Genomic DNA, 72,089 nt, shown 5'->3' with positions numbered 1-72,089 from the left:
TATATGAGGAGTTTCTCTCTAAACTAGTTTGAAAAGAAACTTTGTTCTCTAGAATATGTTAAACTCTGATGCTACTAATCTGTACTTTAATGAGCAGAAATTCGCTACTTTGCCTTTTTTTGGCTTTGCAGCTATTCTTTATGATTTTTCCCTTTGCCCAAAAAAGGTCTGTGGTCTCAATCTAGATGTATACAAAGGACAACATGACTCATTTTATAACACATTTCTTATACAATCTCAATCGTGTCAACTCCAAGAATTTTTTTTCAGGATGCTCATTAAGAAACTTAATTTATACAAAATCTAATATAAAAAAAAAAAAAAAAAAAAAAAAAAGGGAGAACTTCATATATTGACAAAAAAAAAAAAACGCAAATACAATAAATCTCACAATTTCTCTCTACAAGTTTTCTTATATTGAAATTGTTGTATAATAGTTTTATTATCAATTCTGCAAGCTACAAGTTTGGTTAAAAACTTAGTTGTAACCTAAGGATATAACTGTCACTAAACAAATTAACATGACTACATATTTTGAAAATCTAACCATTGAATTGCTTTTTTTATTTATTTATTTTTTTAAGTTCTCAAAAAAACATGTCGAATTTCATATCAATTGTATGTTATTTACTATTTAATCCATAAACTTTAATTTTTATGTATAATTTTAGATTACAAAAACTTGAAATTTAAACCATTCGATTGTTGACATAGCTATTGATCGTCAATCTTCTTAAAATTTTGCAAGCATGGAATATAATTATAAGAAGAAAATTTAATCAAATTGTGGTTTGTCAAAATTCATATCCAATAAAAAAATATTGACTAAAGTTGTAACTTTAGTCTACAACCATTTTGTTGCCAAACTTTGTACAGAGTTTAATTATGTTAAGCCTAAAACAATTAGGGTGGTCACAAATTATTTTTAAGGAAAAAAATTATAAAATTTTTAAAATTTATATATAATAATTATTATTTTTTTAGGTCAAGGTGGTCCTTTGACTACCCTACCTTTAATGTGGAGCCACTCTGAATCTCAAGGACGTGAGAGTTTAGTGTGAAAATTGCTTAATTATTATCTTGCTTGTTCTAAATCTGCTTGTGCTATATATGCCAGGTTCTTCAAATAGGAATTCTATAATAATACAAACTTATGGAGAATTATTTAGAGTCCGTTTGATAAAGGAGTTTGAAATACGTATGTGTAAAAAAGTGTGTGAAAATATGTGTAATGCAGTTTAAAAACTAAAAATATATGTTTAAGATGCTCTACCAAACCGGGCTTAGTGTTTGGAGCTTCCAAATAAATTCAAGGTTTTTCTATATCCAAACTATGCAGAAATTATGTAGGGAAAGGGGTTCCTGTGACGGCAGTATGTCCTGTGTGTCACTGTCAGCAAGGTAAACATGTCTTATCAAGTTTGCTGCAACGGTTATATAAAAAAGACCTTTGCTAGTTTTGCAATTGTGGCTTGGAATATACGGGATCATATCAATACTTTAAATAGATGTATAGCATTGTATTTTGGTTTTGGCATAAATAGATGTATATCAATACTTTAAACATACCTAATATTTTGGTTTTGGCATAAAAGTTCTCTATATTTTCTTTTACATGTATAGCATTGTATAAAAACACAAGCACATATGGAGTGAATTTTAAAAGTTATTTAATTTCTTTCATATTTATAAAATTCAAGTTTATGTTTAAGTACAAATTTATGTTAAACAATGTTTGTTAAATTCACTAGAGGAAAAATTATCTTCCTCCCTTATGTTTGGAATAGTTTATAATCCCCCTCCTTATCTTTGAAACTAACAAACTTTATGTTCTATGTTTCCAAAATGAGCAAAACTCCCTCAGTTAAGTCCAACGAAATCTTTTTTATCCTAGAATATTAGTCTAAAATACTCACAACTAAAAAATTAAATTTCAAAACTACCCCAAATAAACTAACCCATGTAATTTAAACCCCACTAAACTTAACCCAACTTGTAAATTTAATTTGAACATGTGAATATAATGTTGGTGACTACAAGTGTAATTCTCTTCACATTTCAATTGTTGGTCTAGTTTTTTACTCCATTCCAAAAAAATTATAGTACGGGAAACCTTTGAAGTTCTTAGTCGGGAACGTCTCAATAATACTTATCAAACCTAGATAATGCAATATAACTGTGATTAGTTGAAGTATCTTAATAAGAAAATCTAATGTAATATTATAAAGAATTGAGGATTTATTGAGATTAAAACTCAACAATTAGTGCTAACTTAACAACTTTAGGATTTCTTTTCACTGTTAAGGACACATCTTGCAACTAATTCCTAACAATCTCCATCACTTTCGAGGGGCTTTTTTTTTATTTTTTTGGAGAAACAAGATGAAGTGAATAAATTGTATATGTTATGTTTAATTTATGGGTTGGGTTAATTTTTTTTTTTTTTTCCCATTTTATTTTACTTGGAATGGGAATATTTGCTCATTTTGGAAACATAGAATGGAAAATTAGTAGGTTTCAAAGATAAGGGAGGTAATTGTGAACTGTCCTAAATATAGGGGGGCGGGGGGAGGGGGAATGTTGTTTCTCCTAATGAATTTAACAAACATTGTTTTAACATAAATTTGTACTTAAACATAAACATGAAGTTTGAACATATGAAAGAAATTAGATAACTTTTAAAATTCATTCCATATGTGCTCTTGTTTTGGTATGATACTATACACATAAAAGTGAACATTGAGAACTTTTATGTCAAAGCCAAAATTTTAGCTACAAAATATATTTTTATGGTCAAACTTAAAGGACTCGATTGAATTTTGTGGTCCTCTAACTTGAGTATGAGTTTGCGAAAGAGAGAAAGTCATGGTACTAGATATTTTTGCAAAGAATATTTTCTTGACAATAAAAAAATATAAAAAAAAAAAAAAAAAAAAAAAAAAAAACAAATTGATTATTAAAAAATATGTTCTTGATTTTTTATAATTAAAAAACATACCATTTTAGCATCACTCTTCGTCTATTCCCTTCTAAGAAAAGAAGTCTTTCTGTGAACTAAATTTTTTTACAAAGAATGGCTTTGCCTCAAGGGTACCATTAGCCAATTGTCATGGATGAGGAAGTCGAAAATCTCTGGATGGGTAATTAATTTGCACTAATTGGGAAGAATTTGACATCACACCTATAATATCAAATTCTAAATGTTATCCATCATTGATTTTTGTTGGGTTCAATTCAGTTTCTTATTTTTATTTTCCACAATCATTTCACTCTCTCAACACCTTTCGTCCCTTAGATTTCTAATTTATTTCATTATATAATCTAATTTTATCCTTTCACAAAAGTTCTCTCTCTCTCTCTCGTTTAGAATTGAGTATTTCTTTTTTCTTTACTTTATCTACAATACAATGAACATGACAAGCATCACAACTGGTTGTTCAATGTCCAGTCTCATTGAGAATATAGCATCGTATAGCATCATGTTGTGTGATGAACTTACGCTGTCTCTATATATGTGATATGTTGTAACTGTTGTTCATACAATTGCTCAAAAGTAACAATGTGGTTGAAGTTAATTAATTATGTTGTTCCAGTTAGAAGGTAATGTGGAGGGTAAAAATGAAGCCAAGGACAACGAGAGACCAATCAATAAAGCTGCAAAGGGATACTGACCTCATGAGTTAACCATTCATAACATCATGTTGATAAGCTTAACCTAAAAAGAAGCCTTGGTCATTTAGCCTTGCCTCAAAGAAAAGCTAGGTATTTAGGTACGGCCATCTCAACATATATTGCATCACAATTACCTCACATCACATTAAATGTGATACGATTAGTTTTCTTATTGGGCAAGTCAAAGATGCCTAGTTATGCTCTATCGGCTGATGTGAGAGTAATAAAAGTCAGGTCAACCTCAAAACCTAAGGTTTTATGACATATCTAAGCTTGAAAAGGGGAGAACTACTTTCATAAAAAGTATAACTATAAAAACTCACAAAAAAACTAATACTCTATTGAACAAAACTAAGTCCAACTTTATCATTGGAGTGTCATCGGTGAACCCCATAGAAATAACTGTTTTCACAAAGATTTGTGTTAGTACTTATGCAAATTAGAATTGATGAAACACAATGATTTCCACAATCTTTCCTTCCCAAAGTATCCCCCTCCCACAACCAAGTTGGGCATGCACGACATGTCACTGATTTTTCTTAATGGATGGAAGATGTCCCACTATACACCTTTGATGTTTATTAGGTAGATTTGCCTTCGCTATAATAAGAATTTAAGTCTTTTTTATTATATATATAAAAAAATAAAAACTAAAAGATCTTAGAACAACCCAATTTGCAAGTGAGGCAACAAGAAAATAAATCAACACATATTTTGGTGCAGCTTGACATAGGAATTAATAATTTTTTAACTTGAATAAAGGAAATCCATCTATTATTGAGTCCTTTGTGATTCAAGATGCTTTTTATTTATCTTTTTCTTAATAAAGTTACCATATTTTCCATAGAAAAAAAAAAACATTACAAGCGTCACAATTGGTTGTTGAATGTTGAGTTTCATTAAGAATATATTTTTTTAACTTTGTTATAAGAATTGTAGGGGTGAAGTCCCCAGATTAAATAATGGGCCTTGGCCCCCTATAGAGTTCATCCCAGTCTGAGGAGAAAGCTTGGGTGCCAAAAAGGGCTCCTGACCCAATTCTTATGGGCCCAAACTTATTTAAAAGGAGGTCCGAGGAGGAATGTCTCCTCGAACATGCCAAGAATGGCTCAAACATGCATCCTGCTAGCAATAAAGAATCACTCCAACGAGTATTGGTAGCAGGGATGAGTCCCACAAGCCTGGGAGAGGGAAGAGAGTATAGGATGTCAAGGGAGAGATTACAGCTGCCGCATTAAATGCAGGGAAGCTACTTTTCTGGCCGCATTAATGTGGAGAGGACAGGCTAACAGTGTTACCTTGGCCACTAGATGTCCGATAGGACGAGCACTCAAGTGAAGGTCCAGATGATCAACAAGTGTAAGATTTTGATGACCTCAAGGAGGCTATATAAGAGAAGGGAGTCCCCATGAAGAGGGGATCGGAAAAAAAGGAGAAAAAAGAACAGAAGAAAGAGAGAAAGACCATAGCCTTTGATCAAGAGTAGAAGTGCACCCACATGTCTCCTCGGACCGGATATCTAGTGGACGTGAAGGAGATATCCTTACGTTCAATCGTTGCATGGCCCAAAGTTAACTAACACTCACTTTGTTAGGGCCTAGTTCTATAACCCGCTCTCTACAAATTCATTGTCTAGGGCTCCTTGGGCCAGAATCACCTACCTGTTGGGCCCGGGCCCCAAAGAGAGACCCTACAAGAATTTTTTAAATAATGGATTGAATTTTTTTTAACTAAACAAATCCAAAAAAAAAAAGGCAAAATTGGTATCAAGTATCAACTATCAAATTATTCTCGCAAAAAAAAATAAAAAAATAAAAAAAAAACTATCAATCATCCGAGTGAAAGAATTTAGATTTGTTTGTTTTTGGCGGTTTAATAATGTGTGACCTCTTTTCTAAGTTGTGAAAGGAGAACTTTGGCGTTAGGGAATTAACAAGTCACGCTATACATAATAAAAAATTTATATTCATTTAGCAATTTTTTTTCAAGTTATATATATATATATATATATATATATATATATATATATATATATATTTGAAATACTTCGTTATTTTTAATTGTGATAGATTCCAATCAAATATTTTATTATTTTATTTTGACCTATGAGGAATTGACATCCTTGTTGTTGTGAGTATGTTGTAGCAATTTATTACGAGTTTAGCAAAACTCTTTTAAAGAAATTGTGTTGAATTATATAAATATATATATATATATATATCTTTTTTCTGAATTTATAAATTTACTTTATGCTTTTACAATCTAGCATGGATTACAATTATTTTTGATGATGTTGACTTTGATTTACTATTTTACATAATGTCATAATATGTGATTGTGAGAAGTAAAAACCAAGGTAGTCGATACCGTACCGGTATCAGCCATACCGGCCAATTTCAGGCAATATCGGATGGTACAATTTTTTTTTTTTTGGGTAATTTTTGAATTTTTGTAATAACAGAATGGTAACTTTCTTGCATTAACTTATTAGTATTATTTGTTTTCTTAGTATGCAATGAACAATTAAGCTTTCTATTTTATATATATATATATATATATATATATATATATATATATATATATATATATATATATATATATATTCTTTTAATTGATGCTAAAGTCTAAAACCATGAATAATTTGTTTTGAATTAAGGTAATGTTTTATGGTAAACTTTTATATTTATTATAACACACACACACACACACATGTATATATATATTTATAAATATAAAAAATAACGGTAAACCCGAAACGGTATACTGGTATTGATCGGTACCGAAATATATCGTTCCACTGGTCAAACTGGTACAACCTCCGGTACGAGATTGACTCCCTTGGTAAGAACACTATAAAGTAAGCGTAACAAGGTTTGCAACTTTGAGCTTGGGTCATTTTTGGGAAGAGTCTGTGGTCTCATTCTAGATATATACAAGAGAGAACGTGCCCTTGTTTTAGCATATTTCTTGTACATGAATTGTGTTAATAATGATAATTTAGATATTATCAAATAATAATAATAATAATAATTGCTTTTAAAAATAATAATCATAATGTTGAATTTGATTTTGATTTTGATACTTTTTCACTTTGTAAATGTAAAAGTTTATTTATTCTTGAATATAAACCATTCAATATGTCACCTGTACTATATTGTTGGTCCTCTATTTTATTTTGAGATGTCTTAAAATATAGTATTATTTAAAAATTCAATAAACATAACTTTGTCATTCTCTAAAAAAAAAAAAAAAAAAAAAAAAAAAAAAAAAAAAACATAATATTGTTAACATTCTTAACTAAACTTTATTTGACAAATAGAATTAATTATAGGGAAAATAAATTTACACATGCGCCAATTCACATACGATTTATGTTTATTTTTAGTGTGTATAGGAGTTTGTGTAATAAACACTATTCTTAATTAAAAATTTATAATTGTTAAAAATTTTAGATCAACTCTATGGGACTACAGTTTGGATTGTGCCTAGTGGCCTGCACCTGCCGGAGGTTTCTAAACTTTTCCGCTTCGAGGAGATGTGGCTCTCAGAAAAGGGATGTACTGATACTATCCAGGCTATTTAGGCTAGTGATGCTCCAACTGATCCATCCACCAAAGTAATCCACAAGATAGAGAAGTGTGGAGTTGAGTTGAAGAAGTGGAGTTTGAAACACTTTGGTAATGTCAGGAAGGAAATAGAGTCCAAGAAAAAAGATTTGGTCCAAGCCGAAAAAGAAGCTTTGAGAACTGGGGATAATAAGAGGGTCAGAGAGTTGTTGGCTGCCCTTAATGAGTTATCTGAAAAAGAGGCTAGGATGTGGTTACAACGGTCAAAGGTGCTGTGGGCAAAGATGGGTGACAAAAACTCTAAGTATTTTCACTTAAAAGCTACTCAGAGGTTTAGAAAAAATTCAATCACTTGTCTTCGGAAAGCAGATGGTCTCTGGTGTAACGGGCAGGATGAAGTCTCTGCCACTATAGTGGACTATTACAAAGATTTATTGAAGACTACCAGTCCAACAAATTTTGAAGATACCACACAGTTTATTAATACCACTATCAGTGAGGAAATGAATGCCCAGCTAGTTGCTACCTTTAATGCTTGGAAAGTTCAGGAAGCTATCAAGCAAATGGCCCCACTCAAAGCTCCAGGCCCAGATGGTATGCCCCCTCTTTTTTACCAGACTTATTGGGATTTGGTTGGTGATGAGGTAACTTCTTCGGTCCTTCACTTCCTTAATTCTGCCTCTTTGCTTGCTAACCTTAATCATACTTTTGTTACACTCATTCCTAAGGTTAAAAATCCGGAGTATGTCTCAGAATTCCGGCCTATTAGCCTTTGTAATGTGTTGTACAAAATTTTTTCAAAGGTGTTAGCAAATAGGCTTAAGAGGATTTTACCAAATATTATTATTGAACATCAAAGTGCTTTTACTAAAAGTCGCCTAATATCAGATAATATTTTGGTAGCTTTTGAATCCCTACACAGCATGCAGAGACACTCAGGAAAAGATGATTATATGGCTATCAAGCTTGATATGAGTAAGGCCTATGATAGAGTGGAGTGGCCATATCTAGAGGCCGTTATGAGGAAGATGGGTTTTGATGATCGATGGGTGAGATTGATGATGATTTGTGTTACAATAGTATCTTACTCCATTCTAATTAATAGGGAACCAAAAGGGATGATCACTCCATCTCATGGCATTAGACAAGGAGATCCTTTATCTCCTTTTCTCTTCTTATTATGCACTGAAGGGCTCCATGGCCTGATCTCACAAGCAGCTAGCCGGGGTGATATTAAAGGTTATGCTCTTTGCAGAAATAGCCTAAGGCTAACACATCTTCTTTTTGCAGATGATAGTCCCTTATTTTGTAGGGCCACTGAACAAGAATGCTAGAAAATTCTTGATATCCTTGAAATCTATGGAGGCTGTTCCGGACAACATATCAACAAAAGCAAAACCACCATCTTCTTTAGTAAGAATACTTCAGAGGCGAGAAGGGAGCACATTAAGTAGGCTTTGGGGGTGCCAGAAATTAAGCAGTATGAGAAGTATTTTGGCCTACCATCTTTTGTGGGAAAGAGGAAAAAAGCAAGCTTTAATTTCATAAAGGAAAAAGTGTGGAGGAAGATGCAAGGGTGGGAGGAAAAATTATTATCACAAGCAGGAAGGGAGATTCTAATCAAGGCGATGGTTCAAGCGGTCCCCACCTACACGATGAGTTGCTTCAAACTTCCCTTGGGCTTGTGCAATGACATTGAAAGCCTCATTCGAAAATTTTGGTGGGGAAAACGAGGAGAGAGACGCAAGATTCATTGGGTGAAATGGGACTCTCTTTGTCAACCAAAGGCCAATGGAGGTATGGGTTTCAAAGACTTGGCTCTCTTTAATGATGCACTTTTGGCCAAGCAAGCTTGGCATCTTTTACAAAACAAGCAATCCCTCTTTCACAAAGTATTCAAGAGTAGGTTCTTTCCTACATGTTCATTCATGGATGCCCCGAAGTGTTCTAGTGGATCGTATGCATGGCGTAGTATACTTCAAGGTAGGGAGGTCCTTAAACAAGGTGCACGTTGGAGAGTAGGATGGGGTGATTCAATTAGAATCTGGGATACCCCGTGGCTGCCTTCACTTAACCATCCAAGCATTTTGTCACCCACTCTTGAAGGCATGCAGGAAGCCACCATGGACACACTTATTGATCAACATTCTAGAACATGGGATATAGACATTCTCAAAGGTTTCTTTGCTCCGTTGGAAGTTGATCTTATCCTCAAGATTCCACTTAGCTCCAACTATGTTGAGGATAAATTTGTCTGGCCTCATACAGCAAATGGAGTTTATTCGGTTAAATCCGGATATAACTTCCTAGCTAAAGAAAGATTTTCATCTCCGCTGGTTGCCTCTCGTCTGGATAATGGAAAGAGTATATGGAAAAAGCTATGGAGCTTGCCGGTGCCTAACAAAATAAAAAATTTCCTGTGGAGAGCAAGCCGAGAAGCCATCCTGGTTAAGAAGAATCTGGTTGCTCGTAAGGTACTTGCCGAGGACAGTTGCGATCATTGTTGAATGGCTACTGAAGATGTCCAGCACGCACTGTGGGATTGTCATGAGCTGGCGGCTTTGTGGGAGGCTGACTCTCTCTGGTTGTTTCGAAGAACAAAGAAATTCTCAAATTTCTTTGAGCTGGTGAGTCACGTGCAGGAGGAGAATATAAGTCCAGATCGCTTTGCTGCTCTGGTATGGACGATCTGGTCCCATCGTAATGTGCTTCGAACCAGCACCAAGCCATTTCCACTCTCCCAAGTAACCCTTTCAGCCTCACAGACCCTTCAAACATTTGCCCAGTCCATACCGGCCTCAAGAATGCAGTCAGGTCCTTTGCCAAGACAGAACGCCAGCTGGTCTCCTCCACCGTCAACAAGCTTGAAGATCAACTTTGATGGTGCTGTATTCCATGAGTCAGACGAAGCGGGGCTAGGAGTTGTTGTTCGTGACCACCAGGGAAGGGTGATGGCCTCCATGTCCGAAAAAACCAGGTTACCATCTTCCTCAGACGAAGTGGAAGCGATGGCAGTGGTGCGAGCCATCTCTTTCGCTCTTGAACTCCATCTACCCTCTGTTATTGTCGAGGGAGATTCGGAGCTTATTATTTCAGCCTTACGAAGTGAGGAGGAGTCCTTTACTTCCTTTGGCCATTTGATTTCCTCTATTAAGCAAAGTTTTGGAAGTTTTTCTTGTATTTCTTTTTCGCACACCCGCAGATCGAGTAATTCTCTAGCCCATAATTTAGCTCAATACGCTAGACACGTTGATGCTCTTACAATGTGGATGGAGGATATTCCACCACAACTTCATCATGTTCTTGTAATAGACTTTGGTTGATTTAATAAAGTTTCTTCGTATTGATTCTCAAAAAAAAAAAAAAAAAAAAAAAAAAAAACTCTATGGGACTATGCATGCCATATTAGAAGCTCTTGAAACTTTACCTGGGTTTGCCTGCTAATGTGGGTAGATCAAGGATGCCAGTTTTTAATAATTTGAAGAATAAAGTTTGGAATAAATTAACGAATGGAAGGAAAAGTGTCTCTCTAATGCCGGGAATGAGGTATTGATTCAATCTGTTGAACAATCGATTCCTACTTTTGTTATGAGTTGTTTCAAGCTTCCATTAGAATTATGTAAGGATTTAATAAGAAATATGAATTCATTTTGGTGGGGTCAGAAGGCAAATGAAAAAAGAATTCATTGGGTTGGATGGTCTAAAATTTGCTATCATATAAGTAGCAAGGTGGAATGTGAAATGTGATTTCATGAATATACACTCTAGTGCATTCTTAACTCTCATGAGCCAGGACTCTCTTCTAGTTTGAGTTTGAAAGCCTAAATATTTTGCCAAATGATAGTTTCATGAATGCAAAGTTGAGTCATCGTCCTTCATATAGGGCTCTATACTATACTCCTATGGATGTTGAAGTCAGGGCTGGACCCAGGTGTATGCCAAAGGGGGCCCGGGCCCCCCCTAGGCCCAAAAAAAAAAAATTTTGTTAGTATGTAAAATTTTCCAAAAAATAGAAAGAAAGGGGCTTGGGCCCCCTTTGGATTTTAGCTCAGGCCCCCCTCACCATCCCAAAAAATAAAAATAAAAAGACTTGGCCCCCTCCAAATTTGTAAAACCTAGCCGGCCAGCCTACTGCCCACATGTAAAACTCAACAGTCCAAAACTCACCGGCCAACCCACATGTTTAAAAAAAAAAAAAAAAAAAAAAAAAAAAAAAAAAAAAGGGAAAAAGGGTAAGTTAAAAAATGCAACAGGCTACCCTTACCAGCGCCAATAGTTCGAAGAGTATAGTCTCCAAACGGAAAATGAAAAACAAAAGAAAAAAAAAAACGTAAGTGCTAAGAGGCAACTGGCAAGACAGAGAGAGTGAGAGGCGAGAAATTGAGAGAGACTCTGCCGCTGCCCAGGCCGTGAGTGAAGCCGCCAAAACGCGAGGTGAGAGCTTGTTACTGCTGCCCATGCCGTGACGCGCCACCACGCGAGACCCATCTCGCAGACCCACGCGACACCGATCTCGCCGTGACGCCACTGTTGGCTTTGATTTGCTCCAGCTTCACATTTCACACTCAATTGACTCAAGTATATAATCTATCCTTCAAAGTTCAAAATCTCAGAATCTGTGCTTGTGGTGTTTGTGTTTTAGTGAATCTGTGCTTGAATGCTTGTGTTATTTTTTTTTTTTTTGGCTTTTGACTTTGTGACTGTCTTTGTGTCTTTGTGAATTGTGGCTGTGTTTATTTGTGACTATCTGTCTTATATTATATAGAAAAGAGAGTGTAGAGTCTCTAGAGACTTGAGAAAATATCAGAGTTTGACTGTTTGTTGTGTGGTACTTGTGCAATAAAATAGGGACAAGTCACAGCAATAGGAAAAGTGATTCAACTTTCAAGGAATTAAAATGGTAAAGTGTTTGTTGGTAGTGCATAATAAAATCATAGTGACGATAGTGTCCTTCGAAACAAAATGGAAAATGATTTTTTGGCGGACATTTTGATGTTATACATTTTTTTTTTTTTTTGATAAGTAAGAAGAGAATATTATTAATAAAAGATAAGCAAGAGATACATTGAAAATGATTTTGGATTCAATTATATAGCTTCAACATTTAGTTTGGATTCAATTATAGATGATTTTGAAGATTTGAAAGAGCGTTGAGTTCCCTTTTCATAGAAGATTGTATTAAGAAACAATAGTTTTTCGTGTCTTTTGTTTTTGTTGGTAGATGATCGTATCTTAATATATTAAGAAACAATGATTTTTGAGTATTTGTCTTGGTTGATAGTTTATTGATACTATATGGATGCATATTTGAAAATTTTTCCGCTAATCTCCGGCCCCCCCTGGCTTGAAATCCTGGGTCCGTCCCTGGTTGAAGTGATCAAGAAAATTCCACTTTCTGGTCTATATTTCTGAAGTTTATTTGAATTCCACTTTCTGGACTGGGGAGTTAGTGTGCATAGTGCTTTCTATCTTGCTTGTTCTCTATTTGCTTATGCTATGGCAGGTTCTTCGAATAGGAATTCTAATATTACGAACTTATGGAGAACTATTTGGTCTTTGGTGGTTCCAACTTCATAATAAATTCAAGGTTTTTCTATATCCCATGCTAAATGATTAGGATGAGTTTAAAGATGTCTTCTCAAATTTGCTGCAACGGTTGGATAAAAATGATCTTGCTAGTTTTGCAATTGTGGCTTGGAATATATGGTATCATATGAATTCTTTTGCTCATGGGCGTGGAAAATGGAATGCAACATTTGCTAAATATGTTATTTGAATATTTGAATCTTTGATAATTGTATGATTTTTACTTCACTTTTTTAAATAAAATATTTCAGTGGAAATTACATTTTAACTTATATGTCTTGAATTTCCTCAAAAAAAAAAAAAATTACATGTCTTGAAGCCATTTATTAACAATGTATTTTTTAATAAGTATTTCAATTTTACTTTTGGCTAAATTATGAATTACACCATCTAACTTTGACCAAGTTACTTCAATTCAATCCTTTAATTTTACTTTCATTCAATCGGGTTCTCTAAGTTTCAAGTTTATTTAATTAAGGTCTCCTCGTCTTTTCATGCTCAGTCTTCTAACCTTTATCACATAAATATATTTTGTAACTTGAGGGTGAGCGTCAGAAAGTTTGACAACATAAGTATATCTTGGTCTAGCATAAAAGTTCCCAATATTCATTCCATATGTGCTCATGTTTTTGTATGATGTTATACACATAAACGAGAACATTGAGAACTTTTATGCCAAAACCCAAATTTTAGCTACAAAATATGCTTATGTAGTAAAACTTAGAGGACTCGATTGAATGGTGTAGTCATCTAACTTGAGCATGAGAAAGAGATAAAGTTGTGTTCTAAAGTTTTATTTCAATTTTTTTAAGGGAACGGCTTAGCCTTAGGCGTACCATCAGCCAATTGTGATGGATGAGGAGGTCCAAAATCTCTTAATGGGTAATTTGCACTAATTGGTGAGAATTTTCCATTACACCCATAATATCAAATTCTAAATGTTATCCATCATTGGTCATTGGATTCAATTCGGTTTGTATTTTTGACAACCATTTCACTCTCTCAACACCTTTCATCCCTTAGATGTGTAATTTATTTCAATACCTAATTTAATTTTATCCTCTCTCTCTCTCTCTCTCAAAATTGGATATTTTTTCTCTTCATTTTACCTATTTTGACCATAAAGGTGTTGCGGTAGGGCCAGCTTTAAGTAAACACTACCCATCGCTACCATCAGGCCATTTAAAGGTTCAAGCCAGAGCTATGGATGGAGCAATCTCTTCTTTTTTCTTTTTTTCTTTTTTTTCTTTTTTTTTTTTTTTGGATATTGGATTTAGGGATGTCATTTTTTAGACAGATTCATGCATTGTCTCTGATGCTCTTACTAGCTCAATCACCCCCCCAATTGTTATTGTTAACATCATCACATGCATTCAACACAAGCAACAAGATTTCAAAACAACCCAATTACTGCATGTGAGGCGACAAGGAAATAAACTAGAACATATTTTGCCACAACTTTACAAATGAATTAATAATTTTGAAATTTGGATAGAGGAAAATTCATCTATTATTGAGTTGTCTATAATTCAGGATGTTTTGTATTTATTTTCTTCCTTATGAAGTTACCGTAATTTCCGTTAAAAATAAAACATTACAAGCATCACAACTAGTTGTTGAATGTTGATTTTCATTAAGAATATATTTTTTTTTAATTTTGTCCTAGAAATTATTTTTTTAATAATTAGTTGGATTTTTTTTTAAATTATAATAAAAAAAAGGCAAAATTGGTATCAAGTATAAACTATCAAATTATTCTCGCATAAAAAAATATCAATTATCCGAGTGAAAGAATTTAGATTAGTTTGTGTTTGACAGTCTAATAATGTTTTTTTTTTTTTTTTTTTTTTTTGAGAAGGTGGCTGTCTAATAATGTGTGACCTCTTTTCTAAGTTGTAAAATGACAACTTTGGTGTCAAGGAATTAACGAGTCATGCTATACATTTTAGAAAAATTTACATTCATTTAGAATTTTTTCTCATATATATATATAACCATGATGGATGTCAAAACCTAAGAACCGAACATGTGTTTGAAAAAGTTTGATTTTTGGGGCTGAAATCACAAGATCATTGAGCCTAGCTGTATTGAGAAACAATCGCAATGTTTCCAATGTTGCTCAATAGATTATGAAAAAAAGAGTACATCATCTATGTAAACAATAGAGTGACTAGAGAATGAATTGAAAATCTCATTCATAATGTTTTGGAATTCATTGGGTGCATTCTTTAGACCAAAAGGTATTACGTTCCATTCATAATATCCAATGGGTGTAGTGAAGGCTGTTTTGTACCTATCAGACTCTTTGATTTGAATCTACCAAAACCCACTTTTCATATTGAACTTACTGAAGATGACTGCCCTACTTAGCCTATTAACTAGGTCTCTTTTATTTGGATAGGATATCTAACCCATTCTAGGACTTTGTTAAGGGGCTTGTAGTTGATGACTAATCTAGGTACACCTCTCTCAATCTCAGCATTTTTCTGGACATAAAAGGCCAGACATGACCAAGGGGACTTAGAATTCCTAATGATTCCTTTGCTAAGGAGGTCATTTATAACAAAATTCCATGACTTCTTGGCTCATTTGGATGGGATGAGCTTTGGTCGGGATATCTTTTTCCTTAAAATCTTTGACATATGGGAGAGCTACTTCATGTCTCTTTCTATGCCAAAAAGCCGTGGGTAGATCAAAGCAAACTTCCTACTTGAGTTTTTCCTCAAACTCTCTAATTTCTGCTTGTATGATCTTACAAGTTAATTATTCCTCAATTTTCTTGTGTCTTAAATCATCCATAAGGTATTTGAGGTGCTAGGTTTTCCTATTGATTAGGTTAAGGGTTCTAGAGATGGAGACATCTTGGAGATTGCTAATCTCTCGAGCTTCTGGGCTCCTAAGAAAATTGAACCTAACTAGTTGACCAAAAGGATAGATAGTGATTCCTTCACTATCTGCAGTGAATGGGTATAACAGACACATGAAAGGGTTTCCTAAGATTACTCTGTTTGTCATATTCTTAACTAAGACAAAGGCTGTTTTGAAGCATGTGTTGTCTTGGCACACATGGGCTTTTGGGATTTTGTATTTGATCTGCATTTGGCTTCCATTTGCTGAGGATAATCGTTCCCTAGTCTGCTGAAAATACTTGGAGGGAATGATTCCTTCTTGGATGTAGTTGAGATCTATGCCTAAATCTATAAGGGCTATAACTTCAAATTCAAAATCTTTGCAAATGACAATATTGACTTTAGAATGCCATTTTTGGAAATCAATTCTGCTGATAGTATCTATATATTTCTAGGCTGGTTCTTCTAAGACCATGTTTGCCATAGGATTGGTTGACTCATCATAGACATTTTCTTCTTCACCATCTGAAGGGTTTTGGTATGAGGGGCTTGCCTCATTATGACCTTGATGAGCGGTATTATTTTGATGCTCAACTCTTTGATTAAGGAAATTGTGGTCAATTCTAAGAATGGTTAAAGCCTGGTCAAGCTTTTTAACTTCTTCCTTGAGGGTTCTGATCTCAGTTTTGGTTTCCTTGATTTCATGCTGATGGTCATTAACTATGATTTCTTTCTTAGCTTTGGTAAACCTATTGAACATTTTTTCTAGGTTAATTGGAGGTTCAGGGTGTTTGGATTTGGTTTCTTTTGTTTCTCTGACTAAGGTGCTCTGAAACTTACTAAGGTATTGGGCCTTAACAACTGAGTCTTCAACCTTGTCTATTAGGGTGAGGAGAAGCTCTTCTTGTTGGCTAAGAACTTTGATTGATTTCTTTTTGCAACAACTATCTTTACTTGCTATTCTGATGTCTGGGCTGCTAGAGATACTGGATGACTCTCTAGAGGATGAGGATTGGTTTATCTAAAAGATTTCATTATCACTAGAACTATTGGAGAACTCACTGTTTGTGTGGTTGAGTTCTAGGAGCTCGAAAATTTCATCTTTGCTGGTTTGGTCACCTTGGAGGGTGTTGATTAAAGTTTTAGCTTTGGATCTACACTCTTTCCTAAAATGACCTTTCTTGCCACACTTATAACATTCGTTATTTTTATTATTGAATGTTTTTCGTGCTGAATCTTTTCTTTTACCATTGCCTTTATGGTAATCTTGCAGTTTCTTGCTCTTATTATAGAAATCATTTTTGCTGAAGATATTGGCCTTCTTATGACTTCTATAATACTTGGAGGTTGTTCTTTTCCTAGGGTAATCTTTCCCTCTATATTTCCTTTTGGATGGGGTTATGGAAGGGAAGCCATACTGAGTATAGAAGTTTCCTACTTCATACTTAGCTTTTCTCTCGTCCTTATTGGCTTGGTCCTAGATTTTCATGTCTATTCACATTTTCAAGCCTTCTCTGCGGATGACACTAGATATGCCTCCATAAGTCAAGTCATCATAATCTTTGACACTTGAGGAGTTATTGAGAGTTTCCCTAATCTTATGGGCAAAAAGACTGGGTAAGCCATTGATAAACTTCTTCCAAAAGGGAGAGTTACAATCGCTTCTATGCACAACTCTAGTTGTAAAGACATCTTCATACCACATGTAGTCACTAAGGGTAGGACACCTGAGGTTACTTAACTAGTCGTGTATCCTAGTCGTGACGTTACTAGGGGTTCCTATAAAATATCTTGTAATGATATAGATTAAGGTGTTTACTCCATCTAGGACACCTCGACCTATGGTTTCATCAAAGATTGGACATCCTTCCTCATCTTTCTAGACTACACTTTTGATCTCTTCCTTCGATTCTTTTGTTAGCTAATGGTTCCAACATGACAAAAGTTTTCCTGTGAAACCTAAGACCAAAAGTTCAACTACTTCGGTATGAGGGTGACCTTCATTGAGGTAGTTATTGGCTACCATAGTCATGTGTTGGATTTTATTTATGATTTCTTGTTCTGATAATCCGTCTATATTCCATTCATAGAGTTTATTAGAAGATACTGAGAATTGGTTGCTAACATTCTTTTCCTCAAACTGGAGGTCAGGGGGTGTTGGTCTGGGATACCAGACTAGTTAGGGTTACCCTACGATGGTGGAGTTTGTTCACCTATAAACCTTGAAACTGGTTTTCTAATTGTCGTATCTCCTCTTCAGATTTTGAAGAGGTGTTGTTGCTATTGCTATTAGAAGCGATATGGATGTCTAGGGTGGCCAACTTGGGGTCTCTGCTAGTCGAAGAGGTAGTTGGTTCCTTTTTTACTAGTTTTTCTAACTTCTGGTTGACTATTTCTAATGCGGTTTTATCTTTGGACCTGAGACTGGTTTGTCAAGCTACTGGTAACTTGACTAAAGGTTTTTCTAAAGACGGGATGGGCTTAACAAGGTTTTCGGCCTTGGCTTCTACCCTATCTTCTATTCTGTCTAGCTGTTTTCCTATGACATCGAAACATTGGTTGGTGTAGTTGTTTTGCTCTATAGCCTTTTTGGTTTATCCTCACTGGTAGGTTTTCTAAAAGGAGTAGCAACTATTTCAAAGCCTTGGTGCTTGATGGTTATGTTTCCTAGGGATGGGTGACTAGATCGGACTAATTCCTTATTTTCTTTGGTCCAATTTGTTTTGGTGATGACATAAGACTTTTTGTGCCATTCAAAGTGGTTTTTAAAATATTCAAAGAAATGGACATTTGCTGATATCTCTTTCATGAACTCTTTGCCATTTAATGTACACTTCTATCTTTTGTTCCTTGGTATGATTTGCCTTATAGGCTTCTCTTTTGGCTTTGTTTGTTTCAGAATCAAAATCATGACCTAAAGACTTATGGTCTGGGGTGAAATCCTTTTTCATGACATTGAGCTAGTGGCCTACTGGGGGTTTAGTTTGCTCAAAGCCTGACAAAGTTAGAGAGGATTGATTGTGGTTTTCATCCTCCTCTACAACTGATTCTTGTTTGGTTGTGTAGCATGGTGTGCTAACTTGGGATCTAGTCTTGACTCCTTGGAGTTCTAGGTCTAGGTCTTTCCTAGGGGTTGGAGGCCTGGATGAGCTACACTGGGATGCAAGTCTGTCTCTGAGGAGAATAGGGGACTGCATTCTAGGTTGATGAAGATCTAAAGGAAATCTAAATTTGGACTGGTCAAAACTTAGCCTTACAGATCCATCAGTTAACTGTTGGACAAAGTCTAAATATGGGGTTCGGGTAGGGTGTTGGACCTGAAGAGAATAATTTTCATTTTGCAAGGTCTAATGTTGTGGGAATGTGACCTCTGTCCATTTAAGGATTCTAGGTACTTGAATCTGAGATCCAGGTGTTGAGGACTGGATAAGGGTGGTTTCGCCTTTTGGTTTCTTGTTAAGGGCTTGAACATTGAGGTTTATCCTGATACACTTGTAGTAAACCCTATATATTAAGGCTAACTATTGGGTTCCTGGTACCATAAGGGTTCTTGAGGTCTTGATATTTAAGGTGAGGGCTTTCCTGATATGTGGGTCATGGAGAGAGACTATGAAGTTGGGAAAGCAATCGAAATGGACTGGTCCATTACTAAGATTGGTTTGGATGGTTCCTATGAGACTATCCTCAAATCTGATGTGCCTTGTGTCTCTAAGGGCCATGAGAATTGAGTAGTTCAATCCTTCTCTAATTAGGGGTTTAACTCCTACCTGGACAAGACCTATGTGTAGGAAGTTGTGCCTTTCTTTCCGGTGTGCAACTAGAGTTGGTGAAAACAAGTAACGGGTTTCATATTCTTTGTTTATACCATAAAATTGTTCTATAGTCTTAACATGGTAGTCTATTTTAAAGGCTTTTTTAAGGGACCAAGAAGACTTATAGATCTAATTGGTGGGGACCTTAGGGATATTCCAATCTCCTAAGTTTAAATCTAAGTCTAAAACTTCAAAGACTCTGAATTGAGAATTCCAGTGTCTTCTGGAATCTCAGGGATGGAAGATCGAGAGCTGGTGGAAGAGGTACTTCTAAACAAATTATTCATAATTCTGGATCAAAATTTATGTTAAGTAATAAAATCCTAATCACCTTTATCTCCAAATTATTGTGCCTAACCTTTCGTTTATTTCAAGGGATGCTTTCCATGACTGATTGCCATTCCTAACTTTAGGCCTTAGACGCCATTTCCGGCTAAACGGCCACTCGCTTAGGATTCCAGGACTTACACGTCAAACTCATACCTCCCTAAAACAAATTGTTGGGCTAAACACAGAGACTGGAAGAAGTAGATGACTGGAAGATAACTGGTTAACATAAACTGATAATACAGAATTTTTAAATAGGGGAATAGAAAGAAGCTTACCACCACAAAAATTCTAGAAAAGAGGAAATATAAGCAAGGATGAGAATGGAGAAAATATAATAGATTTAGAAATAAATGAAAGGGAAGGAGAGAGTTATCATAAAATAGATGTAAAATAAAATATGGAGAATGGGAGACATTATGATATGATACTGAAAATAAGGCGGTATAACTGGCCAAATGTATGCAATCTAAAAATAACTTGAAACTGAAATTAATGTACTTGAAATTAATGCATAGAAATGTAACTTACAACTATTACCGACCAACTTGGCTCTGATGCCACAAAGGGGTAATTTACAAAATTATTCTGAAAGGAGTACTAGAGTCATATATATATATATATATATATATATATATATATATCTCTTTTTTTTGGGTCATGTTAACAAATGCCTTTAAGGCAATTGTTAAAAAACTATAATAGAATAATTTTGACACCATTTTTATAGAAAATATGAAAAATTAACAATATTTATTGTTTTATCATTCTCCCAATAAAATATTTCTAAATATAATAAATTTTTAGGTTTTATTGGACAAGGTAGCCATGGATTGAACTTGGGTTTAGGTAGGGTATATCCTAACCCGACTCAAAATTTTATCCATTGATATCCATCTCTAAAACCCAATAAATGGTAAATACCCATACTTGATTCCTTTTGGAGTTTTTACCCTTGGATATCCAAACTCAGTCCCGCCCCGACCCACTTATTTTATTTTTTTAAAAAAAAAATGGATCTAGTAAACTATGTAGGTCTTTGTTTTTTTTTTTTTTTTTTTATATTTGAGCATGTGTAGATTTGTTTATTTTTTTCACTCTGATTGTGTATGTTCAAAGAGCTTTTCAATCACAAATAATTTGAAAATTTTGAACCAAAAGCACAAGATCCATGCTCAAACAAAGCATATAAAAGGAATGAATAACAAATATGGGCTGGGCTTTCCACACGTATAAGTTTATATTTTTTATTTTTAAGGATAAGCCTAGATGGTCACAACAATTTTTTTTTTACCAGTAAATAATTGAAATTATCAGTACTGATGAAGCAGAAATTCACCTCATCAGTATGTCCCTCGTCACTATGATGGATGACCTGAAAATCCTGTGTCATAAAAAGCACTTAATAGATAAGGGCATCGGTTTGGAGTCTACCAAGGACCCTCCGATGTTTAAGTTAGCTTATTCTCTTTGGAAAATCTGTAATTGTATAGCAGTTGTGTGTTCATGTCTTTTTACCTGTCTTCCTTGGCTTTATATAGCCTCAAGCTGAGTTAATACTCATTATACCATTATGTTGCAGCTGGAGTAATTAATGCTTAATAATTGCAAATTAACTCCAACGTTTTCTGTTCGTAATCAGTCCTTAATTCCGTATTATTGGACGAGGGTAATGGTTTCATGCTATTCATTGCTTGATCTTTGCTTGAGCCAAGTTTCTTATAACTCAATTGATAACTTCTGGCATTTTCAATGGAGTTTAGCAACCAAATGTACTTATTAATTTAATTTAGTATTAATTGGATTTTTACACATGATTTTTATTTCTAATATAATACACTAAATTTAGCTCCATTTCAAAAAATTCCTAATAGCAGTTTCTCGTACTAGTTTTTCTAGCCTTTTGAGTGTGTGGTACCTCGAATGATATCTTCACGAGTTAGAATTTTTACTAAGTCAAAGGTTGTTCTTTTTTTTTTATATGATTGAATAATAAAGGGTGTCTTGGAGCACTATCAAAATAGTGTCGAGAGCTTTTATAAATTTTTAGGTTTATTTTTAAATGCATACATGCATATGCATGTAATTATATTTAAGTGTAATATTTATGCTCAAGTCTAACTTGATTTGGTATAACTTATTTTCATTGATTTACTATTCTTAGAAAATAAGTTGGATATAATTACAATCGTACAAAATGATACTTTGGATGTATCGTCTTGAGTTATTTTAACGAGAATCAATTAACAACATGAGTAAACATTATAGGGTGGAAAAAAAAAAAACAAGTAATTTGTTACAAGTTCAAGAAATGTCATTATATTTAGACTTTTTATTTCGTTCAATATGATTATTGAGCTGCCCAAGTCTAAAATGCAAAATAGGAATGACCCATATCATTTTGGGAATTTCCTTTTTAAAGAGATTACCTTCTTACAAAATGGTTAAATCCCTCTATAGTGTAAATTTAATTATTCCAATTTAACCTCTCTTTTTTCACTCCATATTATTTGGGATAAGAATTTTCCAACTTTACTTTTATCATAGTAATCTAACTATCACACGTGGCCAAAAATTCTTTGATAACATGCTTATGATAAGGTAAGATTTTTTTATTTTTTGTATTGATAGTAGTTTAAATTTATGTCGTCCACGTCCTTGATTATTTCTCGGTAAGGTAAGAGTTAATACTAGCATAGTTTTAAGTTCTGCATCTTGTGTGCCTCTCCTGCTTCTTTATCATGGGATTTTTGGTAGTCTCGCACCTCTTTATCATATGATTTTTGCAAGTATTGTGCTGTGGATTTAATTTACACAATAATCATAACTATGTAATTCTATAAACACAACTCACTTTAAAAGATTTCTCCCTATAATAATTTAGTAGTATGGGATGGGAGACTGCATATAACTAGTGAAATAGTCAAATATTTGAAGAAATTTGAATTTGATACCCTCATTTGTCAAAATAAATAAATAAATATAACTCTTAACACAAAATTATTTGAGCAATTCCAATGAACTGGTGGCGACGTAGGAGTTACTATTATGGAAATTATACTTGTGTCGATTTGACTTATTGTCTTCACCAAAAATAAGAAAAGGTTATTTTTGATAGATAAAAAAAAGTTTCACAAGTGCTTCATATATATATATATATATATATATATATATATATATATGTCATGCTCAAAAGCTGTCACAACAAATATAATTGTTGGTTTCCCAAAAAAATATATATATAATTGTTGTGACCGGTAATCCTCACAAATATCTCATTTATTTCTGTTTAGTCACATCACAGATCATATTCATGACAAGTAAAGATCTTTATAAATCATAATAACTTTGCTGGTAGAAATCTGGTATGTGGCATTGAAAATATATATCTAATTCGAAAGGCCCTCACTGTAAGAGTTACATTCCTTTGTAGAAATCTGTTACTACAGTAATTTGTCACTCCAAACTTTGATTGGCACCATCCAAAATTCTAATGGTATTGCTCTGAAAATCTGAGTTGGAATGCAGTTTTTGCAGGTTGGGTCGTATTATATCATTTCATTTTATTTGATTGAATAATATATGAACAGTTTAATTTTTTTTTTTTCAATACTTATATTAAATGTAACAACTGCAATGATATATTTGTGACATATTTGTGACATATCTGTGATCTTGGTGGTATGACCAGTGCTAATCATATCACTATTGTTCACAGATACTAGCCCTGATCATACCTCCAAGGGTTACAGATATGACATGATTATCATTGCAGTTGTTACACTCAACCTAAGTATTGAAAAAAAAAAAATTAACTGTGTATATATTACTCAATACAAGTAAAATCAAATGATATAATATGACCAAACCTGCAACTTATACACAAAAGGAAATTTTAATATTTGTGTCTAAAACTTTTATTATATGATTTTTATGTTTTTTTTTTCTTTTCTTGCTATAACCGATTACCTTGTTATTCAAAAGCCAAGATAACAATGGTACCCGATAACAATGGTCCCAGGCCATGGATGGTCTTTCTGAAAGATGGACATCCAGCCTGATGCATTTGCTCCTTTCATGCAGTTTGAGTGCAATGGAGTTGTGCTAAAAACATGTTTAGGTTTAGTGGTACATGGTAATAACCTCCTCTACTAATGCTGATGACTTGGAGGCAAAATTTTGTGTTGATTCAGCATTGAACATTTGTTCCAATTTCAAATTTATTGAAGTTGGGTTGTAATGCACTAATATTTAGTTTTCTAAACTTTATCTTTATTTTTTAGAATTTGGTTGTAATGATTAATATTTAGTTTTCTGAACTTTATCTTTATTTTTCAGAACTTAATTGTATGTTTGAGAGTTTCTAATATATTTAGCCTTATGATAATTGAAATTAAATAACTTAACTACTATATAAGTAACATTAAAAATAATAATAATAAAAATCTGGAAAAGAATTCAAAAGCCCACCTATAAGACAAGTCTGACAGCATAAAATCCTTAACTTTTCTTACACCATCAATCATGTTGTCTATTATTTAAACAAATCCAAAAGTCCACATGCATACTTATTAATTTCCCAGTTCTCACAAGTCCTCTTTTGATACAACTATTTCCGCACCAATATCCACAATATGATCGAGTGTTAATTTGTGGTTGGATATCGTCACTTAGCACATGAAACTATCATTGATAATTGTAAAAAAGTGAATTTGGGTGCACCAATCACAAGCTAACATCTAAGCATATTGTGAATTTGGGTGTAAAAATAGCTTTATCCATAAGGCTTTCCATATCAAGTTATACATATGGTTCCATGAAAGAGAAATGCATGTTGAACAGAGTACCAAACCTGTGAAGAAGAAGGTTGAACAGAGTACCAGACCTATGAAGAAGAAGGCACACGTTGGTGAAGAAGAATAAATGCACCGTTTCATTAATAGTATTGAGAAACAATATGCACCGTTTTACTTATTGATTTCCTCTGTTACTTAAGAAACGGTGCGCATCACACCATGCTCAAAATATTTGATCAGCACTGAGTGCTGGCGCGAAGACTTGTTGCTTTCAGCTCAACTAAATCCCTAATTTCTAGGATTTGATCTGCATAATTTGGGGCAGTTAAGTTAAGAGTGGTTAGCTTTGAATTGGAGTATATAAACAGCTTAATGAGTGTCTGTGTAATCTATCCAAAATTTTCTGCAATTGAATACAATCATTCTCTCTCTCTCTCTCTCTCTCTCTCTCTCTCTCTCTCTCTCTCTCTCTCTCTCTCTCTCTCTCTCTCTTACCTTACTTTCTTGCATTTTCTTTCTCTTTCTCAGACTTTCTTTCTCTGTGTTTGTTTGGATAAACTTTGTTCTTCTCGTGATCATTACTGAAACTCAACTCACTGGTCACTAAGTTTTCACCATGGTATCAGAGCAAGCAACTGCTGCTGCAAATCTATCTTCAACAATGGCAGCTTCAAATTTAACAATGGCATCGTCCTCATCTACTTCCTTAATGTCATCTAGTACAGCATCTAATATGTTAAATCAACCTCTTTTACTTCTCTCTAATATGTCCAATATGATGACAATGAAGTTAGATAATACAAACTATATAGTTTGGAAGCATCAAATTACAATGGTTCTTGAAACCTATTCTTTGTATGAGTTGCTTGAAGAGCCTCAACTAATTCCTGAGAAATTTCTCAAGGATCTATCTGGATCTTATACTGCAATTGTGAATCCAGATTTCTTGATTTGGAAATCAAAGGAAAAAGCTTTGCTTACCTTTATTAGTTCAACTCTGTCTCCTACTATACCTTCACTTATTGTTGGATGTGCAACTGCTTTAGAAGTCCAGAAGGTACTTGAAAATAGATTTTCATCAGTATCAAGGTCTCACATCATGAATCTTAAGAGTGAGCTTCATAACTTGAAGAAAGGAGGTGATACAATGGATATTTATCTTCAGAAAATCAAAGTTGTAATAGACAAGTTGCTAGTTGTTGGAGTAATTGTTAATGATGAAGAGTTACTCCACATTGCAATTAAAGGGATTCCTAAAGAGTACAATGCATTCAGATCAGTAATCAAGACCAGGAGCACACAACTAGGTTTTGATGAACTCTCTACTATGTTAAATGTAGAAGAAGAAGCACTCAATGAAGGGTCAGAGATTAAAGATTCTATTTTTGCCTTAGCTACATCAACCAATCAGAAACCTAATGGTCATAACTATAATCAGAATCATAATAGAGGAAGAGGCAGAGGTAACTTTAATAATAGAGGAGGCAGAGGTGGTAGAGGATCCAATGGTTCATATCCATAATTCAATTCACAATTCCACTCATAATTCAGTCCCTTCAATCATTTCCAACTAGGTCAGTCAAGTTCTAGAGGTGCTAGATTATATAGACCTATTTGTCAAATTTGTGGAAAGGTTGGACATTTGGCTGTGGACTATTATCACAGGATGGATTATGCCTATCAAGGCAAACATCCACCTGCAAAGCTAGCAGCAATGGCCACTACTTCAAATGCCTGCTTCACTCAAGATCAGTCTTGGCTAGCTAATAGTGCAGCCACTGATCATGTAACAACTAGCCTCAATCAACTCAGCTTTCCCAAGCCCTACACCACTTAGGATCATCTAACTGTTGGTAATGGTCAATCCTTGCCTATTACACATGTTGGTAAATCTCTCATTCCCTCTTCTTCTTCTGATCTTCACCTTAATAATGTCCTTAGAGTTCCATCCATTACATCTAATCTTGCATCTGTCCATAAACTCTGTCATGATAACAACTGCTGGTGTTATTTTGATGAACATATTTTTTCAATTCAGGCCTTGGACACAGGGAAAACTCTCTACCAGGGCAGGAGTGAAGGGGGTGTATACCCCATCTATCCTCACCAGTCTTCATCACAACTACACTTGTCATCTAAGTCCTGTACTCAAGCTTTTAGCTCATCTGTTTTTAATAAGTCCTTTTGGCATATGAGACTTGGTCATCCTAATGATCGAGCTCTCACTAGTTTCTTTCCTAGAGTAAAGTCTGTACAGAATAATGATACTGTTGTGACTCAACTTTGTACTCACTGTTTATATGGAAAAATGCACAAATTGTCATATCCTCATTTTGATTTTCATGCCTCTTCTCCTTTTGATCTTGTGCATTCTGACTTGTGGGGTCCTGCACCTGTTGTTTTTGTCAATGGATTTAGGTATTATATCCTATTTGTTGATCATTACTCTAGATTTAGTTGGCTTTATCTGCTATAGTCTAAATCAGAGGCTTTTGCCAAATTTGTTCATTTCAATGCTATGGTTGCCAATCAATTTTCCTCAACCATCAAGACCTTTAGGTCTGATGGAGGGGGTGAATTTAATTCAAATGAATTCAGATCCTATCTATTAAATCATGGCATTACTCATCACATTTCCTATCCTCATACACCACAACAAAATGGTATTGTTGAGAGGAAACACAGACATAATAGAGACTGTCATTACCCTTTTATCCCAAGCCTCTTTGGCTTCTTCATTTTGGACCTTTGCAATTCAAACTACCCTTACCTTGATTAATTTGCATCCTTCCTTAGTTCTTAATTGGAAATCTCCTTGGTTCAGACTTTATTCCACCTTACCTGACCTTACTCAACTTAAAGTGTTTGGTTGTGCTTGTTATCCCCATCTTAGACCTTACACAGCTCACAAGCTTGAACCTAGGACTAGATAGTGTATCTTTATTGGCTATTCTACTCATTCTAAAGGCTATCTTTGTCTTGATCCTCAATCTAAACACGTTTATACTTCTAGACATGTGATTTTTAATGAAGCTAAATCTCCTGGTTTACCTTCTGCTCAGTCTATATCTTCTTTTCCTCACACTTTTATCCCTACTTGGTTATCCAATCAGCTTTACTTCCATTCTACAAATCAGCCTTCATTACTAGGTTCTTATCCATCTTCCACACTTCCTTCCCTATCTCCCACTTCCCAACTAGCTCTTGTTTCCTCTTCCCTGTGTCTTCCCAACCTATGTCTTTATCCACTTCTGATACATCCTCTTCTCCACCTAATCCTATATCCTATTCTTCTCCTGCATTTGTATCTGATCCTCCTCTTCCCATCAATCCACCTGTGCCCTTACCTATACCATCTCTAAACTCCCATCCTATGCAAACCAGGTCCAAAAATGAAATTACCAAACCCAAGTCTAAACTGTGTTATAAAGCCACCATTGATTATTCCTACACTAAACCTCCTTCCTACAAAATTGCCTCTCAATATCCTAAGTGGTGTGAGGCTATGGATGCTGAATTTCAAGCACTTTAGAAGCAGCAAACCTGGTCCCTTGTTCCTGCTCCTCCTCATGTTAACCTTGTTGGATGCAAGTGGGTTTTTAAGCTTAAATTGAATAGTGATGGGTCTATCTCTAGATACAAGGCCAGGTTGGTTGCTAAGGGGTTTCATCAACAGGCTGGTGTGGATTTTCATGAGACTTTCAGTCCTATTGTCAAGCCTACAACTATGAGACTTGTCTTGAGTATTGCTATTAGTTGTAATTGGGAATTGAGGCAACTTGATGTGTCAAATGCTTTTCTCCATGGTTTTTTGAAAAAGGTGGTCTATATACAACAACCTCCTGAATATGTTGATTCTGCTCATCCAGGTTATGTCTACAAATTACATAAGTCTCTCTATGGACTTAAGCAGGCACCCAAGGCATAGTTTGAAAGGTTTGCATCTCACTTACTTCATCTTGGCTTCACTGCTTCCATGACAGACAGCTCTTTGTTTGTTTTCTGCTCAACCAAGACTATCATCTATCTTCTTTTGTATGTGTATGATATCATAATCACTGGGAATGATTCTTTTCAAATTCAGAATTTGATTACAGCTCTTGGTCAAGTGTTTGAGCTTAAGGATTTGGAGTCTCTTGACTACTTTTTGGGCATCCAAATCACTAAGTCTTCTTATGGTCTCACTCTTACACAATCCAAGTATGCTTCTAATGTGTTGCACAGATTTCACATGGAAAACTCTAAGCCTACAAAGACTCTCTCATGTTCTTCCACTTGTTTGGTTCCTCATGATGGAGTTCCTCTCTCAGACCCTTCTCTATACAGAAGCATGGTGGGTGCTCTCCAATATCTCACCTTCACTTGCCCTGATATTGCCTTTAATGTTTATCAGTTGTGTCAATTCATGAGTCATCCTACCACAACTCACTTTAAGGCTGCTAAAAGGGTTCTTCGTTATAACAGAGGAACATTGCATTTTGGGGTTTCTTTTACTCTAGGCCCTTTGACTGTCACAACTTTTTTAGACGCGGATTAGGCTGATGATCCTACAGATCGTCGCTCCACTATTGGGTTGCTAGTGTTTCTTGGCCCCAATCCTATTTCCTGGTCTGCCAAGAAGCAAGGCACTGTATCTTGTTCTTCCACAGAGGCTGAATATCATGCCTTGGCTTCTACAGCGGCTGAGTTGTCCTGGATTTGCACTTTATTTCGAGAACTTCGTGTTTTTCTCTCTCATGTTCCTGTTGTTTGGTGTGACAATGTATCTACCATTGCCCTCTCTACGAATCCAGTTTTTCATTCTCTCACCAAACACCTAGAGGTTGATTATCACTTAACTTGTGAGAAAGTTAATCGCAAGCCATTGCAAATTGGCTTCGTTTCTGGCAAGGATAATATTGCATATATTTTTACTAAGCCTCTTCCTACTCCGCCCTTTCTTTTTCATTACGCCAAACTGCTAGTTGATTCTTCCCCCATTAGTTTGAGGGGGGGTGTTGAACAGAGTACCAGACCTGTGAAGAAGAAGGTTGAACAGAGTACCAAACCCGTTTCTTGATAAACGCACCATTTCATTAATAGTATTGAGAAACAATACGCACCATTTTACTTATTGATTTCCTCTATTACTTAATGAAACGGTGCGCATCACACCATGCTCAAAATATTTGATCAGCCCTGAGTGCTGGCGCGAAGAGTTGTTGCTTTCAGCTTAACTAAATCCCTAATTTCTAGGATTTAATCCGCATAATTTGGGGCAGTTAAGTTAAGAGTGGTTAGCTTAGAATTGGAGTATATAAACAACTTAATGAGTGTCTACGTAATTTATCCAGAATTTTCTGCAATTGAATACAATCATTCTCTCTCTCTCTCTCTCTCTCTCTCTCTCTCTCTCTCGCTCTCTCTCTCTCACCTTACTTTCTTGCATTTTCTTTCTCTTTCTCAGACTTTCTTTCTCTGTGTTTGTTTGGATAAACTTTGTTCTTCTCGTGATCATTACTGAAACTCAACTCACTGGTTACTGAGTTTTCATCAATGCAAGGGTGTGCACAACTACACACTCAAATCTACAACAGCTTAATTAAAATTTTTATTTTTCCAACATGTTTCTATGGTTGTCTTTTGTAATTGCAATCCAATAACAAATTAACACCTATAGCAGTTGCTTGCGATGTTGTTCAATTGATGTAGATACAAAAACGCTCTGCCATTCAATAATTTTGCTTCCTTAACAGTCAGTTCATAGTTGGTTTTCTTTCTAATACCATCTTATTATTTTCAAAATGAAATGTATTGATGGTTTTATTAGTTGCTTTAAACAATATAAATTACTTTGCTAGTTCCCTGGTATTCTTGTATTATGTTCACATTAACAAGTAAAAAGGTCCCCAAGATTGAGTCAAGAACCCCTCACATGCCAAAAGTAAGAAAATCACGTGCAAAAAAATGATCATAGCTATTATATATTAAATTTATATAAGAATTTTAATATGTGACTAACTAGGTTTAATTTTCCCATCAAAAAAAAAAAAAAAAACTACTTTTACTTTTACTTTTAAAAAAAAAAAAATATGACTAATTGGATGGTCAGATTGAGAGAATATATATAGCCATAAAAATACACAACACATGTCCATCACGTGCGATTCTTAGATTGGAAATCTAACCGTTGGATTTGAAAAGTGTAATGAAAGGTTCATTCTTGTAAGCATGAAAAATATATGAAGACACTTGATGTAACTCTAAAAATCTAATGGTAGTTTTGTCAAAATTCACATTGAATTAAGAAATATAGGGTTAGGTTCAAGTTACACTAGATATAACTCTAAAAAATGTTACACCAACCAATAACTTTTTGTTGAATTCATATTTTGAAAATCCAACCGTTGGATCACATTTTCTATATGTTCTTAACGTGCATTCCAATTTTCATGCCAATCAGGTGTAATTTACCATTTGATCTTTAAACTCATCTTTTATGCGTTATTTTAAATTATAAAAACTTGAATTTAAACAATTGATTGATGGCATGACTACTAATCTTTGATCACCTTGAAATTTTGTATGTATGAAAAATATATGAAGATAATGTAATCTAACAATAGATTTGTCAAAATTCACATCGAATTATGAAATATAGCATTGGGTTCAAGTTACACTTGAGGTAACTCTAAAAAATGTTACACCAACCAATAACTTATTGTTGAATTCAAATTTTGAAAATCCAACAGTTGGATCACATTTTCTATATGTTCTTAACAAGCATGCCAATTTTCATGCCAATCAGGTATAATTTACAATTTGATCTTTAAACTCATCTTTTATACGTTATTCTAAACCACAAAAACTTTAATTTAAACAATTGATTGATGACATGGCTATTAATTTTTTATCACCTTGAAATATTGTAAGTATAAAAAATATATGAAGATAATATAATCTAACGGTAGATTTGTAAAATTCATATCAATTTAAGAAATATAGGGTTAGGTTCAAGTTACACTTGATGTAATTCTAAAAAATGTTACACTAACCAATAACTTATTGTTGAATTCATATTTTGAAAATCCAACCGTTGGATCACATTTTATATTTGTTCTTAACATGCATACCAATTTTCATGCCAATCGGGTGTAATTTACCATTTGATCTTTAAACTCATCTTTTATGCGTTATTTTAAATTACAAAAACTTGAATTTAAACAATTGATTGATGGCATGACTATTAATTTTTGATCACTTTGAAATTTTGTATGCATGAAAAATTTATGAAGATAATGTAATCTAATAGTAGATTTGTCAAAATTCACATCGAATTAAGAAATATAGCGTTGGGTTCAAGTTACACTTGATGTAACTCTAAAAAATGTTACATCAACCAATAACTTATTGTTGAATTCAAATTTTAAAAATCCAACCGTTGGATCACATTTTCTATATGTTCTTAACATGCATGCCAATTTTCATGCTAATTGGGTGTAATTTACCATTTGATCTTTAAACTCATCTTTTATGCGTTATTTTAAATTACAAAAACTTGAATTTAAACAATTGATTGATGACATAACTATTAATCTTTGATCACCTTGAAATTTTGTATACATAAAAAATATATGAAGATAATGTAATCTAACGGTAGATTTGTCAAAATTCACATCGAATTAAGAAATATAGCGTTGGGGTCAAGTTACACTTGATGTAACTCTAAAAAATGTTACACCAACCAATAACTTATTGTTGAATTCAAATTTTGAAAATCCAACTGTTGGATCACATTTTCCATATGTTCTTAACATGCATGCCAATTTTCATGCCAATCAAGTGTAATTTACCATTTGATCTTTAAACTCATCTTTTATGCGTTATTTTAAATTACAAAAACTTGAATTTAAACAATTGATTGATGACATGACTATTAATTTTTTATCACCTTGAAATTTTGTATGCTTGAAAAATATATGAAAATAATGTAATCTAATGGTAGATTTGTCAAAATTCACATCGAATTAAGAAATATAGCGTTGGGTTCAAGTTACACTTGATGTAACTCTAAAAAATGTTACACCAATCAATAACTTATTGTTGAATTCATATTTTGAAAATCCAACTGTTGGATCACATTTTCTATTTGTTCTTAACATGCATGCCAATTTTCATGCCAATCAGGTGTACTTTACCATTTGATCTTTAAACTCATCTTTTATGCGTTATTTTAAATTACAAAAACTTGAATTTAAATAATTGATTGATGACATGACTATTAATCTTTGATCACCTTGAAATTTTGTATGCATGAAAAATATATGAAAATAATATAATCTAACGGTAGATTTGTCAAAATTTACATCGAATTAAGAAATATAGCGTTGGGTTCAAGTTACACTTGATGTAACTCTAAAAAATGTTACACCAACCAATAACTTATTGTTGAATTCATATTTTAAAAATACAACCGTTGGATCACATTTTCTATATGTTCTTAACATGCATGCCAATTTTCATGTCAATCGGGTGTAATTTATTATTTGATCTTTAAATGGGAAGACGAAAAAAATAGAGGGAAATTTTAGGGCGGGGAAATTTATAGGTCTATTGCGGCGGTCCAACCCGCCGCAAAAAGGAGTACATATTGTGGCGGGTCATTGACCTACCGCTATATCTAAGCTTAATGTCGCTAAAACAGGTCTTTATAAAGACCCGCCGCTGTAGGACGTTGCAAAATATTAGAACTATTGCGGCGGGCATATAGAATGCCGCAATAGGCGACATATAGCAATAGTTTTTGCACCTGCCACAATAGCTCGTTTTTCTTGTAGTGAAAAATTTAGAAAGGAAGTATATGTTTTCATTATTTAATTTGTGAGCATCAATCTATTTTCATCTTTTAAATCCTTCATTAATAAATATCTCAATCAAAAAATTAATTAACATAGGTAACATTTTCAGTTTCTGTGATCAACCTCTACTTTTTGTACGTGACAGATGTGATATTTTTTATATATTTGTCATATTAATTAACATCATATTAGTTTCACTTGACATTTATGATGTAGATTTATCAATAAAGTTTTTTTTTTTTTGGAGGGAATATCAATAAAGTTTTTGATCGATAATTCCTTTCATTTTCATTTTCATTTTTTTATAGAATTTTCTTTTTTATTCTTGGTTTTAAATAATCCGTGAATAATATATTAATAGCTAAGTTTTGGAATTTTTTTCCCTTTTTAAAATAGACTGTTTTTTAATTAATGTTTAAAATTTTAGACACCACACAAATCAGGATTTTTTTCCCCTTTTAAAAATAGACTTTTTTAATTAATGTTAAAAAATTTAGACACCTCACAAATCAAATGATTTTTTTAATACTAAATAAGTCAAATTATTTAAATATTTCCCAAGAGTCTTTTAACTTAATTGAAAATTTTGACATTTTCAACAAAGATTTCTAGGGGTTCAAATCTTTCCTTTTCCCATTATTGAATTATTAAGAAAAAATAATAGTATTTTGCCTTTTGTTACAAATACATTCTATATCATTATTTAATATAACGACATACAGTGTACGTCCAAACTAAAGTACATATGCATATACCGTCGTTAAAGATTTAATTTTAAAGAGTCACACATCAAGCTTGTATATAGATTTATACATTTACTTCATTTTAATATCAAAATTGTCTGGAATATGCCAAGAGTTTGTATTTTAACCAATATTTTCTAATGTTTCAATGGAATGTCCAAGTTCAACCTCCCCCCAATAACAAAAACAAAAACAAAAACAAAAAATTACTAATGCGAAAGAGAAAAAACCACACAGAGAGAAGGACACGGGCCGTCTTTCACTGCTAATAATGATTCAAGTATCCATTAGGTTCGGCTCACAATTTGGCCATTTAGGCCTCCTTTTGGAAGACTTGGGGAACCATACCCATCAGCACTATCCTATCCTGGGCCCTCGTTGTCACCAATGAGCTAGTTACCCAAAAAAAAAAGGACATGGGCCCAGCACTCCAAACTTTAGTTCTAACAAACACGTGACTTCTTGACCTGTAAAGTTTAGCCATGTACTAAGGGAAGGGGAAGGCACGTGGTGACCTTTTTAAAATATAAATAAAAAAAAGTTAAGAGAAAGATTTTTCAATGAATTCCCATGGCTTTTTTTTTTTTTTTTTTTAATAGAAATAAACACATATAGGGGAGAGAAAAATGGGTTTTAATCTAAATGTAAATGTATGTGAAGCTCACTCCTAAAGACTTGAACTCCGGCCCTTACCCTCCCTCCCATAAGAAATTTGTACTTGTGAAATGATCATCACGTTATGGGTGCAACATAGTACAACATAAATAATTAAAAGAACACATTAATGTAAGCTAATTAATCAAAATTCAACTTTGAATTTATGATGCACATTAATATGGAGTAAATTTTTTTTTCTTTTTAGGAGCAATATAGAGTAATTAGAAACCATGTGAATGCCATAAACATTAAGAAAATTGCAAGTACATTGTTCAATCAATATGTATTCTATAACCCGTAATTTTATTATTCCCCAAATATTGCATATAGTGGTTTAAAGATATGAGTAATGCTACAGTCACAAACTATTTTATAATATTTCTACAAACTATTGATGTGAAAAATTCTTATTAGTTCTATTATAAGTCCACTAATAACATCACATTTATGTTTACTAATAATTATTTGAAAATTACTAAAGCCACATCAAGTTATCAGCAGTTTGTAAAAATATTGTAAAATAGTTTGTGTCTATAGCATTACTCTAAAGATATTTAGTTGCACAATGCACCCCTTGGACGGGAGTTTAAAGCACAATAAATGTGTGATCTAGTATGTCTCACTAATTAAATTATTCATATGAAAAGAGGGATGCGCATTTACTGTGCACCCAAAGTGTGGTTTTAATTATGTTTGCAATCCATGAGCAAAACATGTCTTGTAATATTTTTTTGAAGTAGTACTCCTATTTTGTATCTAGGGTTTTTATATCCAAACCTTTCTCATACCTTCTATTAGTAATATTTTTTTTTTGAAGAAACTCAAGATTTGATATTGTAGAAGTTACTGTCTCATACTAGTCATAAAATATGTTGGATCTAAACCTTCAAGAGTGATCTTAAAGTTGTGGGGGACGACTCCTCTCCCGTTTTAGTGTCTCATGTTTTCTCCTGTTTTTAAACAGATAAACGACATGTGGCATCTACAAAATCTAATGGTAAGATATAAGGCCATATCACAGCATCATTATTTCTATTTTACCAACACTCTTCAGCAATAAATCTATTGTTCACACCCCATTGCACTTAGCAGTGGATGATAAGGACCCGTCAGAAATCATGCCGGAAATATCACCGGATCTAAGAATCCATAAGCATAAATAGAGCCTCAAGAGAGGAAGAGAACCCATAAGCAAAAACAAAGAAAAAATTATATTGATTCTAAAAATAAAGAAACAAAAGGGTGAAAATCCATTTCATTTCAATTCAAACCAGACCCATGACAAAAATCCACCGTAGAAATGGCAAGAGAGAGCTCAGTATCAAACTACCAAGTCTGAAATCAACCAAATCCCAACAAAAAAGATGAACAAACCAACAAGTGCAGATTCGAACCAGTTAAACACACACAACCACAACTAGCAATTAACATTTAGCATTTAGTTCACACATACAAATACACAAGAAGCCTTTGTTGTTCTTCTGCAATTTCTCAGCCCATTCTCTCTTGCAACTTTGTTTGTGTGAGTTTCTCAGATTCGGTGTAGGGGGTTACTGCTAAAGAGTGGGGTAAAAGAGAAATAAATGATAATTTGATGTAGCCTTGTTTTTACCATTAGATTTTATAGACGCCACGTGTCATTCATCTGTTTAAAAACAGGAGAAAACATGAGACACTAAATTGGAGAGGAGCCGGACCCAAAGTTGTGAACTAGAAGTTTATGTTGGAGAAAACCTTCAAGTGGTGATCTTGAAGTCGTGGATTGGAGATTTATGTTAGGAGCATATCAATATCAGACACGTCAGTAGATCTCAAACCTCAATTTGGTAACTATAGTTAAGTTTACTAATTAAGAATATGGTTACTCAGTCTATAAGCTTCTATTTGATGGTAGATTTGTTCACCTTAGGATTAATAAGGTCAAATACCCCCCTAGGTTTTTTTTTTACTATAAAACTGGTTCATTTCATTGGTTTTCTTTTATCATCATATCTTGTGTCATATTTATATTCTGCTATGAATGATATTGATGTTTACTTGATTAACTAAAGCTTTGCATAATTAATCTAATAATTAACTTGGTCAAAAAAGTTAATTACCCCTTTTGACTGGTGTCTAAATCCAATACAAAACATCGTAAAATTACTCCTTCCACACTAAAATATATATATATATATATATATATAAATAAATCTGGCGGATGAGGGCATTGTTGTAATTTTCATGGAATTTAAATTTTTTGCTATAATTTTGATAAAGTTTAAGGCTTATGTCCAATTGGTTTTGTGCTAGGGAATAGTGAACCATTGAGAAATTGGGCCAGAATAAATGGCTTAAGTTTAGCTTGTGTAAAGCTCAGGTTTCTTTTAGGGTTCGTGCGATTTGTCCAGTGGGTTTTGGTGAATAGACTCTTTATCCGACAAGAAGAATTGGGCTTCAATAAGTGTATAAGGCCTACAACTAAATTTCCTAGGACTTGTGAAGACAAAATATTAGTCTCAATTATCAAAATTCACTAAAAAAAAGGCATAAAAATAATTACCTACAAATACATATGTCTCTTATATAATATTTAATTATATATTAGTGTGGGAGTTATTTTTTAATACTTTGAATTTTAATAATGATATATAATTCATGCAAATATGCAGCAAAACTTTTTCACATTTATTGAGTTTTTTATTTTGTTTAAGCCTAATCTTTTTCCTACTCTTTGTAGAAAAAGGACTTGTACGAAGGGTCCTTCCTTATATATAGTTACAGGCTGTGAAAAACACTGACCGAACAAAGTTTCTTAGTGGGACCTGGGAGTGGGAAGGGCTGGGCAGCGGCAGCGGCAGCAATAGCAGAAGCAAGAAATAGATCAACACCACACTACCATCAGTCCACTGCCCCCAAATTTGGTATAATATCTAATCTCTCTTCTTCTTTTTTCTTATTATGGGAATATGAATTTCTTATCTCTCTCTCATGTCTGAATCTCTAGTGCAAAAAATTGCTAAATTTTTGTTGGTTGATAATCTGAGTTGTGAAAGAGAAGTAGAAAAAAGAGGCAGAGAGATGAGAGAACTCTCTACAGGCTACACCTACCGAAAATATGAGAGAGGGGTAGAGTTCTCTCTTTAATAAAGTGAAAGTAATTTAAAAAATAAAAAAATAGTTTGACAATGTTAAATTTTGTCTGTATTCTATTCTATTTTTTTTTTTTTTTTTTTTTTTGAGCTGATTGTATACGCTGCTTGCCTGTTAGTGTGTTTTAATTAGTTGTTGAGGCTTGTCTGCCGTGTGTAATGAGTGTTTGCTAATGCATTTTAATGTATTAAAAAACAAAGATTTTGTGAATTTGTTTTTGTTGATGGTTTGTTAATGCTAAATGAATGTTTATTTGGAGTTAAAAAAAAAAATTTGTTTATATTCTCTAAGTCCTGGCTCCTTATATAGTTACAGGTTGTGAAAGAACACTGATTGAACAAAGTTTTCAAACCTTATTATGGATCACAAAGTTGATGATGATGTAGTTGACCGTATATCTGAATTGCCTGACCATGTTCTGCATCACATCCTTTCATTCCTTCCCTGCAAACAAGTTTTTCAAACTACACTAATGTCCAAGACTTGGAAACACGTAATAACTACATTCCCGATCCTGCAATTTATTCAAGTCTTCAATGACCCCGATACCTGGCTTCCAGAAAACAAGAATAAGCCTGATGTCATAAGAAAGAAAGGCCACTTTTATACATTTGTGGTAAAAACTCTACAAAACCGCCGAAACCAGAGTCTTCGTATAAAGACTTTTAACCTTTTTGACAACTTGCTTCATGAAAAATCGATGTCTCGTGTTGACTGCTGGATTAACTTGGTGCTTGAGAGTGAGGTTGAAGAGCTAGCTCTTTCGTTTGGATCGTCTAGTATACCTTATCGCTTGCCTCACAGTGTTTTGGTTGCAAAATCCTTGTGTGTGTTGACTCTACATATGTGTAAGTTGGTGTCAACCTGCGGTGAAGGTGACATTAACTTACCATCACTGAAAAGATTCTCATTATCTAACGTTTATGCAGATGATCAAAGTATTCAGAATCTAATTGTTGGGTGTCCTGTGATAGAATACATGGGAATTGAAGGTTGTAGGGGGATCAGAAGTATAAAGTTTTTCAGTGTTCCTACAGTCAAGGAAATTATTGTAGGAAACAATTTTGACATGGAGAGGCTTGAGTTGGAAGCATCAAATCTTCATTCTCTATATATAATTGAGTGGAAGTTACAATGCAATCTCAACCTGCTTCCTTTTAAAAATCTAAAAAATTTAAGTCTAGGTACACCAAATGTAACAGAGAAGTGGCTTGAGGAACATCTTTCTGGACTTCCACTCCTCGAGAACTTACATCTATTATCGTGCTCTAAGCTCGAAAGAATAAATATTTCAAGTCATCATCATCTCAAATCATTGAAATTGGTTTTATGTGCCAATCTGGTTGAACTCATGATTGATAACCCTAAACTATGTAGACTCTCATATTGGGGTAAAACTGCAATATCCTTTTCATTGAATGCTTTGGGTTTGTTGGAAGCTGAGTACACGCTGTGGCCTCGCTATGGTACTTGGGATGCTGAGAAGATTGAATTCCTTTCAAAGATGAGAAATTCAAAAGTTTTTAAATTGAAAATTTTTTATGATCAGGTATTTCTGCTTTTATTTATTTGTTTCCTTATTTGATTATCTTGTTCATTGATTTCTTTCATTTCATTTTTTATCTTTATATATATATGTATATATATAAACTCTAATTAGTTCTTTTGTTTAATTTCTTTGTAAAGGATGTGATTATTCCAGAAGAATTGAGAGTAACCCTGTCATCACCATTATATAATGTCAAGCATTTGAAGCTTATAATATGTCCACCGTTTACAGGATACGAAATCAGTGAACTTCTAGACAGCTTTCTTTGGATTTCTCCTCTTCCAGAATTGTTAGTAATTGAATCAAACAGGCACAAGTCAGATCCCGATTTTGACAAATTAACCTTTGAGGTATTAACATTTAGTTATTTCTTATAATCTTCAGTCTTACTCTTTATGTTTTCACTAGTGGCTAATGAGGTTGCTAAATAGTGCTTTAGTTTTTCAAACAAACTTAATATTGTAGAAACCATTCTTGTTATATGTTTCTTTATCTCATGCTATCCTGAGGTTGCTTTTGATGTGGTGGATATATTAGTTATTACTTGTTAGACTGTAGTAATAAGATTTCTGGAGTAGTTAATGTTTTTGGGAATTCCTTATAATCATTTTGGTATCTGATGCACACTGTGTATGCTATATGTCCTCTTTATTGTTTTAAAGTAGCATCAATTACTGGAACATTTTGGTTTTTATTGAATTTTGAAGTTTTCATTAAATCAAAATTAGGCAACTATGTACTATGATAGGAGTTAGTGAACCATGATAAGGATCCCCTCGCTCTATTACAATAAGATTGCTGATGCAAATTTTCTTTGTTTACACTTTCCAAAGTGAAAGGAGTCTTATATAGATCATAAAGTTTATAGCACATCCATGCCTTTTGATTTGAAGGTTTTCACTTAAATCTTACTGATTATGTTGTAATGGAAATTAAAACAATGATAAAATGTTGTACACTTGTATGTAAGCTGTAAGCTTAACAACCCCCCCCCCCAAAAAAAAAAAAAAAGTTCTTGCTCTGCATATCATAGTAATCTGCATTCTAGGTAGCACGGAATCAGATGCTTTTGCTGCCATGTCATGGACAATAGCACTAAGGAAAAGGTTCCTGTTCTGAATTCTTCATGATCCTCAAGCCAATCAGTCTAGCTTTGGGAGGGCTATTGCCTCCCTCTATTGACTTGGTCTCTTACATTTTTCTTTCATTCCATTAAGCACTTAGAACTGCCCGGAATATTGATAGGCCTAGGATAAGCAAACTTGCTATCACCACCTCTGTGGGTGAAAAGGGGAAGGGACTAACCAGCGGACCCCTATTATTTTTACTATTTTGGGGTAATGCACTTTCTCAGGTTTATTTAGTTTATAGTTACATAAGTGGTAGAGTAATGCATTTCCTCAATAGGTCATTATCCTCAATTGTGTCTTTCATCCACAGTTAAAGGTTTGTATAGAAGGAAAGAATTGCTTAATTCAATTGAAATTTAATTTCCAAACAAACTTTGGTACTAGAAAACTTTTTTATGTCGATCTCAATTGGAAAGAGGGGAGGAGAGGGCTTACAAATGGAGTCCTCATAAGCATTTTTTTCCCTTGCTAAATCTCACATTGGAGGATTGTTCAGAAAGCAAGAAAGATGGATCTTGATAGCAAATACTAGAAATCTAATAGTCTATGACTTTATGTTCATATTAAAGGGAAGTAGGTGAGTTTTTGTTTTATGTCTAGTAATTGTTATTCTTAGTGGAGAAATTTTGTCAACGTGATTTGTCTAATGAATTTTTGTGGCTTGTTCTTTGTTTGGTCAAAGGATCGACCATATTAAATAAGAAGTAATCTGTGTTTTATTATTGCAGAGAAAAATATGTAATTTAGATTACAAACTTTATGCTAGTTTATATCCGAAGCAAAATATGATTGTAAGAACAAAACTTCAATTATTACTCTTTCTTTAGTGGTTGTACATGTCACATTCATCTTTGATTGTGTAACCACTTTGATATTCTAAACTTTCCACCTCTTTCTTTATTTCACTATTTTCAAAAGGAAAGAAGAAAATAATATCAAAATCTTATATGAATCATAATGCTTCTAGTAATTGATGCTTTAAATATGAAGATTGTAACTTATATCTTCTTGATTACATTCTAATAAAAATTGAACAAGTTTGAAAAGTAGATGAAAGCTTACCCCCTTCTTTCCCCTTTTCAAGCTAGTTGTCGTATCATGTTCCAGTTCCAACCCTGTATATCATAGTGATTTTTATATTCTAGGTCTCAAAGAATCAGATACTATTGTTGGCATGACATGAGCAATAGCATTAAGAAAAGGTTCCTCCATTAAACTTCAACTACCTACCTTGATCATGAAATCTTCATGATCCTCAAGCCAAATAGGTTGACTTTGTGAAAGTTATTAAGGTTCTTTTTTTTTTTTTTTGGGTCTGAAAAGCAATAGAATAATTCCCTTCTTTAGTAGTTGATGAGATCCTCAATTCAGTTTTTACCATGGTTGGATCATTGTTAAAGGTTTGTACAGTATGGAAGAATTGCTTATTCTAATAGAAAAATAATTTCCAAACAAACAGTGGTATTAGGAAAATTCTCCATCTGCACCTCTATTGTGAAGAGGGGAGGGGACTTACCAATGTAGTGTTCATAATCTTCATGTTGCTGCATAGGAGTAAATCTCCCAATTCAGCAGCTGAGTAATGTTCTTGAGAGAGTTGTGCCTTTGCTAAATCTCTCATCAGTGGATTCTACAGAGAGCAAAAATGATGGATCTCGACAGCAAATACTAGAAACATAATTGCATTGCTAGAGTCAAATCATTACCTTTTAATGTTGATAATCATATTAAAAGAATAAGGGATGTGTTTTTTTGTTTGGTTCAATACTTGTAATTCTTTTGGAAAATTTTCTCAATGGGATTAATTTTTTACCAAATTTTGAGTGCCCTGATTTTGTTTAATCAAAGGATCAACTATATCAAGTAAGAAGTACTTGGAATTTATAATCCCAAACAAATAATAATAATAATCTTCTTTATGAAATATCTACTAGCTTATATCTGAAGCAAAATATAATTGTAGGAATTTGACTTCAGTAATTTTATTTACTTTCTTGAATGGCTTTACATTTCACATTTTATCTACTATTGTGTAACTGCTTCTGTAGTTTCTGAGAATTCTAGTATTTCAATGATATCTAATTTATAGCTTGTGTGGTTTGGTCATTTGTGGGTCCATGCCAACCTCTAGCTCAAAAGACACCTTACTAACTTGTAAGAATAAGGTGATGTGATATTATTGGTTTAAGACCTACCACTCTACTAGGTGGGTGTAACATACCAAGCCAGAGAGAGAGAACTTTTGTTGGGTCCATATATAGCCTTGACTGATGCTAAAAGTTATGATTAATGAAATTTTTTTTGCAAAACACAATGATTGCTACTACTACAATAATTTGATTTTGATTTAATGACTTTTTCTCTTTTCGGACTTGAGTAGACTGGTTCCTTGCTATTTATTCCCTTAATTTTTGTGTCTTATTTTGTTATGAGATAATTAGGAGGCTAAGATGGTGTGTTAACTGAGATTTTCATGTTGCTAACGGGTTTCTTCTATTTCAGTTATCATATGAGAAGCCTATTTATAAAGGGGAGAATCCAAGTTGTTGCAAATTTCTACCATTTCCATGTTGGCGGCATTGCTTGAAGACTGTCAAGATTGATAGCCTTAAAGGATACGGAGATGAAGAGCTTCTGTACAAGTATTTTTCTGAAAATGCAAAAACCTTGGAGGACTTCCAGTTCCATGTTGGTGGTATTGCTTGAAAGTTATCCAAATTTTGAACTTGAGATGATATGCACATACAAGGATCTTAGAGAGGTATCTTTCAGAGAATGCAGAAATCTTGAAAGGTCTCATAGATGTGACTCTTAAATTGTAGAATCTTTCAGTTAATGAATTCTGCAAAAGTGAATGTTTTGTAAGTTTACTTTGAACATTTACCAACCAGCAATATCTTGTAGTTTCTTTTTTTCACTAGATAATTGTCTTCGAATTTATTTTTAAGGGATGGATTGTTTCGTGTCTGGCAGTAAAGCTATTACGATAGAGTTAAACTATTTGATATTCTTTAAGTAACAGTCTACTGCTTTTGGAATTTTAGAATGAAGTATGCCCTTCTACCAAATAAACATGAAAGAAAACATGAATTTTTTTTTTTCCTTCCTCCTACTTATATCCTCCCTACATTGCCATTCTCACACTTTTCCTTCCTCCCTACTAAATAGAGCCTTAGAAATTTTCCTTCCTCTGGTTTTTCATCTTAATCAATAATCTCTTCCCACACAAACAAATTCCTTATTTCCAAAGTCTTCTAATGAAAGAGCACCCAAGTGTGCTCTACATTCTAGACTCTTTTTTTTTTCTTTTTTTTTTCTTTTTTTTGTAGAATACACAATTTGAATGATCACTTGTATAACCCCAATTCAGCTTATATACAGTCTGGATTGCCTAATTTGTTCCTCATTAATTGCCAAAACAAGAATGAATGTCTCAGGATAGCTTGAGAATTTTCCACCATCCGATTGTTGGGAGCTTAGCTTTGATGTACTCTCATGTTTCCGCACTTGAACAGGTACAAGATTTGGAAGGAATCCATGTTGCTCTATTATGAGTGTTCTTTGTTTTAGGTGATATATTATTAACCAACGAATATATATACGCACACGTGTTTGTGTGACTAGGAAATGCAACCAAGAGTTTTTGGGGTGTAAAGTTTGATAGGTCTTCTTTGTGATATCTAAAAAGACCAAAAGTTATGTTGGTGAACTGGATTCTATGCCTAAGTTGGTGAAAATGTTAAATTTAGCTTTTGTAACTTAGTTACGGCTTGTGGGGATCATATGGGTGCTAAAGGAAATGCAAGAAGAACAAAAGGGTAGGGGGTGTTGAGACTAATTCTAGGTCTTAGCCTAATATATGATAATACATGATAATTTGGCTGATATGTGGGTCTAATTCGTGAATGTTTGGCTGTCTGGTTGTTTTGCAGTACGATGACTCTAGACATGTAGCAACTTGTATGGTGTTCTAAACTTGTTGGTTCTGATTAATTGAGTTAAACTAATCTTTTATTTATTTCTTGGTAAATTACCATGTTCTCAATCCAATTTTCCACTGATTTTGGCTTCTGAATGGAAGTATACCATTTATTTCCATGCCTAGAGTACTTAGCCTGGCTTGAGGTTGTAAAAAGTAACGCTTCTCATCTCGCTTGATTAAAAAAAACTGGTGTTCAAGAGTAGTTAATCTTCCAATAAACGTAAGTTGTGCATTGGAAAGTTTTGTAAATGAGTTGTCTCAATTGAAACCTATTTGCTCACTAAAGGTGTGCATTCACAGAAATCAGTAGTCATTTTTGCTTGTCAGGTAGAAATCAGGAGGTGGGGTTGAACAAGATAGATGTTTATTCAATTAAAAAATTCTCAGGAAAAAAAAAAAAAAAAGTCCCAAATGAAAAATTTTCATATAAGCCCATCATATACAATATCTCTCTCACTAACATGTAGGTTCCACATGACAATGAGAGATGTTGTATAGGATAGACCCATGAGATACTTTCTTTCTAAATATGGTTGTTACACTTAAATTCAAAAACTGTCACTTACAATTAGATATCAAAAGATCAATGAAAAAATGCATTATTACATATACAAATTTCCTTTTTAGAACTTTTAATATGTTCAAATTAAAATTAAATGTTGATCTTCAATCATTAGTATGTAGTAGAGCTTAGTCGCTTAGGGTACCTACAAGGGATTTGAGTTCTTCGCATGCATATTTCATAATGGGGTTAGAGTGTGTTTTGTCCCTTTCTGTGGTTGCTCCTCTCTTGAGTCTATGATCTCATCGATCTCATTAACCAATCTTCCATAAGCACACAAGGACAACATTAGCACAACCAACTTTTATAAGCACATAAAATACAATTGTTGACACAATGATCTCTATAGGAAAGAGCATTGGATTAGGACTCTCCTTTTGATAACCAAAATCAATTGCTGCTTTGAAGGACTCTTTAGGAAGTCTATCTTTATAGCTTTCCTACGACTCTTTTTTGATGAATTATAGCTTTCATACAAGTTGTGTGGCCCAAGCCCAAAGGTAAAATCTTTTCCATTAATGTCTATAGTCACAAATAAAGTTCGAAAGAACATAATTTTAAATTAACCCATGATTGACCAACTCTGTTTGCTGATTGCTGCACACCCTTTAAAATCTTCATCGTGCAAATGATTTCAATTTCAAGATCTCTATGAACTATGATAACTGAACATTACTTGGCTGCTCTAAATATTGAGGGGGTAGGGGAACATTGTCCTAAAACATTGTTCTATGTTGCTTTCAGATGATTTTTTGGTTGCACTATAAAAAAAATTAAAAAAAAAAAATCTTTGTATATACAATAGAGTGTTAGTATGTTGTTAAATAATTAAATTTACTATGTCCTAATTACTTTAACTTTAGGAATAATCAGTAATTTAACATAGTATTAGAGCACAATCGTTAATTTAGCATAAAGAACTATTTTACTATGCTAAGAATCTATTTACATTTCTCTTAAAAAAATGAATCTATTTTTTAACCATAGGTTGGGTTCAATCCATTATATTTACACATAACCCAACTTGATTGGGATCTCAAGTTGGTGATAATAAATAAAATGATAGCTATTTTATTTTGGATAATAACTTGTTATCCATGGTAAAGATACACTATATGAGGAGGACAATTGTTAATAAATTATAATAGGAAAGTTTTGACATAATTTTTATGTGAAATATAAAAAACTGTTAATAAAATTAATTGCTTTATTATTTTCCTATAAAATGTTTCTAAAAACAATTCTCAAACTCTTGCCTTAAGAGAATTCATTAACATTTCTCATAATAAAGCAATGAAAATGCAAGTGTTTGATACACTAGGTTGTAACCTTTAGCTTAAGTATATAACATATAATATAGTTCACACTACCATAAAGAGCTGTCAATGCTACACCAGCATTTTAAGTCTGAGATCTGATTTCACCATCCTTGGGGGCTGAAGATTTTGAAGCAGTGCTTGTGAGCTTTCTAAGACTTTTCTGAACCCTTTGGAAGAGTTTTGTTGTTTGGACACGAGATAAACGAAACCCAATTGCATCTAGGTACCAATCACTTCTTCCATTGAAGCCCACAATTAAGCCCTCATCCATTGAGAAAGTAAATGGGGTTCCTTCTTCGATTCCAAATGGCCCAAAGGTCCTTTTATTTGCTCCTGAATGTGAGTGATCGAATAACTGGGCTGCCACCATGCACTACAGGACAATAGTGGCCACTCACAGTGACTAGGAACTCCTCTGGGTATTGCAGCTTAATCTGGAATACATTACAAAAAATATATAGTATTGTTTTTGAAATTGGAAAATATGGTTCCTTACTTTCTTTTCTATAATTTGTTTGGTGGTTGAAGGACAAAATATAAATGTTCGTAGAATCATATGTTACAAATGTTGAAAAATATACGTAGGTTGTAATATTAGAAATTGAAAGTGATTAAGAATCCATTGTTGAAGTGAGGGAAATCAAATTTGCATAATTCGTTTTATCAAAGATTTGATTTTTGCCCAAGCTAAATAATCGTTCAAGCAAAGGAGAAGTGAGAGCTAGGTGAAAATCTCAATTTAAAATTTGGACTATTCATTGATAAATAAATATTTTAGATTTTTCCATGTTATTGACATTTAAACAAATTATTGATCATATGACAAAATTTATACCACTCATCTATCAATGAATTATCAAAAATAAAAAAAAATCTATGGAAGAATTACTCAGAAACTTTGAAGAATATAATCCATTAGTTGAATACTTGAATCAGGCTCATTTAAAGATCAATAGCTAATTTCCAATTAAAAAAAAAAAAAAAATCCATCATCATGGGATCTAAGAAAAATTTCTAATTTTAGGGGAAAAACTAAAATAGGGAAATGAATTTAAGTGCGGGCAGAATAGAAAACTAAAAATTGAGCTAACCTCAGCCGTTCGATTGCCTCCAAGACCTCCATGCTTTTCTGCTGGGATTGATTTGCCATTCTTATCATACACTACACGAATTGAGTCAATGCAACGGTCATAAACAATTGTGATTTCTCTTACCCCATGATAGGTCCCATCATCCCAATTGGTCCCACCATTTCCACCCCACGGTCCCAGCAATATTATACTTTTCTTTTTTCCATTTGAACGATCTATCCCACCTTCCTATATTCAAAAACATGAAATTCATATTATACAACATTTAATCCACACACGTCCAAATATTAATGTTTGAAGGATATAAACATAAAGGAAAAATTGGACTAGGATCATGTAGTTTTAATTTTAGATATCATATTCATCTATTATGAAACAGATGGAGTAGTATCAAAATTTAAACAAATACTTGTTTCAAGATGAAGGGGTAAAATTTTAAGAATTCCATAATAGAGTATTCCTTAAAAAATCTATAAGATCTTGTATAGAAAAAATCAATACCTGGCTCATCTTTTATTTGAAATATCTGTATCTTGCATTTTGTTTTAGTAGTATGGGAAGTAAACTTATTTAGGTATTGTAGGGGCCTTTTTTGCATATTGTGCGTTGGGCTGGGCTGGGCTGCCTCCTGCGGTAATGGGCTCGAATGTTTCTGAGTAAGGGAGTTGGGGTCGGTCCAATTGTAACTCAACTTGGGCCGATTTGTGCACAAACTATGCCTTGTCTGCCAGGAGTAGGCTTACGGCAAGCAGAACTGTTTTAGATGAATTACGACAGACAGATATAATAATAATAGCAAAATAGAGTACTTTGACTATTTAATAAAAATGGCCAAGTAATCCTTACTTATGAAACGTGATTACAGTCGTGATAATGTCATTTACAGAGAAAGTAAAGGAGAAAGAAAATAATATGAACTAATTAAGAATGGGCATAGAATCAAGTTTTAAGTTTGGTCCGCCGAAGCAAAACTAAAGAGGGGAGAATGCCTCCTCTCAATGCAAATAATCTCCCAGGAAAAGATCTTGCCGTGGGGATTAATGAGTTTGAGGGAGTTGAACCTGAATGGTTATTGCCCAAAAGGAATCCTTGTTACGTTTTGGAAGAGAGTAGGATTTGAAGGGGGAGAGAGGGAAATGGACCTACTGGTGTATGCCCATTGTATTATCTCTCTTTTTTCCTCAATTTCCTCTCTTCTTTCCTCTGTTTTCTCTCTTATCTTTTTCTTTTCTTTCTTTGCTTTCTTTTTACTCTGCTTTCTTTTTACTCCGTGAATACACTCTGTTTTTTGATGCTTTTTTGAGGGCACGGCAAGGGTCCTTTTATAGTGCCTGCCATGGCCAGTTTTTTACCACTTTACCCCTTAACCGCCTTTGTTTGGTCTGGGCGTATTTGCCGATCACCAAAGGTGTGTGACATTCACCCTTGCTAGACAAAGGCAGGTTTGTTACATTCCTCAGTCCACCGTAGCACTCTTTCCTGCCACGGCATAAATGCTTTCTCTCTCTTTCTCTCAAGGCATGCACCTAACGGTTCCTCCCTCAACCTTGCCTCTTTTGGGTGGTCTGTCATCCCAGTAGGACGTACCTCCTAAAAGGACTTGGGCAGGAGTCGCAAAATAGGTCATTTCTCCTCTCCCCACCACTAAACCATACCCCCTTTACCTTTTACCTCTGGCCCATGCCCCACCACGTCCCATATTGCCTAGGTACAGACTAGTGGTGCTTAGGCCTTGCGCGTGCTTTCCTTTCAAATATGTCCAAAAATCTGTCTGCTGCTCATGCGTTTGCCGTGATCTGGAGGCTCGCCATCCGTGTTTTTTGACCTCTTATGTGAGCTTTTCTTTGTTTTCCCGCTCCATTTAAGAGCTGGACTTTGTCTAATGATGGGCCTTACATTTCTTTGGCCCACTCTTGGTTTTCTTTATTTCTTGCAATGTTGTACTGTTATTTCTGCCGTAATAACTCAATCCTATTAGGCCTCTTTTGGGCCAGCCGTTTATTCCTTCTCTCAGTGGCTTGACATTGCCACTGTTCTGCTTTTACTTATGGGCTCCTGCGTCCCTTTGGGCATCCACGGCCCGTTTGCTTTCTTTGGGCTTCCTCGGCCCATTTGTTAATTCCGCACTCTCATGGGTTTTTTACTAACTTCATTGGGCACCCTGACCCAATAACCTTATTCTCATCCTTAAGGTTTATGGGTTTGCCATAAACCCCTTACTTCCTTAGTTTACATTACACTGGGCCTGTGGCAGTCCTTTCTCGCTTTTCTACCTCATACACTGCCCATGGGATGCTATTTCTTTCTTTTCGAACTTCTTTGAGCCCACTTGCCTCTTCAAGACCCATTTGTTTATTTGTTGGGTCTGTGATCCATTATTCTTGCCGCTTGGACCTAATGGTTTTTTGCTATCTATTTTGTCAATTCCTTGTTGCCCTTATTATTGGGCTTTCTTTCTGTCTGTCTGGGCTCTCACAAATGGCCCTTAACAGGTATTTTTATTTTCATGGAATTTGACTTTTATTGTAATAAAATATGGTGTTTGAGCAAAATTTAGGATAAAAAAAAAACTAATTTTACATATGACAAGGATGTAATTGATTTAGATGGGATTGAAAAAAAGAAAAGAAAAAAAGATCGAGGTTATCAATTAAGCATTCTTTTAGAAAGGGTTTTTTTTTTTTTTTTTTTTTTTTTTTTTAGAAAGGGGTTCAAATTCTTGTAAAATAATATTAAAGAAATCAAAGCGATGAGTAAATGGTCAAAGAAAAGAAATTATCCTGGCTGCTATGGCTGAAAGGGTCACCAGATAACATTGGGTTCAATCTTACCTTCAAACAACCCATAAATGAGAAAAAAGAAAGGGAAAAAAATGAAGAGTTTTTGAGTCACTGAAACTTATGTGAGTCAAAATTAATTTAAGAAAAAAAAAAAAAAAAAAAAACCGGATGTTAATGAAAGTATCGGATTCAAAAATCATAGAAAAATGGATTTCGTACCGTATAATATAAGTTGATATGGCTGGAAAGAGGAGATACTGAGTATAGAGGGTAATAGAAGCATGGTACTATGAGAGAATGGTTGTGGTTTGTGGTGGAATGAGATGCTAAATATAGAGAATAAACTGTACATCCCTTGCAGTATCTGATTCCATTTCCGGCACTATCTAAGGACTAGCAATTATGCTTTTGCTTTACGCAGATAACCATATTGGTTCCAACTTCCAACTTCCAAGTTGGCAGGGCCAAAAAATCCATACCTTCTTGAGGATTGAACTTATATAAGGGTAGACAATAGCCCCAACTAGATTACTCAAACCATACAATTGGAGCCGTTATAAAGATACTGCCGGTTAGCACACAACTGGCTTAGAGAAGGGAAAAGGAAAGGAGTTAAAATCATAAAATATCATTCTTATTCACAGTTGAGAGTAACATTCATTTTATGATATAGGAGATAAAATACCCTTCTACTTCAAAGCTGAAATAACATTTCATTATGTAATATGATTGTGGGTGTTGTTGCCAGTCATGGTTCCCTATTATTGCAGATAGCAGAAAACTACTTAATGCAATCATGTATGCATATACAATGCATTATGCTCAAATGCATGTGCTTGTGTCAAACAGTTTTGGCAATGGCAAGAACATATTCCTGTTACTGAAAACCAATCATAATAAGATTCAAAGCATAATCCATTAACATCTTACTAATGTGTTCTGAACTATATTTTAACCTTTTAACCATAACCAAAAAAAAAGAAAAAAGAAAAAAAAAAAAAGCAGAGTCTAAATGTTAAAGTCTGATTTTGGATGATTTTTCTCTTTTATAGGTAAGAAGACTTGTACTGTTGGACACCTATATAGGATTGAACCAACGAAATCACCCTCTGTTTCTCAATTACATTGGAAAGAAAGGCCACTTGATTAACATAGAATGGGCTTTGGTTTCCTATCACGTTCATCAGATTACCAAGATAACCGATAACTAGTTGTCTGGTACTGCAAAGTCGGAGATGACTTCAACCAAGCAATCCAGTCAGATGTACTTTTACCATAAGCTGCTTCAAATTTCTCAATCTTGATGCCCTTCAGAGAGTGCCGCCAACATTTATTTTGAGTGTTGTATGGGCAGCAGTTTGGGTTCTCTCCTCTGTGCATCATCTTTTCATATACCAACTATACATCATATAAGAAAAAGAAAAAAGGAATACAGTTACAATACGTCTCCAGGAGGCACAAATCATAAGTTTATTCTTCCAAAGTAAACATTACAACTACGAGAAAGGTCATAACATGATGTATAGAGGAAAAAAAAACACCACACAGACAGCACATGTGCACAACCCAGTACCCACACACATTTACATACAAAGGGAATCTACAGATAAAGCATTTTGGACAGTATTTGTGAGATCCTATCATACCTTGGGGAATTCACTGCTGGAGGATGATACTATTGAAAGAATCTCTGGGTGACATGTCCTCAACAAATTATCTAATAAATCTTCAAAGCATGTTAATGGTTTGATTATTTCAAGCTTGAGATCAGATTGTGGGGGAAGTAAGACTTCTTCCAATTCTTCATGTATGATGACATTCTAAATCAACACGGCAAGTAGATATTTTGTCAGATATAGAAAGTTGATTAAGGTTCAAAAATTTTCAGAAAGTCAAAAAGCAATTACCTTTTTGGAGCGGACAATCAATTTTAAGCCACTGGAGTGTTTTAACTTCTCAAGAAGTTCTCTCAATCTAAAAAACCAGAGAGGATCTGCATCTCCAAGGTGGAATTCTTGGCTATCTATATGTACTGGTTCAAAAGAAAATTTGGCTGCCTTCAAAGATGAAGGATTTGAAAATGAGAAAGGCATCTTATCACCTTTATACTCAAATGAAAAAAGATTTGGAGCATCTATGTCAGCTTCCATTAAATTTTTGCATCCTCTCAAGACAAGTTTTTTTAGCTGTGTACTTGAAATCGTTAAATTCTTCAAGTTGTTACATTTGCTTAGGTCCAATATCTCAAGGAAAGGAAATCTAGCAAACTGATCTTCAAACATTTCATCTGTCATGTTGGCATCCTCCAATGTTAATCTTTTCAAAAATACACAAGCAACCAAGTCAATTTTGCATGGTAAGGATTTCTTCCCACAATACCAAAATGTTTGAAGATTTGGGGCATTGACTTTGATCTCTTTCGGTCCTTGGCAATGGTGTACCTCAACCCTATCAAGTTTGAGAAGACTTGAAACCTGCAGATTCTGCAACCCTGTGCAGTGTATGAATCTCAAATCCTCAATTAAAGGGCAGCTGGAGATCAGGTTGTCAACTATCTGTTGACCGACATGGACTTTGTGGAGATACAATTTTTGCAGTTGCGGAAGCTTTATATTGCTGCGAAATTTCAACTTACACCCATGTAACCTTAATCCAGTGATTGTATTTGAAGCAAAAACAGTCTGGGGCAAATAATAATATCTACTTTTCTTGACAACAACATGAAGATCTAGCTCTTTCATGTTGTTTTCAATTGCAATATTGATCCAATGGTCCATGTGTGGGGCCAGTTCTAAATCATATGAGGTAATATGTAGCACTAATTTCTGTATGCTTAATTTTCGCTTGAGGTGGTTATTCAGAGAGTTGGCAACAAAGTCTTTAAATGTCTTGGTCTTGTTCCTCATTTCCAGACATTCCTCTTGTTCTTGAATCTTTTGTTGGTCAAATTTCAAAATGGAGAATGAAGTCCATATCTGCCTCCACTTTCTCGACAAAATACTGGTTCGAGCTGCATCATTTGTATCACGAAGGAGAGAAAGGATGTGATGGATGATGTGTTCAGGCAATTGGGAGATTATATCCCTGAACTCAACTCTATGGTCCAACTCGCTTAAATCTTCTCCACTTAGTTTCTTTCTTTGCCCAACAGTCTCGTCAACGGTGTTTAAATCTTCTCCACTTAGCTTCTTTCTGTCCCTAGTAGACAATTTGTTCCTTGAACTTTTGTGATGGACGCCTTTCATCCTACTTTCTTATCCAATTCTAGCTCCTGTTTGCAGTAGTATTATATTACATTAGACTAAATTTTCCCTTGTGATAATATTATTCATGAAAGGAGAAAAGTATATGACAAAATGGCTGAAATAATCAAAATCAAAATCAAACACCCTCAGCAGGCTGGGGTTGGCAAACAGAAAAACAAAACAGTTAGGACAGATGTTTGAAATCAGCACAAAGCAAAGGCAAGAAAAAAAGGATTATTCCCATTCAAATAAGATCCTTAGAGCAATTTTCAGCACACAACACTCATTACGTCTGATGGCAGTTTTAATTGGAATCCAAGATTTCTAAGAATGGTGCAAGATTGGGAATTAGAGTCCTTAGGTTTTCTTTATCCTTTTAGATAGTATACTTTACCAAGGGTCGTCAAGAGGGTAGGATTTAATGATTCTCCTGCCAGAAGCCATGGCTTTAAGGTTAAGAGCAATTATAAGGAATTAAATTCAGAGGGTGGCAGCTCTTTCCTAGGAGAAGTATATGGAAAGTCAAAACTTCTCAAGAGTGGGGATTTCCACTTGTATAACAGCATTGGGAAAAATCCATATAATAGATAACTAGAAAATGCGTCAAATAATCACTGCTGATTGTTTCTATTTGTGTAAATTAAATTGGGAGACAGTGGATCATCAATTTCTTCATTTCAACATTGATAGAAAAATGTAATCTTGAATTTTCTTGTTTGGTGTTAAATGGGTCATGTTGCTTTATTGCATTGTTGCGAAGGACACTTATCAGGTAGGCATTGTAGTGGTAGAAATTGGAAGGTAAGTTCCTTTCTGTTTACTGAGTTAAATGGGTCATGACTCATGCCAAGGATGGTAGTTGATTTATTTCATTCCTAGAAAGGAACATTGGTAGATATTGTAGTGGGGAATTTGGAAGGTAGTTTTGTTTTGCTATATGGTGCCTTTGGAGAGAAAGGAATGCAGCATTCCTGAGGTTGTAAATCATCAGTAATGAGGCCAAAACTTTTGTTCTTGTGATCTCTTCAATGATTAGATATTAGCTACTGCATTTTCTTTTCCAAATTTGTTGGAGTTATTTGATCTGTTGAATTTTAGATGCTAGATTTCATATTGGGTGTTTTCCTTGCATACATCTTGTGTACTAGAGTTGTGCTCCTTATTGTGCTTTTTATTAAACTTTATTACCTTTTTTTTTTTAAAAAAAAAAAAAAAAAAAAAATCAAAGCTTTCCATGGCATCTTCAAACAACAGAAGTTAAAAGTGAGAAGAATATCCCCACTATGTGAAAAATGAAAGAATACATATAAAATGCTACAACTTAACTTTCTAATGAACAAGCACAAGTATGGAGGTTTCATGAATGTTAAAGCAAGTAACAATACTTCCATATAGTCAACCTCTAAAGAAAGCACCCAGACTAAACTAACATGAGAGGAAACTCACAATTCAAATATTCAATTTATCACAATCTTCATAATAACTTGGTTGGCCAATTTCACAATTCAAATGCTAATTGGATTTGCACCTTAGGATGTTTATAAGGATGAACACAGAATGCTTATATAATCTACATCAATACATCAATAAGCCACTTCCAAAAGAGAAACAAATTTATGTCACCTTAGTTACTAACTGTAATTAATAATAAATTTCCAAGTTTTGGGAATATGGAATCACTAAACCAAAGATTTGAAAGCCATATGAAGTGAATTTCAATATATTGATTATATTCTACTTCTAGATGCTTCTTGCCATTATTTAGACTAGACTGGACATGACGTTCATCAATACTAAATGCACTTGAAAAGATATGCAACTTGCTCCCTATATCACTATTTTCCATGAAATGTTAAGAATATGCATGGTCCTCAAACCAATGTTTCTAGATAAATATACAATGAAATGAAAGAATGGGGGTGAAAGACAGGTAGTGGGACTACTTCTCCAAGAATTATAAAATCGTGAACTTCATCTGGTATTCTTCAAAAAAAGCAAGAATGTTAATGAGTATATCAGAAAACTTTGGAATTAAATCCTTAGAGAGCAAAAGTTGAAATTAGTATTAAAACTATGAGTTCCTTAGGAGATTTATAATAAAAATAAACAATTGTAGATCTCAAACACCCTTAGATAATAAATCCAATATAGGTTTAAAAACACAATAAACCAGAAATTCCAAAAAACAGAAAATAAAGATTAATATGATAGGGGTAATACTTTTCTTATGGGTTTACACCAAAATTTGAATACTAATGCAATTACATTTCCTAGCATCTACTGTTAGCTGCTATGTGTGTGTGTGTGCATGTCCATGTGTATGTGTGTATAGCCTTTTCCTCTAAACGGTAAACCTTAACATTAGGAAGTCCTAATGCAAACTAAAGGCAAGGAAAAAAACTAGCAAACTTAGAAATCATCATAAGCTGATATCGAAAGTCAAAAAACAAAAAATTAGAAAGCAAATACTACACTATAAGGCAAAAAAGGAGTACATGGTTGGGGAAGACTAGAGTTTATTCTTGGTTGAACCTTTTGGCATACCGTATGTAATATCTGTATTCCTTAAAAGAAAACTATTTGGCAAAAATACTTTGCTAGTCACTGAATTAGTAACATGAATCACTAAAAAACATTATTACAAAATGGTTTTACAAATTAGAATTTAGAAAACTTAACAATTAGTTTTAGACTTACTTGCCCATAAACCATAGATTGTTGAAACAAATTATTACAGAAGTATCATTAAGAAAATAGAGGTTTAATATTCAGTGTCAGAATATTCAACCATAAAAATAGGGAAATTCTATTGAAATCACTTTCTCTAATTTCAAATAAAAATAAAAATGCTGATATGTAACAAGATGTTCTTCTATAAAACCCATTGAATCCCTAAAAAATAAAAATATAATTCAATAGCAGAAGAATAAAAGGCAAAAAAAATATTGAAATCCCCATAAACTCAACAAATGTATTATTTACTACTGTCCTTTCAATTACTTCAAAGAATTATATGTTTTCAGGGTCTCCGGAAAACAGATATCCTCTACTCATATAAGCAATTAATATGTTTAGATCAACCAAAGCTCCATCATTTTTTTTTTTTTAAAGAATCTCAAAAGTCACAATTTTTCCAAGGAAATAACCGACTGATACGCTTCATGACAATTTTACTCACGTAATCCATGAAAACAAAACTCCGATGAGAAGAAATCGCATTAAACTCAATTGGGTAGGCGTTATTTTTCTCAATTGGGTCCCAAACAATTGAGGGGGAAAAAAAAAATACTTTCCTTAGTTTTCCTACAATTTCTTGGTAACCAAACAAAGTAAAGCATCATCATCATCATCATCATCATCAACAATCAAAAGAAATGACAAACCTTTTTCAGAATTATACAAACACATATACATACGAGCAAGAATACGATGAAAAAACTTAAAAAGGAAGTTACTTACCTCGTACTCCTAGAAAAGCACTGCTTCTGCATCAGACAGACTGAAAGTTTTTTTTCTAAAGAAATGACTAATGAGAGAGGGCATTTTATAAGTAATTGGGCTATGATAGAAGATGAGTTATTAGGCCCTTTATTTTCAAGTACGTGGGCTATTTGAGATGGGCCTAGTTGGGTTGTCATACAAAAGAATCTTGCATGTTTGTTTTTATTTCCAATTGAAAAATAAGGAGGTGTTTGGTGAGTGTTTCTAAACAATAATTTTCAGTTTTTAAACAATACTTTACGTATTTTTACACATTTTTTCATTCATACGTATTTTCACAAAAATTTTTAAACAATAATTTTCAGTTTTTAAACAGATGAACCAAACAGGCCCTTTCTAGAGTTCTTAACTTAATTTTTTTTTTTTTTTTGAGCTTGATCAAGACATCAATCAGTTTTTAGTGTAGGCGGGAATTGAACTCTAGATCCCTTATTCAATTATCAGAGACTTTACCAATTGAGTTAATTGGAATCTACTCATTTTTTATATTTTAGAAATAAGAATAAGTTAATTAAATTATGGGCATTTTTGGAAGTCAAAAATACTATAACTAACTTTCTGATTCTTCTTAATATATAAAGATAAATGTTAAATGTGTTTTTTTTTTTTTTAATGAATGTTAAAATAGTGTTAAAGTATAATTAATAGTATTGATTTAAATATTGATAACATCATAAAATCTAAATCCCTCGTTTAAAAAAAAAAAAAAAAAAAACTGTTACTATTTTAAGAATAGTGGAGTTACGTTGGGAAGCAGTAAATGACTGCATTGTCCTTCTTACTAGGCATAAATTTGAGGCCCATTTAAAGGATTTCCATTGTTTCGCACATTGAACATTACTGATTGATTTTTGAAATTATTTGGGATAGATCTCTTCAGGGGTCTTCCCTTGAGACCCAAAGAGCAACCAATAAACTTGTAGAGAACACTGAGGAAATTTCATAATAGCAATAATGGGATATATATTCCACATTTGTTAGGGAAACAAAATTTGGGGCGTAAAGAATATGAAGAAAAATTATTGATGCAAGTAAGAAAAGCAAGAATCTGTTCAGTCATTTCATTTGGTAAATTCTTTTCTGATAGAACAAGAGACCTTGGGCCAAAAACTAGTTGACTGTGTTACAAGAAAAATTCAGAATTCTTGTATGTTTTGCTGGGCATAAAAAATAGCTTAGTGGGCAATTATGATAGAAAATTGGGAAAAGGAAAAGGATGCAATGTAGTAATATTTCATTCGGTGTTTTTTTCGATAGATAAAATGCCCCAATATTTTGAAGAGTGGTTAAGTTTGATGTCCATCGCTTCAGTTGGCAAAAGGAAACTGGACTTCATGATTCCGATTCCTTCAGTGTGACGCAATCTGTCAGGCTTCCTTTGATCATGTAATTGAAGACATTACACAGCACAAGTCAATATGCTAGTTTTTGATTCCAAACATGATTTATTATAATTAAATCATTAGTGTAAATATAATAAAAATTGTGTTAATAGTGATCCCAAATAAAAAGTGATGTTATTTTAATCGTAACAAGTCATATCAATATTTACTAAAAATATTGTGTTCTTAACACTAGTTGAAAGACCACGGCAGAATATATATACTTAAATTAGATTAGAGTAGAACTTATATTTTATATATTAAAAAAAAAAAAAAAACACTGGTTAAAAGAAAAAGTCAAGATAGTAAAGCAAAGACTAGAAGCTAAAAAAAAAATTAATAAAAAAATTTCTTAAATATTAATTTATGAAAATTATTTATTTTTATTATGTGAAAATATGTGAAAAAAAAAATCCTGCCTTTTTATTTTATCAAACTGGTTGACCCCACATGTTTGGTATCTATTCCTAAATTAATGGATTATTATTATTATTATAGATAGAAACTTTACTCTACCTTAATTTAAGTGTATATGTGTATGTGCTTTTTAAGAATGACAAAAAAATTGTCTTTGGTCCTATTAAAGAAGGCAGTATACCCAAAGTTTCTAAAGTGGAGGGAAAGCCATCACTTCTCATAGTCAACAATGAGGATGAGTTTGATAGGGAGTGTAAGGAGTTGAAACAGGTATATGCAGTAGTGGTCAGGGATGTTAAGCTGAAGAAGGTTGTTGAGATACAAGCAATTCAACCATTGATCAAGGAGTTTAAGGAACTTTTTCTAGAGAAGCTACTTGTAGGTTTACCACTAATGTGTGACATCCAGCATTGCATTGATTTAACTCATGGAGTTAGTCTACCAAATTTGCCACATTACAGGATGAATCCTTAGGAAGGTTAGATTCTACAAGGGCAGGTGGATGAGCTTCTGAGCAAGGGGCAAATTAGGGAGAGTATGAGACCATATGCAGTACCGGCATTATTAACATCGAAGAAGGATGGAAGCTGGCATATGTGTGTGGATAGTTAAGCCATCAACAAGATTATAGTCAGGTATCGATTTCCTATTCCCTGACTAGATGACATGTTTGATATACTAAGTGGGTCCAAGTGTTACATCAAGCTGGATCTCAAGAGTAGGTATCACCAAATTCGAATTCGACCTGGAGATGAGTGGAAGACAGCTTTCAAGACATAGGAGAGATTGTTTGAGTGGATGGTGATGCCTTTTAGACTGTCCAATGCTCCCAACACTTTCTACCTTCTTCAATAAAATTAAAAAAAAAAAAAAAGATTAAATAAAAGATGCTCTTTTTTTCCATATCAACAATTCATGCATTTCCCCAAATGCAATACCAAATATGATGCATTTCCATATATAATCATATATATATATATATATATATATATTAAGGTTACGACACAATAGTTTTTAGGAAAATATAATTTCCATAGGTAGTATCCAAAAGCGTGTCTAACCCAAAAACATTTATATTACATGGTTATTTTTCAAAATCCCATTAAAAAACTACTTACCTCAGAAGGCTAACCAATTTTACCTCAACCGGGCACCACAAAATCAACTAATCTAGTCACTAGGTCCATCACCAAGAATATCGGAACCTAGAAACATAATGATCAATCCTATCAATAACAAGGCCTTTCACAAAGTACCATCACACTTATCTCCATAAATCGTAACAATACCTTAAAATCAAACCAAAGGCCCTAAAGTCTAGCTTGCCCATCCTAAGACAAGTACCCTTCCCAAGTAGGAACCAAACAAGCATCCAAGAAACTCATAGTGCTTACACAACCAAAACATTTTAAATTCACTACCGCAAAAATGTGCATCATAAGATAAAATAACATACTCATGAATCTTTGAGTACTAAATAGTATATTTAATCCAAGATAAGATCAACCGAGGTATGGGATTAATTTCACAATTTCTCAGCGTTTTAGTCTTACTTTCAAATTCAGTACATAACAGGGTAGCCATTTGTAAAAATTGTTTGGTCAATGAAAAGTTATCTCATTAATTCAAAACTTTAAGGGAACATTCCCCTATATGTATAAAATGTACCACAGAAAATTTAGCCCAAAAAGATTTTTCTGTAATTTATTAAAAATCATGCATTGTGGCTGACTCAAATCTGTCATGACAGCTTTAGAAAATTGCTATAGTTGTAAGACTAGCCTAAATTATTTGAGAATTCACCCACATTATAACCACCAGATTTAAAGCATATTAAGAACAAGGAATCAAACCCAAAATCTCATATAAACAACTTATCAAACACTAGGTATGCAAAAACAAAGCACATGCTCACACTCCAATTTCAGAAATTCAAAGTTAACACTCTTACAAAAAAAATCAACCTCAAACTTCCACAAAATCAACTCATACGATTTGCTCAAGGAAACCCAAGTTTTTAACCATGAAGAAACCCCAAATGATCATCATTTGTAAAAGCCCTTAACCATTTAACAAATAAATCCACCAATTCAAAAACCCATGTACTCAATCACATGTATACCATTCATGTAGCTTAGATTAGAAAGAAATCTTAGAAAAACTTGAAAAGCTACCAAACAATTAAGAGTTTTACCTTTAAAGCTTTGAGAGAATGGAGTGTAAGGGGTTTCTAATGGGGTTCTCCGGTGAAATCCGCCAAACGTGGTGGTGGATGGCTGGTTTACTGGTGAGGGAGTGAGAGAAATAGAGGGAGCAAGAGTGTGTATTTGTGTGGGCTTCAGTGGCTGAGTGAGATAGGAAAATAGAGCAATAGAGAGAAGGGGCATACGTATGGTGAAAAGAGAAAGGGGCTGTGTTGATGGGAGCATTGTGGACCACTTGTTCCAAAATGTCTTGGGATCAAAATTACAACTTTACCCTTAAAGTTTCTCCCATATTTAAATTAGCCTATTCCAAAATTAACTAAATATTATCACATGCCCAAATATTCAAAACTCCTCCATAAAATAGTTAACCACACTAATTAAAAAGAAAAAGTCCAATTTAGATATTATTCTCATTGGAAAAATTGCTTTTAAAAAAAAAAATTGGGGTGTTACATAGTTAGTATGGATGGGATTCATGTTGATGAGGACAAAATCCGTGTAGTCAGAGAATGGCTAACCCCAAAGACAGTGAGTGATGTACGAAGCTTCCATCGCTTGGCAACTTTCTATTGAAGGTTTGTTCGAGATTTTAGTAGCATAGTAGCCCTTATCATTGAGTGTCTGAAAAAGGGGAGGTTCTTATGGGGAAGGGAGGCAGAACAGAGCTTTGCCTTGATCTAGGAGAATTTGAGCACCACCCTAATTTTGGCATTGCCCAAATTTGATAAGGTGTTTCAAGTGGAGTGTGATGCATCCGTAGTCGGGATAGGCGCTGTTCTTTCACAAGACAATAGATTAGTAGCATTCTTCAGTGAGAAAGTTTGTAAAGCTCAAAGTAAATGGTCGGCCTATGAATTGGAGTTATTTGTTGTAGTACAAACTCTTAAGCATTTGTCATATGATCAATAATTTGTTCTCAGAATACTAGTTTATACATGCCTTTACCGGTTTCACAAGCATCATAGGAGGATTTGTCTATGGATTTTATGCTGGGTCTTCCTCGAATCCAACGAGGTATAGATTATATTTTTGTTGTGGTTGACAAGTACTTGAAGATGTCCCATTTCATAGCATGCAAGAAGACTTTAGATGCTACTCGAGTGGCCAATCTGTTCTTTAAAGAAGTTGTGCATTTGCATGGAGTGCCAAAGTCCATCACCTCTGACCGTGATACCAAGTTCATCAGTCAATTCTAGCAGATCTTGTGGAAGCGTTTTGATACTTCCTTGAATTACAACAACACCAGACATCCTCAAATTGATGGCCAAACAGAAGTGGTTAACCACACTTTGGGGAATTTGATTCGGTGTATCTTAGGAGTGAAGCCTAAGCAGTGAGATCTAGCACTATCCTAGGTAGAGTTTGCTTACAACAGCTTAGTCAGTAGAAGCACTGGTAAGTCTTCATTTGCCATCATCTATTGCGTGCCCCCAAAACATGCTTTGGACTTGGTACCTTTACCTGAGCTTCTAGGGGTGAGTCAAGCTGTAGAAAATATGGCTAATTGTATTTAGGTGCAAAAGGAGGTGAGGCAAAAACTTGAAGCTAAAAATGCCAAATACAAGTAAGTTGTTGATAAGAAGAGGCGTGAAAAGATCTTCAGTGTTAGGGATTTAGTGTAGCTGGTTTAACTTAGAAAGGAGAGGTTTCCCATGGGTGCCTACAAGAAGTTGAAGATCAAGAAATATGGGTCATTCCATCAAGAAAGCATCATGTGTGCTTTCTTTAGACTTTAAATATCAGAAAGTTACCTCTATTTTATAATCAATTGATAATATGAAAATTCTCTTCCAACTTTGTCAAAAATGGCATACCAAAACAAAATTGTCTATAATGAGTTTTTAAAACAAGGCACACCATGTATGGAGGAAAGGGAAAAATAGTAAAGTAAAGTTATATTGATAATATAGATATTTGCATATTATTTTACTAAATTGATATTTGCTTTTGTTAGTGTTCCTTTGTGATGTAATCATGTCGTTCTAGTAAGGGACATAACTTGGAATTGCAACGTGTGGTGGTTTTGACGCCTGGCTCTACTGTTTAGTTGCTAAGAGATATATATATATATATATATATATTTATATTTATATTTTTGGTTAGTGTCTTTGATGCATACTATTAGGTAAGGACAAAATTATTTTGTTTAAAATTTTTAAAGCGTTGGGTTATTTGTTTTGGATAAAATTGGTTGATTGAGTTTAATTTTTAATTTTTATGTTTGCTATTAGTAATTTTTGCTGTTGGGCTAATTTTTCTAGGATTGTATACTTTGTTTTAGATTTTAGAACTATAAATTTTTTATAGCCTTTAAAAGGAAGAAAATGCTAGAGCTATAATTTTTTATTTATTTATAAATTCTTGATGTGGATAGTGGTTATTGTTATGTAAAAAAAAATGATGTAAGTAGTGGGCCAAAATGTGAACGAATAAAAATTTGCTGTAAGTTTGAAAAAAATTGTAGAAAAGTTTGTGGTTATAACATTACTCTCAAAATAATTAATAATATTGTTAAGGAGGGCAAAATATAATTTTATAAAACAAAATTGTTAAAATTAATACCTATATATATTAATAATTAAAAAAAGTAAAATTGGGGGCTCCATCCCTAGTTCTAGCTTTCGTTAGAGCTGCAAAAGAGGAAAATTTATTAGATACTCTAAAAGTGTACGCCCTCACTCTCACATGGGGGTGGGCCTCATAAGACTCACTCCCATGTGAGAGGGAGGAAGTATACTTCTAGAGTCAGGGCCGGCCCTAGGCCTAGGCCACTTAGGCCACCGCCTAGGGCCCCCTACTAGAGGAAGACCCTAAATTTTGCTGTAAAAATTGATAATATTAAAAAAAAAAAAAAATGGAGATAGAGGAAAAAAAAAATAGTTTTATAATTTTCCTCAACTTTTAAGAAGTCCCAAAGTATTGTGTAATGTTAGAGATAATACAACTTTAAATATATGGGTCTTACAAATAGAGTAATGCTATACTTTTCTAAACTATTTCATTACATTTTTACAAATTGTTGTTGTGGCCAAATTCTTATTGGTTCTCATCTGGGCTCACCAATAACGTCACTTTTTTATTTATCTATAATCATTCACCACATTATTAGTTTGTAAAAGTTTTTTTTAAAAAAAATTGTATTTATAGTATTTTCCCTTACAAATATGTGTCACTAATAGTAAGAAATAATTTAGATAGGAAAATGTTGGAAATATTATTAATTTTACTTGAAAATTTTACAAATTGATGTGACAATTTATATGATATGTGGACGTCAATAACCTATTAAATGCATTTTTGAATTATTTTTTGTAATTAATAATACATTTTTGTAAGTCTTATGTTGTAAAATTTATAATATCCTTAACATCATTCATTCAAATACTTGTTTATTATTTTCTTGATGTGTCACTAATTGCATTCATTTTCTACATCATTTGAAAGTTTTTTTTAGTAAAATTTGTTATAGTTTTAGCATTTTCAAAAAGAAAAAAAGAAGCATATTATAGAATAAAAGGAATCAATTTTTGTTATAAAAAAATTATGATATTAAATACTAGTTAAATATGATTTAAGTGATAACAAAAATGTCTCATTTAAATATATTGCCTTAAACTTCCAAATTTGTTAGGTTGCCCCTGCCTAGAGTACCCAATAATAACCCGCAAAAGAGAATGAGGCGGCCATTGTTTGGGTAGAAAAATGCCACTATTTTCTCTTATACACTATACAATGTGACATTGAATAAATAAATTCTACTATAATTACTGCTAAAAAAAAAAACATAAAACATGCCTATGTATAGGAGTTACTGTATCATGTCGCTATAACCCAGTTCCGAATTCCGATCCATAACCTTTTGTAATGTAATTTACAAAATATCGGCAAAGGTATTGGTTAATAGGTTGGAATTAAAAAAAAAAAAAGACTTCTATGTATTATTTCTGAGAGTTAAGCTGCTTTTGTGCCCAGTAGTTTGATAACTGATAATTTAGTGGAGGTGTGTCTCTGCATTCTATGAAAAACTTCCATGTATTATTTCAGTTCCAATACTACAGTGATATCAGTACTTTTTGGGGTGCTTCTAGTTCAGGCTACTTTGAGAAGTATCTAGGCTCACCTCCTGTGATTGGTAGAGGGAAAAGAAAGCTTTCGAGGATATTAAAATTTGAATCCAGGATATGATCAAAGGGTGGAACTTTGGAAGAAGAAATATATTTCTTCTGCTGGTAGAGGGCTGTTAATTAAGAGTGTAGCCCAAGCAAACCTGACTTATGCTATGAGTAGCTTTCCCTTCCCAAATTATTTGTGTAGAGTTAAATGCAATGATGAGCAAGTTTTGGTGGGGATAACAGAGTAGTGAGAGATTGGTTGAGCTGGGACAAACTAGGCATTGGGTTTAGGAATTTGAACTCTTTTAATCTGCCTTTGTTGCCAAAGCAAGGGTGGCGCCTAATCCAAAACCCTTAACATGCATCATATGCTTGGTATATTATTGCACAGGCCATGGATGTGATTAGAAAAGGTTCAAGATGAAGGACTGGGAATTGAGACTCAGCGCGTGCCTGGCAAGACAAGTGGATTCATCAACCTCATATAGTATTATCTCTCCACCGAAAATTATTTTGAAAAATTCTTATGTGAATGAGCTTATTAACCCAGATTCTTATTGCTGGGGTGTGGACTTAATTGATCAAATTTTGCTTGCCCTATGAAACTATTCGGATTAAAAGCATCCCTTTAAGTTCAAATAGAAGGGACGACATAATTTTTTCATGAGCTGGAACTGCGTGGGGGCATTTTTACAGAAAAGAGTGCATATATGATATGTTGTAGCAGATGAAGCCCCCAAAAGGGGAGCTTGCCAAAAAATCCTACCTACAGGAACAAAACTCTTTGAAAAATGCATTATTTCCAGCTATTCATGTGGGATGTGTTCAGCGGAGCCAGAAACTGTGCATCATTTACTGTGGAGCGGCTCTTTTGTGAGATTGATATAGGCATTACATGATGGATTGAGAGAGTTGCAACTTGGGGAAGATTTATTATTCAGATGTTGAGGAGGCTCTGCTGAGAGAACAACATCGCTGACAGTAGAAGCGTTCTTCACTGGAGCCTGGATGTTGTGGAATTGTTGAAAGGAATCTCGCCTGAGTGAATCCATCGTGAACTCCAGAGCAAACTTTCCACAAAGCCACAAGGTACGCATTGGAGTTCACTGAGGCCAATCAAGCTGCCCTTGGGCACCCTCCCCTTGCTATCCGGTTTTCAAGGATGAGTTCTATCCATGGGTTCCTCCCCTAATAGATGTATCAAATTCGTATTTATGCTGTTTTATTTAAGCCTGCAAATCCCTTCTCCATTTTTTCTGGTGAATTTATCCAAATCCTGGAATCTCCCTTGCTCAACTTCATGCTCTCTACTTCCATCTATATCATAATAAGCCACCAGTTACATGTTTCATTTAGCTGCTCTTGAGATGTGTTTATGCAGGTATTTCATTGGCTAATTGAATTAGCAAATACATTGAAGACACATCTATATTTTCACTTTTCAAGGATTGACTCTAAGCCCATTTTATTGTTCTTCTCTATATGTGATAATTAGAAATTCAAATTACTCTCATAGGCCTGACAAATCAAGGTTTGAAAGAGTTCCGTAGATACTTCCTGTTGGATACACAAAAAATATTAAGGGGAGTAAAATAAGGGGACTTTGGAAAATGTAAACTTGCAATTCAAGATTTTAATGCAAATGTTCCAATATTGCTGAGAAATGCTGCCCTTATGCAGCAAATCTGAAAATCGAAATTGGATATGCATCAAGAGTGTGGCCCTTATGCATCAATTCTAGATTTTAATGCAAATGTTCCAATGGTGCTGAGAAATGCTGCCCTTATGCATCAAATCTGAAAATCAAAATTGGATATGCGTTAAGAGTGTGGCAGAGGGCAGGAAATGACGGGATTTTTTTTTTCATACATTGCATGCTGCCCCGTAACAAATCTTCTCCTTTTTGTTCAGTCAGTAAAAAATGGGGTTTCCCCTGTAATATAGTATATTGCTACAGCTGTTACTGCTGATTGGTTGTAGCAAATTTGTATTTCTGATGTTGAGACCAAAATTTTTCCATGGTAGGTGTGATGTGATAATTTATGGGGGGGTGGTAGGAGATAATGAGAAGATTGTGGGTGGTCCCACTATGTATTGATGTAATAAATCTATGGGGTTAACTAAGCAATCAAGAATGTCTTAATCAAATAGGTTAGAAGGAAATATGGTGAATGTGAGTCTGAGAAACGCTCTTCCTGTCATTCAACTCAGGAACGTCGCAGTAGCAAAATCTCAAAACCCAGAAAGAAATGAATCCAGAGAACCCTCACCTTTATCAAATATATCTGCCTTTTCTTTTTCCTAGTTTGTAAAACTCTATCAGCTTCAGGTGCTTTGGGGCGCTTTTCTTGTTCAAGTTCACATGATTTCTCATCTGATTTGACACCCTGAGCTTGATAAAAATATTTCCAGTTAAGTCATAAAAGTTGGTGCGACTAAGGCACATTTTTTTACATATTTCCTGCACTGCTTCCAGCTTTATTTAGCTCAGCAAGGCGCTTTTGTTTGGCTTCATTCTCAACCTGCCTCTGGTACTCCAAATGCTCTTTAAGCATTCTTTGCTCTTTCTCCACCTCAGATGTAAGTTTCCTTTCCTGTTGCTCCAATTCGTCAGTGGTTACAGGATCCACAATCTCAGGATTAGGACGATCATCTCCACCATGTGCAGCTGGAAAGGAACTGAAGCACAGAACAGGAGAAAATATAATGAACTTTATTTGAGCCTAGGGATTGAGAGAACATACTGCCAAAAACATATGCAATTCCAATTTACATATGTTTTAGTCAATGCCAATGTTAAAGTATGAACAAAGACTTACATTTGCTGCACATTTTCCTGCAGCTCCTCGCTACCTCCAGTTGCCTACAATAATAAGCAAATTGTGTATTATTGGGAGTTTGGGACATTTATTTTCATAATAGATTTTCTATATTTTGTGGGAACTCAGAACTCTCAGCATATCGTGTATCTTTCTTTCTTTCTATTTCGAAAAGCTACTTGTTTTACCAACCATGATATTAGCTGCATTCCTGTCTCTGGTTTCTTAATTTATTAGTCATATCCAGTAATTGCATTCCTTTTTTTTTTGGGTAACAGAAAAAAAAAAGTTTATCCAGATCTGCTGTAATCAGTATAACGAAGCTGCCTGAATTTTGGTTAACAATTAACAGTTCAAACCCTACGCAGAGGCTGAGAGAAAGGCAAAGTATGAAGGAAAGACCATTGAGGTTTACAATTCTCTGCATATTTTATATGCAATTAACTAGCTGTTGTGATAATCTCTTTCAGTAAGTGCCTGCATTCAATGTCTGTTGTATTTCAAATGTATTAGACTGCTCAATTTATTACTCTTTCAGATCCTTATTTACTACTATTCATGTAACCATGATCTGCATTTTCCTAACTTGGTTCCTCTAAAATATTCGTTTCTTTTCACTGTCTTCCGGTTTTGTTTCTCCTTTTAACTCTAGTTCCTCCATATCTTAAGTTTTTAGAATCCAATTCAAGTATATTTCTACAATTTCTGTCATCTTATGTTAATATTTAACATGTTTCCCACTTTTAGTTCCTGCCCCTTCTCCATTTTTTCTGGTGAATTTATATACATGTAGATTTGGACAACTGTTAACTACCATAAAGAGGAAACAGAAAAATAACCAGTATATAGCACCTTTAATTCGTTTGTCTTTCTGTGATCCTTTTTCTTCTTTTTAGTCTTGGATTTTCCCTGTCCTTGTCTTGCTCCACCTCCTCCTCTGTGAGTACCCTTCTTGTCACTAAGAACAAGTGCTGACAACAATGCTTCGCTTGCAGCATTAGACTTCTCTTCAGCATCTTTGTAAGCCATATCCTCTAGGCGTGCCTATAAAAAAATAATATTACTCTGAAAACATTAAATCATAGAAAGGCAAGAAGGTAACTATATAGAATTTTCAACAAAACGGCAAGGAGAATCCAATTCAAACCCGCATTAATGACTTCAGCAGGGGCACCATAATTGATCGGTAGTCATAAGCAGTTACTGAATCAATTTTCTTCCCCGTCTGTTGCATAGCAATAGAAGTTGTCCTAATTATAGCATCAAATTTGTAAAGCTGCAACAACAAACATAAAGATTTAATCATCCTATAGAATATAACAGTTCATCAAGCAACACATTTAATATTACAACCAACAACTGGGAAAATTTCACATGTTCATAAATTTGGCTATAACATACCTTTTCATCCATCTCATTAATCTGATTCATGATCGCCAATTTTATTTCATTGTCCTCCACTTGTTCTTCTCTCAAAAGATCTAATATCATATCGGACTCAAAAGTATCACAATTTCTCCTTTCAATCCCTCTGTGTCTTTTTAACAAGAGATACTCGTAACTCAATGGTTTGTATGCGGAAAACTTTTTTCTTCTCTTATCTTCTTCAACACAGATAGTCTCTAAATTCTTCCACAGCTTAATGTCTCTCAAACACCCTATTTTTTTCTCACAAATGCTCTGCATCCGGTGAAATTCAGCCTCATAGATCTTGAAAAACTCCATCGCATGACTTCTACTTGTTTCCCTAAAATGAGTCCATTGCTTTAATTGCTCCCCAATACTAATATTAGTACCACCCTTCATTAACCAATCCACAATAGCATCTTTACACTCATCATCATTTAATACGATTTCATCATCAGCACTAGAAGTAACAGCAGCTCCATCATTCGGCACCACCAGCTCTCCACGTAACATTCTATTGTCAAAAACTACACAAGAGAAGTCCTCATTGAATACAATCTTCTCATGATTATCAACACAAGACTCACCTCTGGCCTTATCCTTCTCAAGACTCTCGCAGAGACACTGTAACCCGCAAATACTGTCGAGATCATCCAAGAACTTGGACACACGATTAAGCTCTGGGATGTCAAGAAAGCATACGGAGAGCAGTGTGCGATTCATCCAATGTTTCTTAAGCAGCTGTTCTGAGATTCGCTTCTTAAGCATTTCCATTGTCAAGTCCATGAACGCTGAAAGATGACTTGAAACAAAACATCTAATCTTCAAGAACAACAATAACTTTACTCGAATTTTATTAATGATCACGTGACGCCTGCTATCCTCGCAGTAAGGCCATTCTTTCTGGTTCATGAAAACTTTTGACTCATCTAGGCCATCATCTCCACGCTCGTTTCTTGACAAATCTTCCATCATTTTAACAGCGGCGGCCACATTCACAGGTCTCCATTTGCGGGATTCAACGGTGTCATGGACTGAATCAAATACAACTTCGGATTCGAATGATAACTCATCGGGAAAAGTCCCTAAATGCGTTCTCTTTATATGCTCCGCATTGGATTTGACGTCAAAAAACCGCTGGCTGCAACAACAACACAAAGAAAACTTCCAATTCTTTGCCTCCTTCACATACTCCACTGCCTCCATGATCACAGCCTCAGCCACGGGTGATTTAATATCCTTAACAAAATGCAGTTTAAGGTCTTTTATTTGAATCCTCAACAATTCTTTCTTTAGCTCCATACTCATGGTGTCTCTCCAATAAGCCTTGACCCGTGTAGTCACCGTGTCTACAACCTTGGACGCGTGTTTCTTGAGCTTTCTTTTGTCATCCTCTGGCATTTTGAAGTTCTTTCTCGATGTATTAACTCTCTCTTCGATCTCTTTCTTTCTGTTTTGTTGTTCTTGAATATCATTCTTTATGCCTGCCATAGATTTAGCATACAAGATCTTCTTCTTTTGCGCTTTGAGGGTTCCGAGTTCCTTTCTGAGTGATTCAAGGTGGTACTGTCTGTAAGCCAAGACATTCTCGGACGCATGGATCTCGTCTTGGAGGCCAGATTCGACTAAATTGTAGACTGCATTGGCTTGAGTAAGCGTCGGGTTTGGGTGGCGGGAAAGGATGGACTTGAAGAGATTCAAAGCTTTGGTTGGGTCACTGTGGAGTAATCTGACGGCGTGATTGATTTCTCTGGTGATGGTGGATAATTGATCATCATCATCTTTGGACGGTGGAGGTTGAGAGGGAGAGGGAGAGGGAGAGGGAAAGGGAGAGGAGGGTGCATCATCTCTTCTGCTCATTTTGGTGGGAAACGGAGGATAGAGAAAAAAAAAATGAGTGTTTTGAATTGATGAATATTATTGACTAGTGAAAAAAAAAAAACTAATATGAGTTTGCCTCTCGATTATATATATATATATATATATATATATATAGATAGATAGATAGATAGATAGATAGATAGATATTTACACAATCCAGATTCTTATGTGAGCGAGAAAACCCTGTAGCCATTAAGTAGTGATCAGTGGCAGATTTGTTTCTGAAAAAAATTCAAACCCTTTTGGTCCATTTCGAGCTACTTTGGTCCATTTCAGTCTAATTTAGTCCATTATAGTCTGCTATCGTCTATTCAGTCTATTTTAGTCTATTATAGTCCATTTTGGTCAACTTTAATCTATCTGGTCTACTTCAGTCTATTCTGCCTATTTCGGTCTGTTTAGTCGACTTTGGTCCATTTTGAATTACTTCTGTCCATTCAATCTACTTCATTCCATTTGATTCACTATATTAAAAAAGAGTAGGAACTAATTGACATAAAAATTTACATAGAACCCAAGTAGAACTGTTAAAATTGTATTTAAATTTAAAATTAAATGTGTTACATGGAAACTAGACTATGTTTTTCCAAATATATATTTTTAATATATTTTCTACAAAATTATTGTTTAATCAATTAACATACTTAGGTCACTTGTTTGAAAAGACTATTTATCGCAAGATTGTAAGCTTGAGGAATTTTTCATGGTAAGGTTACTATGATATGTTT

At 34.0% G+C, this 72,089-nt stretch overlaps 4 protein-coding genes and 1 pseudogene across 5 annotated transcripts; 2 read left to right on the top strand and 3 right to left on the bottom strand.

Moving 5' to 3' along the window:
• The first annotated feature begins 9,745 nt into the window (after positions 1-9,745).
• On the top strand, positions 9,746-10,561 carry LOC126727843 (uncharacterized). Its single transcript, XM_050433753.1, has one exon. The coding sequence runs from the start codon at positions 9,746-9,748 to the stop codon at positions 10,559-10,561; it is 816 nt and encodes a 271-aa protein (XP_050289710.1).
• Positions 10,562-37,549: 26,988 nt separating this feature from the next.
• LOC126725216 (F-box/FBD/LRR-repeat protein At3g52680-like) lies at positions 37,550-43,603 on the top strand. Of its 2 annotated transcripts, none has more exons than XM_050429789.1 (4): positions 37,550-37,748; positions 38,287-39,526; positions 39,664-39,876; positions 43,159-43,603. In XM_050429789.1, exons 2-4 carry the CDS (start codon positions 38,336-38,338, stop codon positions 43,360-43,362), a joined length of 1,608 nt encoding a protein of 535 aa, XP_050285746.1. In that variant the 5' UTR covers positions 37,550-37,748; positions 38,287-38,335; the 3' UTR covers positions 43,363-43,603. The 2 variants fall into 2 exon arrangements, with proteins under 2 accessions (XP_050285746.1, XP_050285747.1); XM_050429790.1 differs by having other exon boundaries at positions 37,552-37,748; positions 38,907-39,526.
• Positions 43,604-46,582: 2,979 nt separating this feature from the next.
• On the bottom strand, positions 46,583-48,120 carry LOC126727842 (jacalin-related lectin 19-like; annotated as a pseudogene).
• Positions 48,121-51,248: 3,128 nt separating this feature from the next.
• Positions 51,249-57,213, bottom strand: LOC126725214 (putative F-box protein At1g49610). The gene is made up of 4 exons (XM_050429788.1): positions 57,095-57,213; positions 52,298-53,661; positions 52,037-52,210; positions 51,249-51,788 (listed from the first exon to the last, which is right to left on the bottom strand). Exons 2-4 carry the CDS (start codon positions 53,633-53,635, stop codon positions 51,579-51,581), a joined length of 1,722 nt encoding a protein of 573 aa, XP_050285745.1. The 5' UTR covers positions 53,636-53,661; positions 57,095-57,213; the 3' UTR covers positions 51,249-51,578.
• A 10,491-nt stretch (positions 57,214-67,704) lies between these two features.
• On the bottom strand, positions 67,705-71,340 carry LOC126727841 (uncharacterized). Its single transcript, XM_050433752.1, has 5 exons — positions 69,475-71,340; positions 69,221-69,349; positions 68,926-69,117; positions 68,074-68,117; positions 67,705-67,933 (listed from the first exon to the last, which is right to left on the bottom strand). Exons 1-5 carry the CDS (start codon positions 71,338-71,340, stop codon positions 67,705-67,707), a joined length of 2,460 nt encoding a protein of 819 aa, XP_050289709.1.
• Positions 71,341-72,089: the final 749 nt, after the last annotated feature.

The sequence above is a fragment of the Quercus robur genome, chromosome 5, assembly GCF_932294415.1.
Source record: "Quercus robur chromosome 5, dhQueRobu3.1, whole genome shotgun sequence".
In the NCBI taxonomy this organism is placed as follows: Eukaryota; Viridiplantae; Streptophyta; class Magnoliopsida; order Fagales; family Fagaceae; genus Quercus; species Quercus robur.
This window is presented reverse-complemented; position numbering and strand designations above follow the sequence as displayed.

Coding starts and splice junctions, on each gene's coding strand:
- LOC126725216 (XM_050429789.1), top strand. CDS start 38,336: ATGGATCACAAAGTTGATGATGATGTAGTTGACCGTATATCTGAATTG. Junction 39,527..39,663: donor TGAAAATTTTTTATGATCAG/GTATTTCTGCTT, acceptor TTCTTTGTAAAG/GATGTGATTATTCCAGAAGA. Junction 39,877..43,158: donor TTGACAAATTAACCTTTGAG/GTATTAACATTT, acceptor CTTCTATTTCAG/TTATCATATGAGAAGCCTAT.
- LOC126725214 (XM_050429788.1), bottom strand. CDS start 53,635: ATGAAAGGCGTCCATCACAAAAGTTCAAGGAACAAATTGTCTACTAGG. Junction 52,211..52,297: donor TGATTGTCCGCTCCAAAAAG/GTAATTGCTTTT, acceptor GTGTTGATTTAG/AATGTCATCATACATGAAGA. Junction 51,789..52,036: donor CCAGCAGTGAATTCCCCAAG/GTATGATAGGAT, acceptor TATGATGTATAG/TTGGTATATGAAAAGATGAT.
- LOC126727843 (XM_050433753.1), top strand. CDS start 9,746: ATGGCTACTGAAGATGTCCAGCACGCACTGTGGGATTGTCATGAGCTG.
- LOC126727841 (XM_050433752.1), bottom strand. CDS start 71,340: ATGAGCAGAAGAGATGATGCACCCTCCTCTCCCTTTCCCTCTCCCTCT. Junction 69,350..69,474: donor TTAATGAGATGGATGAAAAG/GTATGTTATAGC, acceptor TTGTTGTTGCAG/CTTTACAAATTTGATGCTAT. Junction 69,118..69,220: donor TGCTGAAGTCATTAATGCGG/GTTTGAATTGGA, acceptor ATTTTTTTATAG/GCACGCCTAGAGGATATGGC.